The sequence below is a fragment of the Pygocentrus nattereri genome, chromosome 12 (genome assembly GCF_015220715.1).
Source record: "Pygocentrus nattereri isolate fPygNat1 chromosome 12, fPygNat1.pri, whole genome shotgun sequence".
Lineage (NCBI taxonomy): Eukaryota > Metazoa > Chordata > Actinopteri > Characiformes > Serrasalmidae > Pygocentrus > Pygocentrus nattereri.
In genome coordinates, this window is record NC_051222.1 from 40,832,680 (window position 1) to 40,904,768 (window position 72,089).

The 72,089-nt window shown below is 42.1% G+C and overlaps 1 protein-coding gene across 1 annotated transcript; it reads right to left on the reverse strand.

Annotated features, from left to right (window-relative positions):
* Positions 1–17,874: 17,874 nt before the first annotated feature.
* LOC108444080 (mucin-3A-like) lies at positions 17,875–58,899 on the reverse strand. The gene is made up of 33 exons (XM_037543393.1): positions 50,092–58,899; positions 49,912–49,996; positions 49,633–49,788; positions 49,343–49,551; positions 49,146–49,234; positions 48,800–48,918; positions 48,291–48,452; positions 45,229–45,437; positions 45,002–45,087; positions 44,782–44,909; positions 44,049–44,174; positions 43,708–43,901; positions 43,505–43,599; positions 43,284–43,414; positions 40,977–41,101; positions 40,011–40,128; positions 39,720–39,932; positions 38,250–38,420; positions 37,363–37,500; positions 37,190–37,239; positions 36,920–37,052; positions 36,312–36,394; positions 35,368–35,494; positions 30,478–30,668; positions 29,612–29,702; positions 29,324–29,471; positions 28,110–28,291; positions 27,804–27,959; positions 26,219–26,352; positions 25,470–25,603; positions 20,385–20,479; positions 19,302–19,545; positions 17,875–18,078 (listed from the first exon to the last, which is right to left on the reverse strand). The coding sequence occupies exons 1-33, from the start codon at positions 58,884–58,886 to the stop codon at positions 17,993–17,995; spliced, it is 13,203 nt and encodes a 4,400-aa protein (XP_037399290.1). The 5' UTR covers positions 58,887–58,899; the 3' UTR covers positions 17,875–17,992.
* Between the last annotated feature and the right edge of the window lie 13,190 nt (positions 58,900–72,089).

Here is a 72,089-nt window from a genome sequence, read left to right on the forward strand (position 1 = left end):
AAAAGAAAAAAAAAATATATATATACACTAAATAGAATAAATGTTGGCCAAAATTATGTTCAAAAAAGTTTGATTTTTTTCCATCGACCTTGACTATGAGGAAAGTAAATTCTTTTAATTACTCACTAAACACTGAACTATACTGAATACAGGTTTCAGGCTTCTTTAGTGCTGTATATGTAATAACTAAACAATGCCCCCTTGGCTGTTTCACTTTCTTTATTCATTCTCTCACTACCTCCGGCTAATTTGCAACTGACAGGCCAACAAAAAAAGCAGTAACACAAAATTGGTATAAGATTGAACCGTCTATAGATCAGTGGGTGGAAACTGTAAGACAAATTTATATACTAGACCAAATGACCTTCCAGCTTCAAGTGAGAGAAAAAGTATTGGTTAACAGGTGGTGAAAATGTACGACATATGACACCATCAAAATATGCAGGAATGCATGGATTTAAATGCAAGGATAGCACATCATTAAATACATTCATTTCATAAGAGTTGTAACCACAGATAACCACCCGTTTCCTTCTTCTCTTTGGTATTTTGATGTGTGATATTCCTTTATTGTGCACACCTGCAGGCCTAACTTCAACAAGAAGAACGAGATGTTTAATGAACCTAAATGGAATAATCTGCTTACTGAGACTGGACAACCTTCAGGGCATCATTTCTAAAACATATTCTTACACACGGTCTCTCCACAATTATCTTGTTTTTATTAAGTTTATTGCTCATTATTTCTTTTGCATGTTTAACCTTATTTACTGCTGATTTGTTGTTTGTTTTGTGTAAATAATAATAATAAGAAAAAGAATAATATTTATATTTCACACTTATCTTCTTTGGAATCATCCACATACTACTAGTTCACTCCTTTGTCAGCACCATAAGTTGATATTAGGTGACTGGTAAACACTATGGACCGGTTTCCCGGAGAGGGATTAAGACATTCAGAAGGAGGGAGATTCTCCTAAAAAGAAAAGGCAGTTCATGTCTCGGCCTGGTGGCAGGTGTTGGGGCCCTTGCTGATCCAGTTCTCCCTGGAGGGAAATGTCATGTGCCGTAATTTAACTGCAGATGAAACCGGCTGTGCCAGAAGAGTGCGGAATTTAACCTGACAGGCAGATACACAGTTTAAAAGACAGACTAAAAGACACAGCATGTCCCTCTCTGGACTGTCTCTGTTCTAGACTGTCACTTTTGAGCCCAAAGACAGAAGCTGGTTTCCCATCCATGTATTGTAAAGCCTATTTTGACATTTCCAATAAAAAGCCAAGGCTAGCCCAGAATGCAGACGCTGCTCAACATTAAAGAATCTCGGTGAACTCGCTCCATTTTTCTCAGAGGGGTTTTTACCAGCATGACAAACTGACAGGAACACAGCCACAACATCTCTAACTAGACATCTGCATGAAACCACAGCAAATCAGAGATGTTTCTTTAACAAATACAGCACGAATAAAAATATAATCAAATCATACATGATCAGGCTTCGAGAGTGACTTACAGTGGGGTCCAAATATCTGAGACCACAAATAATTTTGTATTCCTCTAATTTAGTACAACGTTTTGTATTTATTATTATTATTATAAATAATATGTGAAAATACAATCTTCCCATATCCGAGCATGATATTCTGAATGTTTACAGTAAGTTCACTGTAATGATGTTCTTACTGGAGGAGACAGTCCATCCTCTAGAACCCGTCCAGAACCCAGCAGCACATATCCTCAGAGGACCAACACAGAGAGCTCATATCACCCTGTTCACACTGCACTGACTGCCTGGATCTGTTAGAGAGAGTTTATAACTCTCTGTTGGATTTTAAAGCTCTCAATGTCTTTAACGCTCCTGAATGTGTGTCTCTATGATCTCATGATCTCAGGTTACTGTACTGCCTAATGCTGATTATACTTCTTATTTCTTTTCTGTGCAATGTGCACATTCTGTAGTATCCTTTGAAGAATACTACAACTCCCATGAGTCTCTGGGAGAACCTATGTGCCCAACCTCCTCTTCGTCAGCCAATTGATTGTCTTTCTTAGTTCTAATGTCTCACCCGTTTGTCACTACATGCAATCAGTTAGGTAGTATATAAGTCTGAGATTTAGTTTAGTCAATTGTAAATATTGCCAACATCTGCATTTGCATATTGAGTGTTATCTGCATTGCTGATTACCCGTTTATGACCTTGTTGTCTTTTTGTGGCCTATTTTTGATTTTTCCCTTCTGCTCTGTCATTGTCATTTTTGCATTTCTGCAAAATCACCTTCACTGAGATTGTGGTGGTTTGTATGGCAGGGATGCAAGGAGAAGCAACTGCTCTCCAAAAAGAACATTGCTGCTCATCTCCAGTTTACTAAAGATCACATGGATGAGCCAGAAGGCCATTGGAACAATTTTTTGTGAAATGAGACCAAAATAGATCATTTTGGTTTAAATGGGAAGCGTTGTGTTTGGAAGAATGAACACATTTCATTCCAGCATAAAAACTTCATTTCATCTGTGAAACATAGTGGTGGCACTATTATGGCTTGGGCATATATTGCTGTATCTGGGCAGGACAGCTTGCCATCATTGATGGAACAATGAACTTTGAATTAAACCAGCAAATTCTAAAGGAAAACATCAGGACATCTGTCCTGAAACTCAAAAGAATGTGGATCAGACAGCAAGACAATGATCTAAAGCACACAAGTCATTATACCAAAGAATGGGTAAAGAAAAATAAAGTTAGTATTTTGGAATAGCCATGTAACGGAGCTCTCGTCCGTTCCATGAAATTTTAGAAAACACAAGACAACCTCCAAGTTTTAAAGACTCTTTTATTGTTACCCACATGGCTGCAGTGGCAAATACCAGGCAGACCTTTTTGAGACTCTGCAAATCAAAACAATTGTGATTTATCTTGCACTGTTCAGGGTGGCCAACTGATGGTGCAGAGAATGACCAATTTATCTATTATTCTATTTATTTGAAATAACTTTGTTTTGTGAGGAGTTTGACTTACCTGTTTGTTCCAGCATGGCAGCAGCCTGTTGCAGGTCAAAGGATCCGAGCCTAGGGGGGTTGTGGGTTATGTAGTCTTGGGGTTGTCCTATAAGTGGAATGTTCCATCTCCCATGCTTGAGCAGGGGGAGGGGGACCAGTTTTCATGGTTCCAAATAGTAGTTGCAGTAGGAATGTTTTAATATTAAATGTTTTATATTTATGTTAAAATATTGATTAAATAATATAGATTAACTAAAGTAAAATTTATAAATATAAAGAATTGGTACATTTTAAAACTTACCTGCAAACTTAGCTGTGGTTGGTTGAACCCAATAGGTTAAGGGGTTTATAAAATGGAGAACTCGCATGTTTGGGGAGAGTGAGGGTGAAGGTAGCTTGGGGTGCAGTTCTGTTTGTAAGGCCATAGCTGAAGGCATATTTTTTGATAAGAGTTTGTATCAAGTTGATCAGTTTATGTTGTTTTGTTTTCCCTTTATTTTCATTTTACTTTTTGAATTAATTATTTTTGGGATTTTGGTACACTGTGCACTTTTTGCTGTGGACTTAATAAACCTTCCTGCATCGGAACTTCCCGTTTTCCAGTGTTTTTAAACCTCCACTCAGCTATCCTGTAACAAGCCAAGTCAAAGTTCTTATTCCCACAGAAATGCTGTGGAATGATCTGAAGCAAGCAATTCATGGGAGGAAACCTACTAACATAGCAGACTTAAAGTTGTTTTGTATGCAGGAATGGGCTACATTACAGTTGCCATTATTGCTGCACATGGGGATCACACCAGATATGGAAAGCAAAGGTTCAACAAAAATGATTCAACAGATTAAACAAAAATGAAAACGTTGGGAGAAATATGCAGCAGACATCTAAGAAAAAGTTTGCATGTTCTCCCCGTGTCTGCGTGGGTTTCCTCCGGGTTCTCCGGTTTCCTCCCACCATCCAAAGACATGCAGTCAGGCCAATTGGACATGCTAAATTGCCCCTGTGTGTGAGTGTCTGTGTCTGTCTGTCTGTCTGCCCTGCGATGGACTGGCGACCTGTCCAGGGTGTATCCTGCCTTCCGCCCGAAGACTGCTGGGATAGGCTCCAGCATCCCCCCGCGACCCTGACGGAGAAGCGGCTTAGAAAATGGATCTAAGAAAAAGGATTCTAATGAGAAGACTTTACATTGATCAAGAAGCCACATTCATGGCAAAAATAGGCAAACAAACCAACAAAAACAGACAGGTTCCACATCTGCAAATAAGTTTGACAGGGCTGCCCAGTGTCAACATTTTTGTTTATTCTGTATGATGAGGATGTTATTCGAGAAGCAGGACTAAATGAATATGATTGAGGAGTCAAGATCAGGAGTCAAGTAGAAGGATGAATAATGACACATCCTACAGTGTCCAAAAAGGTGTGGAGTCACTATAGGCTGATTATGACTAAAGCAATACCACCCAGTGTAGTGAAAAAGTGTGAGTAATGATGTGGTAATGCTTTGGAATTGATCACCTCTCAAGCCAGTGAACTTCAAGAATCAGTAAACTAACCTGGTCACCTGAACTAGACTAGTGCAGCTGAATATTAATATGTAAGGGTGGAAATTTGACCATGATTTCACTCTCACTTCTGACTTGTCTTTATTTGAAACTACTTAATGATCTCATATTGCCCACTGTGGGCCTTCAAGGCCAGGAAAAGGAGGGTAGCACAGACTGATGTAGATGATTGAATTCAAAGCCATAAATCTCACAAAGGAGGTAAAATATTGTTTTTGAGAGTGCTTAAGACATCTTTTTGGGGAGGAATTTAAGGGCAAATACCCATGATACAGCCAAACCTGTTGTTCTCCACTGCTATGTGTCATCTGTTCAAAACAATAACATTACTAAGGACCAGCATTATTGAAACAACTTTGGGTGGTGAACCAGGCCACTGTGAAAACATTTAACCAAGCCCTAGGGTGGATGAGTCATTTGGCTTTTAGTAACAGGGTAGGCATCTCATCAGTTGAAGAAACTCGCCCACATAGGCCGCTACCAGTTTAGAGTCTTTGCATTTGGGATCTCAGATGCATTTGGGATTTTCAGATTCCATTAATATTTCAAAGCCTGATAAACTCAGTGCTGGCTGGCCTGGTATATGATGTACCTAGATAACATTTTGGTGGCTTCACCATATTTTAAGGAACTCAATTTCCTCATAAGCCACATTTACAAGCAGCCTCATAATCATTGCATTACATTACATTACATTTAGCAGACGCTTTTATCCAAAGCGACTTACAAATAATGAAGTACATAGAACAAATATAGTCAGGCCTTAAAGGAGGCCAAAGGGTAATAGCGGGGTAGAGAAGGGAAGGAGGGCAAGAAGGAGATGAGGTTGGTAGTGGTTAGATTTCAAGAGGCGATTAGAGTAAGTGCTCCCTGAAGAGCTCTGTCTTCAGGAGTTTCTTAAAAATAGCGAGGGACGCCGCTGCTCTGACAGTGGAAGGTAGCTTGTTCCACCATTGGGGAATCAAGTATGAGAACAGTCTCGATTGCTTTGTGTGAATGTTTGGCAAAGCTAAACGACGTTCATTGGAGGATCGCAGCTGCCGGGCGAGAGTTGGTCATCTACCATAACCCCCAGGTTCCTAGCAACTTTCGTCGGGGAGAGTGAGAGTGAGTCGATGGTTATGGTGAAGTTGTGTTGAATGGATTGTTTAGCTGCTATAACCAGAAGTTCAGACTTGGACAGGTTTAGTTGAAGGTGGTGTTCCTTCATCCATGCGGATATGTCCGAGAGGCACTGCGATATCCGAACAGAGATCGACGGGTCATCAGTCGGGAATGACAGATAGAGCTGGGTGTCGTCAGCATAGCAATGGTACGAGAAGCCATGTGAGCGGATAACCCGGCCTAGAGAGGTGGTGTAAATAGAAAAGAGAAGGGGTCCCAGTACCGATCCCTGGGGAACCCCAGTGGATAGCGTGTGGGCTGAGGAGAGCTCTCCATGCCACGACACCTTGAATGAGCGCCCAGTGAGGTACGATCTGAACCATAGTAGCGCATTGTCTGAGATACCCATGTTTGATAGAGTAGATAGGAGAAATTCACGATTGACTGTGTCAAAAGCGGCTGAGAGGTCCAGCAGAATGAGTACTGAGGACTGTCCTGCAGCTCTGGCAGTTTTTAGTGCCTCAATCACAGATAAAAGAGCCGTTTCAGTGGAGTGCCCTTTTTTAAAACCTGATTGATTTGGGTCCAGGAGGTCATTCTGGGAGAGGAAACCAGAGACCTGACTGTAGACTGCTCTTTCTATAGTTTTGGAAAGAAAGGGTAGTAGTGAGACTAGCCTGTAGTTATCAACCTGGGCAGGGTTGCAGGAAGGCTTTTTAAGCAATGGTGTGACTTGGGCTTGTTTAAAGACAGTTGGAAACACACCAGTAGTTATGGAGGCATTGATGGTATGTGTGATAGCTGGGATGATAGCAGGTGCAATGGTTTGTAGTAGGTCGGTAGGAATCGGATCAAGTGGACATGTAGTAGGACGGCTACATGTTACAAGAGTCAGTGCCTCGCTCTCAGTGAGAGGAGTAAACGAGGAGAAGATGGCACCTTTGGTCGAGGGATACAGAGGAGCAGAGCATGTAGTAGGACCACTACACGTTGCATCAGTGAACTGGCTGCTTATGGCCGCCACTTTCCCAGTGAAAAAAGAGGCAAGGGCATTGGCTGTAAGGCAGGTCGCCGGAGGTGGAGGATTGAGCAACGTATTAAATGTTGCAAATAGTTTCCGGGAGTCAGTGAGAGAGTTGATCTTGCTGTGATAGAATTCAGCTTTTGCAGTAGTGAGGCAGGTTGAGAACGAAGCCAGGAGCAGTTGGTAGTTCTTTAGGTCTGCCTGTATACGTTTTTCCCGCCATTTTCTTTCAGCAGCCCGGAGCCTGGAGCGCAGTTCCCTGACTGTATCATTTTTAAGCCATGGCTGTGGTTTATTTGAGCGCATGACTCTAGTAGTTAGGGGACAGAGGTCGTCCAGACATGAGCTTAGCGTAGAGCAGAGTGCATCAGTGGCATCATTTACATTGAGTGATGAAAAAGAGCCTGGTGGAGGCATATTATCAGTGACCAGTGAGGAGTACTGGTCGGCCGAGAGGTCTCTAAGATTGCGGCGGAACGAGACCATAGTTGGAGCAGCTTTTGGTTTTTTCTCAATACAAACATTTAGTTGTATGAAATAGTGATCCGAGATGTGCAGAGGGGTGACAGTTAGCGAGTCAGTGTCACAGTTGCAAGTAAAAATTAAATCCAGATTTTTTCCAGCTTTATGAGTCGGAGGGCTTGGAACCTGCTCCAGATGGAAAGAGTGCATGAGGGATATGAAGTCTGTGGAGCACGGACTGTCAAGGTGGATGTTCATATCACCTAGAATAAGCATGGGACAGTCTTGATCTGGGATAGAAGAAAGCAGCATATCAAGTTCATTTGTAAACTCGCCCATTTGCCCAGGAGGACGATAGATGACAATAATGCCAAGTTTAGCTGGAGTATTAACCAGCGTGGCATGATACTCAAAAGAGGTGTACGTATTTGTTGGTAGCAGTGGCGTGTGTTTCAAGCCATTTGCAATCAATAGGCCAGTCCCGCCTCCTCTTCCTGAGGGACGAGAGGTATGAGAGAAGGAATAATTGTTTGATAGTGCCGCCATTAATATTCCAACTAATAGCTCAATCGGAATAGTCTAGTCCGATTGAGGCCATTTGGAACACAATTTGTATCTGATTAAACGAGGTGGGTAAACCTCTAAATAATCTGTTAAATAGAAGAATAATAGCCGTGTAAAAACCTGAATCCAGTTGCACTCCAGTCGGACCATGTAAGTGCGTTCTGCACATGCGTGTCGCGTCATAGCGAAAGGTTTATACCGTTCAACATGGTGGAGCAGAAACTGGTCTGCAGAAGAGACGAAGTTTATGCTCTCAGCTTTAGAAGACGGCAGTGGGATGGATGTCCAGCTTATGAGTCTCACAGCACGACGTCTTGCTCTCGCTGCTTCCTTTATAAGTACATGTTGAAGCCATTTAAAGCAGTTAAAAACACAAGCGCACCAACTGGAAACTCGTCTCACACTGACTGGACCTCATGTGATGTTTGCTGTCATGGTAACGTTTACTCTAAGCACTGCTCCACGCTTGTGCATCTTTTTGCATTGGATTACTTGTAGTCAGCACATAAACAAAGATTTTCATCAGACTGTTGAATAGAGTGAGCATAAACACCTCAGTCTGAATCTGAAATCCGATTGTATTCAATCAGATTGGCAAAAATCTTTGCATGTAAACACAGCCATAGAAGCTAGTTTAAAACTAAAACTGAGGAATTCAAGTTTTGTACCACTTTTCAATACCTGGAAAAAAAGGTAATTCAGAGGATTTTAACCCAGATGAAGAAAAAACAAAAGAACAGAAACTCAATTAAGAAATTCCCCAAAGCTTCCTTGTCAGACAGGTGAGGAAGTTTCTTTAAGTTGCGAGTGAGGCTCGTCACAGTTATGCCAAACTGGCAGAACCACTGATTGCCCTGAAGGTGTGCTTTAACTCAAACCTCTGTGCTTTCAAAGGCTAATGTACTGCCATGACTTCATGAGAAAATTCTGTTTCTGTTTTAGACAACTGTGTTATTGTTCATACCGTGAGCACAGCAGGGTTCAGACTCATGAAGGTGTTGATGTCCATGCTGACATTCTGAGTAGATAGAGCTCATATATCCTCTACAGGAGCTCCACCTAAACACACACACACACACACACACACACACACACACAGGGATTACACAATAGGGTCTCAAATTCCACTACCAAGAGCTGTTTTATTGCCTATAAAGCTAATACAAAATTTCTCAGTTGATACTTTATATTTACGTTTACAATTACGGCATTTGGCTGATGCTCTTATCCAGAGCGACATACAATTTGATTGTATTACACAGGTGCACCGTATTTACGAGTGCACTGTGTACTTTTAGAGTAAATGAACAAAGACTTTTTGTTCTTTCAACAAAAATCAAACCACTTTGGGAGGCATAACATTTTCTATCTGTTTTACCATCTTGTCTGTAAGTATCTCTCAGTGTGTGCTGATGTTTTAGTACAGGCTGAAAATATAAACCTATAATATAAAATATAAATATTTTGCTCTGCTTTAACCTTCATGTCAGGAAAATTCTCTGTGAATTTCTTGTAAAATGTCTCTCAATGTTTGACTTTTTACATGGCAATAGTCGCTTCTCATCCTCCAGCTTATTCAAAGTGCATTCAAAATGCCACCTAAAATGTGTGAGGCGCCAGATTGTCCTACTGTGCTATTTAAAGCGGAATGGGAGAATTCTAATGAGAAGCAGGAGAAAGAGAAGTACTAAGTTTCGCAAGTTGCTGCAGATTAAACGTATCAGCAAACCAGAGGGATTTACAAATGTAAATAAATCCATTCATCTCCAAATTATCGCTGTTCGTCTTTTCTCTCTTTGCCATTTCTTTTTCTGCCTTACTGTGTGTCCAGCAGTCTGCGCTGATCTTCAGGGTTAACACTAGAATGACTAAAGCTATGAAAATTTTTGTAAGGGAAACCAGCCTCCCTGTAGCCCACTCCCCTGCTGTGAAGTGATTAATGCCTATTGTCTTGGTAATGATAAGGAATGCGTTGGAAGCACCAAACCCCCCCATCCCCCCACCATGTGCACAAAAAGCTCCTACAGCTCCCAAACCACCTAACATAACACAACTTGAAGGTAAACTTGAAGTTACAACCCGAGTGTATATGTTACCGTTCCTACAGCGCAATGGAAAATTTGTAGAGTTGTGTTTCAAAAGTTACAATTCAAGGGCACGTAGTAGCGACAGATCCTCTAAGACTGCAGGGGAAGCACAGCATGTCAAACAATAAACGGTCATTCATTCACTACAAATGCGTCAGTATGCGTTAATCTCGAGACAAGTTCGTTCAGAATCAGCTACTTATCACGTAGCATCAATGCATTTGCCCGTAGAAGCTGAGCACCTATTCACTTCAACGGGACCGCATGGAGTGGGTTTTTTCATTGTTTTGAAACTCGCCGCTCATTAGATAAATGCCACAATTTTGTCCCGCCCCTGGACGCTGAGCGTCTCTGGGGTGAATGGAGCTGTGGGTGGGCGGGTCTGAACACGGAGCTTCTGCAAGATGATTGGAGGATCAGTCAAAAGGCTGAATCCTGTTTTGATTGACAGCTAATTTGACCTATTTATGTCGAAAGACAAACTGCAACCCATTTTTTGGTGTTTACTTGGTGAAATTACTCGCGCATTTCCATTGTTCATTGTGTAAATAAAACACACTCACAGTATTTCCCTGTTTCAGTTTAACATCATTTCAACATTTCATTGTTCGAGTTTAATTTTGTTTCATTAGTTCATTCAGTCAGTCGTTCACACTGTTGGCTAGCTTGGAGTGAACTACCCAGCTGACAAGGTTCACATGATGGCAGACAATATTGTCGACCTGATTTTGGCAAATTTAGTAGTACTGTATAACTGCACGGTGGCGTGGTGGGTAGCGCTGTCGCCTCACAGCAAGGAGGGCTTGGGTTCGATCCCCCGGCCGGGCGACCGGGGTCCTCTCTGTGTGGAGTTTGCATGTTCTCCCTGTGTCTGCGTGGGTTTCCTCTGGGTCCTCCGGTTTCCTCCCACAGTCCAAAAGACATGCAGTCAAGCCAATTGTGTATCTGGATAAGAGCGTAAGCGAAATCAAATCAGATTTATTGTCACATCACAAGAGTACAGGAGTACAGGTGAGTGAAAAACTTGGGTGCAAGTTCCCACTGAATGCAGCGACAGTAAATACAACATGGAGTACAACAACACACACACAAAAATAAATAAATAAATAAAAAAATTTTAAGATATATATATATATATATATATATATATAGAAATATAGAAATATACAATAAACCAACTTGAACAATATACACAGACATTATATACATAATTATATACATAATCTTATTGCACTGAATGTGAGGTAAAAAGTCATAAAATAAGATACTGCAATGCTGTGTACATGTGCAATAATCTATGTATGTGTGTAAGTACGGAGATAGTCCAGTATGTGACTTAGAGTGACTTAGAGTAAAGTGCATGGTAGAGACTGAGTCCGAATGTGCAGTGTAAAGTAAAGTAAGTGAAGTGCAGGGTAAAGTGCAGAGTGCATTGAGTTCGTATGGGGTGGCAGTGGGGTGGGTAGGGCAGAACACTGTTCTACTATCTGTTCCACAATCTGGTCGCCTGGGGGAAGAAGCTGTCTCGGAACCGGTTGGTTCTGGTCTTCAAGCTTCTAAGCCTCCTTCCACTCGGCAGTTGTGAAAACAGGCAGTGACTTGGGTGGTAGGGGTCCTTCATAATCCTTCTGGATTTCCTCAGGCAGCGGCTGGTGTATAAATCCAGAAGGTTTGGGAGCTGAACTCCGGTGATGTATTACCGTGCATTGCCAAATGTAATGTAACTGTATCCAGTATTTATAATGATTATATATATAAAGATAAAACAAATACATGTGTGGTGCAAAACATTTTTATTTTTAATTTACTGTAGAAAATCAAATATACTGATGATAATGATATGGAGATATTGCACTAACAACAACATCAATCCATCCATCATCTTCTGCTTCTCCGGGGTTTGGGTTGCAGGGGCAGCATCCTAAGCAATGAGGCCCAGACCTCCCTTTCACCAGCCACTTCCACTAGCTCCCCGGGGTCTCCTCCCGGGTGGACTTGCCTGTGACACCTCCCGAGGGAGGCATCCAGGAGGCATCGTAACCAGATGCCCAAACCACCTCAGCTGGCTCCTCTCAACGTGAAGAAGCAGCGGCTCTACTCCGAGTCCCTCCCGGATGACCGAACTTCTCACCCTATCTCTAAGGGAGAGTCCAGACACCCTGCGGAGGAAACTCATTTTGGCCGCTTGTATTCGCGATCTTATTCTTTCAGTCATTACCCAAAGCTCATGACCATAGGTGAGGGTGGGAATATAGATCGACCAGTAAATCGAGAGCCTTGCCTTATGGCTCAGCTCTTTCTTTACCACAACAGACCGGTAAAGAGCCAGCGTCACTGCTGACCCAGCACCAATCCGCCTGTCAATCTCCCACTCCCTTTTACCATCACTCGTGAGAAGACCCCAAGATACTTAAACTCCTCCACTTGAGGCAAGAGCTCATCCCCGACCCAGAGAGGGCTCTCCACCCTTTTCCACCTGAGAATCATGGCCTCGGATGTGGAGGTACTGATTCTCATCCTGGCCGCTTCACACTCGGCTGCAAACCGATCCAGCGAAAGCTGAAGTACATGGCCTGATGTCCCCAATTAGACCACATCATCTGCAAACAGCAGCGATGTGACCCTGAGGTCACCAAACCGGACACCCTCCATCCCCTGACTGCACTTAGAAATTCTATCCTAAAAATTCTGAATAGAATCGGTGACAAAGGGCAGCCCTGACGGAGTCCAACTCTCACTGGGAACAAGTCTGACTTACTGCCGGCCATGCGAACCAAGCTCCTGCTTTGTTTGTACAGGGCCTGAATGGCTCGTGGCAAAGAGCCATGTACCCCGTACTCCCGAAGCACCTCCTACAGAATATCCCGGGGAACACAGTCGAATGCCTTCTCCAGATCCACAAAGCACATGTGGACTGGTTGGGCAAACACCCATGATCCCTCCAGAATCCTGGAGAGTGTTCCACGACCAGGGCGGAACCCGCACTGCTCCTCCTGAATCTGAGGTTCGACTATAAACCGGACTCTCTTCTCCAGTACCCCTGCATAGACCTTACCAGGGAGGCTGAGGAGTGTGATTCCCCTGTAGTTGGAACACACCCTCCGGTCCCCTTTTTTAAAAAGAGGCACCACCACCCCAGTCTGCCAATCCAGTGGCACCGCCCCCGATGTCCACGCAATGTTGAAAAGGCGTGTCAGCCAAGACAGCCCCACAACATCCAGAGCTTTGAGGAACTCCAGACGGATCTCATCCACCCCTGGAGCCTTGCCACCAAGGAGCTTTTTAACTACCTTAGCAACTTCAGCCTCAGTAATGGACGAGCCTATTCCCATGTCTCCAGACTCTGTCTCCTCACTGGAGAACGTGTCGGTGGGATTGAGAAGGTCCTCAAAGTATTCTTTCCACCGCACAATGTCTGTGCTTATGCACCAAACAGCAGTTCAGAGTACCCAGCCTTCTTAGAGTCCTTGGGAAGGGTGCTTGAAAGTGCTCCTCCTGGAGACTCTATTGTCCTACTCTGGGACTTTAACGCTCACATGGGCAATGACAGTAAGACTTGGAGGGGTGTGATTGGGAGGAATGGCCTCTCTGATCTGAACCCGAGTGGTGTTCAGTTTTTGGACTTCTGTGCAAACCACAGTTTGTCCATCATGAACACCATGTTTGAACACAAGGATGTCCATAAGTGCACATGGCACCAGGACACCCTAGGCCGCAGTTCAATGATTGACTTTGTAGTCGTGTTATCGGACTTGCAGCCATGTGTTTTGGACACTCGGGTAAAGAGAGGAGCTGAGCTGTCAACTGATCACCACCTGGTGGTGAGTTGGATCAGGTGGTGGGGGAAGATGCCGGTCAGATCAGGCAAACCCAAACGTATAGTGAGGGTTTGCTGGGAACGTCTGGCAGAAGAACCTGTGAGATTCATAGTTCATTAGTAATGAATTAAAATGTGTTTCACTTCATAATACTGTTGCAGATCATCATTAACTCATATTTTATTAATAATGAGTTACGTGTTTCACTTTATACTTTTCCTGGTCATCATTAAATCCTAGTTCATTAGTCATGGCTTACCATGTGTTTCACTTTATAATTCTGTTTCTGAACATCAATAACTCCTAGTTCATTAATAATAAGTTATGATATATTTCACTTATATATATATATATATATATATATATATATATATATACTGATCAAGGTTATCATTAACTACTAGTTCACTCTTAGTTAGTTTCACTTTATACTTTTGCAGATCATCTTTAATTCCTACTACATTATTAAGCAGTTACCATATGTTTCACTTTATAAAAATGTTTCTGACATCATTACAACTCCTATATTATAACTTTATAATACTGTTCCAGATCATCATTAACTGCTAGTTTATTAATAGTGAGTTACCATGTGTTTTATTTATAATACTGTTCCTGATCATCATTAAGTCCTAGTTCATTAAAAGTAAGCTACCATGTGTTTCTCTTCATAATACTGTTAAAGATCATCATTAACTCCTAGTTCATTAATAGTGAGTTACCATGTTTTACACTTTAAAATACTGTTCCAGATCATCATTAACTCCTAGTTCATTATTACAGACTTACCATGTGTTTCTATCTATATTATGGTTCCTGATCATCATTAAATTCTAGTTCATCAATAATGAGTTACCATTCTTTCATTGTATATTATTATGTACTTTTTATATATTATGAAGATGTTCAGTATTTTTTTCTGATCTAAATACACTCATGAGGGATACCAATCATTACAGTGTGGTGTGATGCTCCAGCTTTCTCTGAGGATACCTGTTGCTGTGAATATAAATGGAGGACATACTCTATTATATTGTAGTGACTGCACACTGTATATTGCAAATCACTGCTGTTAGAACTGTTCTAATACAGTACATCAGTTAGTAGTTCACGAGGAACCTTGTCAGACTCAGCTATTGAGTAATTAATGTTGAATTAATTGGGAATTTCTGAGCATTTATTCTAATAATCCATAGTTACTAAGTAATTCTCTATGTTACTCAATAGTTATTTCTTTATTAACAATGAACTATCCTAATCAATAGTTCACTATTACCTACTGAGTAGTTAACAAATAGTCCTTGGTTATTAAGAGGAGTTACTTAAGCATTACTGCAGAACTGTTTTGACCAGTATGGAGCTTCATGCTGTACAATGCTGTGCAAACCTCACGTGCATGAACTGACCCTCCTGATGCTGCTGCATAAACTCAAGCTATTGTATTCTAATATTTCATAGTTATGCTATTTGCTATCTGGTGTCAACCAGAGGAGGATGGGTTCCCCTTCTGAGCCTTGGTTCCTCTCAAGGTTTATTCCTTGTGCTCTTAGGGAGTTTTCCCTGCCACTGTTGCTACTGGCTTGCTCATGGGGGCTTGGATCTGAATTTTTTTGTATAGCTGCTTTGTGACAATACCTGTTGTAAAAAGTGCTATATAAATAAAATTTGGATTGACATGACTTTAATTACTTTCTTAATAAGCTCACATTGATGATGGCTCAGTATGGACACTGTCACAAAGGTAACTCATCCACTGTAATATGGTGAGTCATGGAAGTGGTACGTCCTAGGTGTGTAGTGCAAACTGATGATCAACTTATCAAACACTGCCAAAGCCTCTGCTTGTTAAGGAGACCTGCATCAGCTCCATCCACCAGGTTTTTGATTTGATATTGCAACTCAGGATATTCAAGTGGGGTGCTGGCCCAGGGACACGTGTACTTGCTCTGTCATCTGGCTTCACATACTTGGCTGCGAAGAAAGGGAAAATGTCATGGTACAAGTGGAGCCCAGAAAGTCTACGGTGATACCAGTTTTGTTATTTGAAGTTTTTAGTGGAAAAGTACATTGAAGGTTCATCATGGGAGAATAATGAATGGTATAAAGCCTCATCCTCAGAACACAATAATCATTCCAACGAGCAGACCAAATAGCAAAAACCATGGAGGATTTAACCAATCAAAGAATGGAGTTAGCATAATATACTAAATTAAATCCAGTGGGAAACCATATTTGATGATAACTTAATGAAAATGGGTTACAGATAGTAAAAGGATGAAGCATAAAACAAAAGTTTCCTGGTACAGGAGATCAACTCGCTTTATGAGCTGTGATATACACCGAAATAATAAATTGACTTTCTTTCAATTAGCTCCCATCACTTCATCCAGGCAGGCTGATTATCCTATTTTTGTTTTAGATGTTGTTCTCAAGTAACATGTTTGCATGTTCGATACATGTCTTTAGTGTCTCTGCTAAGTTGTCAGTTTGGTGAAAAAGCAACTCAAAGGAGCACAATGTAAGATTTGGAGATTTGGACACTGGAAATGTGTAACTACAAGAAAGTTATGGAAGAACTCTTTGTAATGTCATTTGTGCTTCTAACCCCCTACAAGTCAATGAGTCTGACTTTTGTGAGAGAATTCAGTTTAAACTTGGCAAAGGACACATCGTCTGAGGACGTGAGTGAATGATCTACTTTTATCATCAAACCTTCATTTGTATAATGTTGCTTTTGAGGTCATCTGAGACCTAAACTTTGAGCGATAAAAGCCTTCTTTTTGACTCTGTGTGTGAAGTTAATACCAAAAGATGTACAACATGGTGTGAAAACGCCTGATCTGATGCCTCTGAATTTTTAAATTAATATTTTAGGGTTTAAAGGTCACAACAGTGCTCACTCACCATATTCTACTATTATTTTTTTTCTTCTCACTCAGTAATGACACTTCTTTTAGTTCTACCCCCAAAAAACTTACATAGTGCAGCTTTACATTTCTGCCAGCTCGATATTTTTTCTCAAAGTTGTTAAGTAGACACTTTTTTGAAAAAGACTTTATTTTGCATTTCAGTTTGTGATCATTACAATTGTCATCTTTGTGAAAGTGAAAAAAATCATTGATAATATATGATATATTGTGGTGGCAAGTGGCACATATATATATATATATATATATATATATATATATATATATATATATATATATATATATATATATATAAATATATTTGAGTTTATACTATAAACTCATAATTTCAGACAATGTATATTCTACAATTATACAGGACAAAAATGGCATTTCTGTTAATTTTTTTTCTTATTTTTTTTTATTTTTGTTATTTAAAGCCTTTTATAATATATTAATTAAAATGATTTAGATTTAACACCATGTCAAAATTGTGTTTTAACTTAAAAATTAGTTACCAACCTACCTTATTATATAGAAATGTAATAAACATTTAAAACCCAGTTTCGGCTTTATAGCGCTGATTTCACAAATGCATGTTTAACAATCTACAATGCTAATACTAGTAAAACAAATTAAATAAACATGTAAAAATGCTTGTTCAATGTTGAACTTTGGGAAGTAAAAAATGCTACTATTAATTACTACTTTTTTTTGTTCAAACTGGTAATAATTCATGACTTTCCCATTTTGCTGTAATAAAAAGAAAATTACTTAATTGTGTGAACTAAATTTCAGTTAATTATTTAATTTGTAGACATAAAATTACTATTATCAATTGTTAAAATGTGAATGAATTGATTTATTACTAATGAACTGAACTGATTTGTTACCTGCACAAATGTTATCATTGTATATAAGGTTTTATTTTTCACACAACATTTTCACATGAAAAAAATGGCAATGTCATCAAGCCAAGATGCTTTAATATGCTTTAATAAACACATATTTTTGTTTCATTATGTTGGAAAGCGATAATTATTGCTCACTTAAATCTAATTTCAAATTCTACATTTGAAAAAAAAAATAATAATAAACACATAAACCAGTAGTTGCATGCTTATTTTTTATTTTAAGTTTATTGAGCACAAATTAGGAAGTTAACACTGAGGTTTTTGTTAATTAAGATTAAAAACAATTCATAATAAACAATGATTAAATTATTTAAGAATTTAAAAATGGATCTTAGTCCCATTCAAATCAAAATAAAAGTAATCTAATAAGCTCAAGCATTAAGAAACATCTACAGAAATTACATAAATATTACTGGATTGATTTTTTCTGTATAATTATAAACAAGTGAAACAGATATTAAGAAGTATTTTAAAGTGAAACTGTATATTAAGTTAAATTAGAGTGCAGTGCATTAGAAGTGGGCTATGTGTGAGGGTGATTTGGGCAGATGGTTATCATAGTGTGTGCAGTGTGATGGTCAGAAGTCCTACACACAGAGAGATGAGCCACAGTCCTGAACCACGATGTACAACAGCTGAACCTGAAACATGTACATACACACTAATGTCAGTTACAGGACTCCAAGCATTCAATAAGCATTTCACTTCTGCTCAGTGTAAAAAAAAAATTTGTAATTTTAACTTTAAATTCAGTGCCTTAAAATTTTGAGTTAACAGAATTTGAATAGTAAGTTTTTGTGAACAAGAATCTGGGTTTTAAAGCCTGTCAATATATTTGATAATATATATTAAATACTTATATATAGGATATGAGTATATAAGAATTTTAGACCGTATATAAAATACAAGCAATAAAATGTAGGACAGCATGGGCAGTTACTTTTTAAAGTTAAAACCCAATTTATTTTAGTGTATAGTAATAAAATGTGATAGTGTTACAGTTTAATGTGATAATGTTATGCTACATTACAAAAAAACAGCTTCACATAACTGTTTTCTCATGATCAGAATCACATTTTAGCTAAAGCCATACATTTAAATTATTTCATTTTATTGTAGTATAAATAGTGAAGGTGAATCTTAAAATACACTCTTTAAAAAGAATGACCTTTTAAAGGTTCTTTAGTTAAGACAGCAGTTCTATGTTGAACCACATGCTCTCAAAGAACCTGCATGATTAAATTGTTCACAGCATGATGAAATGGTTCTTCAGACTGACAAAGAATGTGATATCTACAGTTTTGTATGTGGTCTCTTTGGTAAAGGTTTTATTGGGAAAGCACCAAAAAGGATTGTTCTATTGTTATGATGTGAAGCATGTAACAGTAGCAGAATCCTTTGTGGTGCAACATAGAACCATAAACAACTTATTCTCCATCAATCTGATGAATGATTACACCATGTAGAGAACCATTTATTTATGCAAATGGTTCTACATCAATTTCAGAATGAAAGCCATTAAAGAAAAATGATGAGCCAAACTGAAATGCAATGCTGCAAGAAGTTGAAAACTTCTTACTGTAGATGCCAAGAAACAGGTTTTCAGCAAAGCAGTAATGCTACGAAATTATGGTGTCTGGTTTGTGCTATTAATCTTTTTGATATTAAATATATTTATGTTTATGTTTATGGTTACATTTTTGTCTCTCTTTAAAAGTACAAAGCCAAAGACATTGTGTGTGTAAATGTAAAGTGGACATATACACAGGAGGCATCAAAACTGTCTAAATTCCTGTTTTCTCCTCACTGTAGCTCAGTGCTGGGTTCTTCTATAAATGACTGGTTTTGATAAACAGTGTCTTACCCGTTGTGTTGACGGTCTGGTTGGTCTGTGTGATGGTGATGCTAGTTAATACTGTTGTGAACGTAGTGGCTGGTGCAGCCGTAGAGCTGACGGGGTCCGCTTTGCCTCCTGAAAGTCCGAGTACAGCCAACTCAGAATTGTACTGCTGAGCCGCCCACATCCTGACCGTTGTGGTGTTCTCAAACAGTTTCAGGTCAGCCTTGTTCTGTCCCATCAGGCTGATCACTGTGTTTACATTCAGGGCCTGAAACACAAACATGAAAAAAATCACAGAGTTAGAGCTTTTCTGAAAATTTGATCATTCAATGTATAAAAAGAGTATAAATTTTTAATAGGTTTATAGTTTTTTTTTTCTTAGTAAATAAAGAGCGACTATATTACAGAAACTTTTTCTTTTTGATCTTAACTTATCTGACAGATAAAAATAAGATTCTCACAAATTTGTATTACATAATCAAATCTGATCTTAATTTAGGAATTTTATCTGATCTTACAGCATCTTGTCTCCAGTTAGGAAACCTCCTTGATCAAAATCAATCATCATTATCAATATTGACAAATATTGGCCAAAACCAAACTAAAAGTGTGGCAATTTAAGTTCTGTATATTGTGAGAGTGCCCCCTGCTTTTTATGGAAGCATCACTGCTCCCTAGTTTCAGTCTCCATTTCCTAAATGGAGAAAAGCCGCATGGTGAGGAAAGCAGCTATTATGGAAAGCTTTCCAGAAGAGTGGAAGCTGTTATAACTGCATAGGTATGCAGCTCCATATTAATGCCCACGGATTTGGAATGGGATGTCCAACAAACGCATTTAGGTGCACACATTAATTTATTTTCTCAGAGAACATTTTAATGATTTTACCATAAAATTTTGCTGCACACTTGGCCATTTAGTGCAGCTCCAGCAAACAGAGCAGATGAAGTCCAACACATCTTATTCAGAAAAAGTACATTATATGTCTAAGTGAGTTTAGCAGATTCAAGAACAGCTCTACACTGCATTGTGGAACAGCATCAGTGGACTAAAGAAGCCAGGCCTGGTAGAGCCATTCTGTTCTAGTCAACTAGATGACTGTTTCATACCTTGATCACATCTGGGTTCAGATTCAAGAAGGTGGTGATGTCCATGCTGACGTTCAGAGCAGAAAGAGCAATTATGTCCTCCACAGGAGCTCCACCTAAACATACAGACAAAATAAATTAAACAGACATCAACATCATTCCTGGGAAAACATGGCAGTGATTTTACCACAGAAACTCAAGCCAAAATTAACTGGCAGTTACTTGCCATCTTTGCAATTGACTTTTTTTTTAAACTATTCAATTATTATGCAGTTACAAGCATAAACAGCCTGAAGCCATCTTGCTTCCTAGTTGTTGATACTTATTACTTCCCAGCTGAAGGCAGACAGCGCAAGCTCAATAAAACTTCTGAATTGGTATTTCCTATGACGTGTCTCAATATATACATTTTCTGGTGTCACTTCTTTACATGTTTTTGCTTCAACCCAATTAATAAAAAGACACCCAGTTAAATTCTCAGCTCCAATAACTGAAATTAACAATTGTGATAGGCCTAGTCCTACAGATGTGCTCTGGACTCCAGTGAGCAGTGTCAAGTGTGCTGCAATGCAGTGTGCAGTAGCCTTTAGAAAGCTGCAGTAGTCTGTAGACAGAGCACAGTGGCCTTTAGACAGTTACATTAGTCTATAGACAGTGTGAAGCGGCCTTTAGACAGCTACATTAATCTGTAGTCAGAGCGTAGTGGCCTTTAGACAGTTACATTAGTCTATAGACAGTGTGTAGATGCCTTTAGACAGCTACATTAGTTTATAGACAGTGTGTAGTGGTCATTAGACAGTTACATTAGTCTATAGACAGTGTGTAGATGCCTTTAGACAGCTACATTAGTCTATAGACAGTGTAAAGTGGCCTTTAGACAGTTACATTAGTCTATAGACAGTGTAAAGTGGCCTTTAGACAGTTACATTAGTTTATAGACAGTGTGTAGTAGCCTTTAGACAGCTACATTATTATGTAGATAGTGTGTAGTGGCCTATAGGCAGCTACATTAGTCTATAGACAGTGTGTAGTAGCCTTTAGAAGGCTGCAGTAGTCTTGAGACGATGTGCAGGACCTTTAGACAGTAAAATATGTAAATGTCAAAACTCCTGACATAAAACACTATGGTATATTTTCTTTAACTCTGAAAGCTAATGAAGTGTATAAGCCTTGATAAAATGCTAAATATGAAGGTGATATGATATTGGGCTCCAATATGCATCCAGTTGTGTGCTATCTGAAAACACTATGTGTGATTTTTGACTTCATATGGAATGTGTGAAGGGGGCCCAGGTTTAAAGCTCCAGGTGCCAAGAGAGAGATGGGCCACCCGTTTTCTCCCTTTTAGCTTCAGAATAAGCTATTTTAATAGGAACCAGATGTGGACTATACCTTATGTCAAAAACAACTGGGGTATAAAAGCATGCACTCAAAGCTTTGTGGGCAGAGAAAATATTGGCTGGTTACTAGATGCAAATAAACATCTTTTTCATGCAAGAGACGGGTGTCACCGAAGAGTTTCTTCCTTCACCTTCACAGCACAATCTTCTTCTTCTTCTTCTTCTTCTTTCAGGTGCTCCCTTTAGGGGTCGCCACAGCGGATCATCTGCCTCCATCTTGCCCTATCCATTGCCTCCTCTACTTTCACACCAACCTTCTCCATGTCCACCTTCACTACATCCATAAACCTTCTCTGAGGTCTACCTCTTCTCCTTCTACCCGGCAGCTCCATCTCCAACATTCTTTGCCCAATATATCCACTATTCCTCCTCAACACATGTCCAAACCATCTCAACCTGGCCTCTCTGGCTTTATCTCCAAACTGCTCCACCTTCACTGTCCCTCTGATCTGCTCATTTCTAATCTTGTCCATCCTTGTCACTCCCAACGAAAATCTCAGCATCTTCATCTCCGCCACCTCCAGCTCAGCCTGTCTTTTTTAGACAGAGCCACAGTCTCCAAACCATACATCATAGCAGGATGCACTACTATCTTGTAAACCTTCCCTTTCACTCTTGCTGCTATCCTTCTGTCACACATCAGCCCTGACATCCGTCTCCACCCATTCCATTGCTCTGAATGGTTGACCCAAGATATTTGAAGTCATCCACCTTTACGACCTCGACTCCTTGCATCTTCACCTTTCCACCTGCCTCCCTCTCATTCACACACATGTATTCCGTCTTGTCTCTACTGACCTTCATTCCTCTCCTCTCCAGTGCAAACCTCCACCTCTCCAGATTCTCTTCCACCTGCACTCTACTCTCACCACAGATTACAATGTCATCTGCAAACATCATGGTCCATGGAGCCTCCTGCCTGACCTCATCTGTCAACCTGTCCATCACCATTGCAAGCAAGAAGGGGCTCAAAGCTGATCCCTGATGTAACCCTACCTTCACCTTGAAACCATTTGTCACTCCAACTGCACACCTCACCACTGTCTCACTATCCTCATACATGTCCTGCACCACCCTAACATACTTTTCAGCTACACCTGACTTCCTCATACAGTACCACAGTTCCTGTCTTGGCACCCTATCATATGCCTTCTCTAGATCCACAAAGACACAATGTAGCTCCTTCTGACCTTCTCTATACTTCTCTACCAAAACTCTCAATGCAAAAATTGCATCTGTGGTGCTCTTTTTTGGCATGAAACCAAACTGCTGCTCACTGATCTGAACCTCTCGCCTTAGCCTTGCTTCATCAACTCTTTCCCATACCTTCATTGTGTGGCTCATCAACTTTATACCTCTGTAGTTACTGCAGCTCTGCACATCACCCTTGTTCTTAAAAATGGGGACCAGTACACTGCTTCTCCACTCATCAGGCATCCTCTCACTCTCCAGGATTTTGTCAAACAACCTGGTTAAAAAGTCCACTGCCTTCTCTCCTAAACATCTCCATACCTCCACAGGTATGTCATCTGGACCAACTGCCTTTCCATTCTTCATCCTTTTTAAAGATGCCCTCACTTCCACCTTACTAATTCTCTGCACTTCCTGATCCACTATCTCTCCCCCGTTGTCCTCCTCTCTCTCTCATTTTCCTCATTCATTAGTTCTTCAAAGTACTCATTCCATCTACTCAACACTCTCTGTTCACTCACTAGTACATTTCCCTCTCTATCCTTTATCAGCCTAACCTGCTGTACATCCTTTCCAGCTCTATCTCTGTGTTTAGCCAAACGGTACAAGTCCTTTACTCCTTCTTTACTGTCCAGCGTGTCATACAGCTCATCATAGGCCTGAGCCTTTGCATTTGCCACCATTCTTTTCGCTATGCGACTAGCCTCACAGTACACCTGCCTACTTCCTTCGTCTCTCTGGTTATCCCACTTTTACTTAGCTGCCTTCTTCTTCTGAATACTCTCCTGGACTTCCTCATTCTGCCACCAACTTTTCTTGTCTTCTTTCCTCTGACCAGACGAAACACCCACACATTCTTGCCAGTTTCTCTCACCACCTTAGCTGTAGTTTCCCAGTCCTCAGGTAGCTCCTCACTGCCCCCAAGGGCCTGTTGCAATTTTTCCCTGAACTGCCTGCAACCATCCTCCTCCTTCAGCTTCCACCATCTAATCTTTGGCTCTGTCTTCACTCTCTTCCTCTTCTTTGTTTCTAATCTCATTCTACAGACAACCACCCTATGCTGCCTTGCTACACTTTCCCCTGGTACCACTTTACAATCTCCAATCTCCTTTAGGTGGCATCTCCTGCTAGGGATATAATCCACCTGTGTGCACCTCCCTCCACTCTTGTATGTCACCCTGTGTTCTTCCCTCTTCTGAATGTATGTGTTCACCACAGCCGTTTCCATTCTCTTTGCAAAATCTACAACCATCTGACCTTCCGCATTTCTGTCTTTCACACCATACATACCCAGCACCTCTTCATCCCCTCTGTTCCCTTCACCAACATGTCCATTGAAGTCTGTACCAATCACCAATCTCTCCTCTCTAGGGACACCATCTACCACTTCATCCATCTTACTCCAAAATTCCTCTTTCTCCTCTAACTGACAACCAACCTGTGGTGCATATGAACTGACCACATTCAAAATCACACCATCAACCTTCAACTTCAGGCTCATGATCCTGTCTGACACTCTCTTTACATCCAGAACACTTTTCACAAGCTGTTCCTTTAGGATTATCCCAACTCCATTTCTCTTCCTCTACACACCATGATAGAATAGTTTGAATCCACCTCCAATGTTCCTGGCCTTGCTTTCTTTCCATCTGGTCTCCTGGACACACAGAATATCTACCTCCCTTTCTCCATCATGTCTGCAAGCTCTCTGCCTTTACCAGTCATTGTCCCTATGTTCAGAGTCCCTACTCTAACCTCCACACTCCTGCCTTTCCTTCTCTCTCGCTGCCTTCTAACCCGCCTTCCTCCTCTCCTCTTTGATGGTCTTCGACCTACAGTAGTCCAATTTCCACCGGCACTCTGCTGGTCAACAGCACCGGAGGCGGTCGATGTTAACCCAGGCCTTGACCGATCCGGTATGGCAATCATATTCGTGATCCGCATGATAGTTTTGGCACAAGTTTTACGCCAAATGCCCTTCCTGACGCAACCCTCACCATTTATCCGGGCTTGGGACCAGCACCAGAAGTACACAACGTACACCACTAATGGCTGGTTTGCATCGCTATTGAAATAAACCACACTAATCAGAGCTGGACAGATGACTTTAGACAGCTACATTATTATGTGGATAGTGTGTAGTGGCCTATAGGCAGCTACATTAGTCTATAGACAGTGTGTAGTAGCCTTTAGAAGGCTGCAGTAGTCTTCAGACGATGTGCAGGACCTTTAGACAGTAAAATATGTAAATGTCAAAACTCCTGATGTAATAACACTATGGTATGATATTTCCTTTATCTCTGAAAGCTGCACAGGCCTACTTACTATTGCTGAGCAGAAATTATATATTCTGCATTTATGGAAGAGGTTTAGTGAGGTGGGCTTTATTCATGAAAATGCATAATTTTCTGTCTTTGCATTATGGAAAATCTGTTTTTTACTTTACAACATTTTGCAGAGATTAAAGACTAAGATGAAATGAGAACTTGTTCATAGCATTTTTTGTGGAAGTTACCCAGGTAAGAGCTGATGAGTTGGTAGTATGCTGTTGGGTCGCTGCGTTGAGTGCTGAACGAGGACTTGGCAATGCTGTACAGAGCTGATTTCTGATCAATGGAACATGAGGATACATTCATAGCGTTCGCTGACCTGCAGAAAGGAAGAAAGAAAACAACTCAGGAGTTTTTATGAGAGTTTTAAACATAAAACACTAGTTAATCTACACCTTTTGTTGTTATCTGTAAGACACAAACAGCTACAGATGAGAAAGCACTAAAATATGTAGCTCATCCATCCATCCATCCATTTTCTAAGCCGCTTCTCCGTCAGGGTCACGGGGGAATATGTAGTTCATCCATCCATCCATCCATTTTCTAAGCCGCTTTTCCGTCAGGGTCGCGGGGGAATATGTAGTTCAATGAAACCAAAATACAAATCCATGAAATTCTTCCATTCACTTCTCCCAGAACAGGTGGGTCAATGGGTACGAATGTTATTCCTTCAAATTTACTACTTCCAGTAGATTTAAGTGGACTGTCAGTTCCTGCAGAAGCTCTACACCAGGCATGTGAAGATAGTGAGACACTGTACTGTAGTTAAAGGGTGGGTACTGCTTGAATATCTTACTCAGTTAAAAGTGTGGAGCCAAAAATATCCTTGAGTAAAAGTCAGATAGCATCTACATTTTAAACATATACAAGTACATAAAATTAAAAATAACAAAAGTAAATGTAATGCATACTGTCTACTGAAAAGTGTACTTACTTCAGGCTTTGAGCAGTGATGGATTTGAGGACACTGGAATCCAAAGAACAGAGGTTGGAGCCGATTGCGTTTATCTCAGCAGTTCCCAGAGTGTTAACAGCCACGCTCAGATACTTCATGATGATCACTTTACTCTACAACACACAAACATAAGATTCAAGCTTCACACAAACTCATATTACAAAACCGAGTGACAGAGAAACAGACTTCTCAAAAGCGCCCCCTAGAAGCCCTTACTGCAGCCTTTGACTCTGTGCAGGCCAGTCAAGTTCTTCCACACCAAACTGGCTCATCCTCGTCTTTATGGACCTGCTTTGTGCACTGGTGCGCAGTCATGTTGGAACAGGAAGGGGCCGTCCCCAAACTGTTCCCACAAAGTTGGGAGCGTGAAATTGTCCAAAATCTCTTGGTGCTGAAGATTTAAGAGCTCCTTTACTGGAATTAAGGGGCCGAGCGCAACTCCTGAAAAACACCCCCACACCATGATCCCCCCTCCACCAAACTTTGCACTCAGCACAATGCAGTCAGACAGGTACTGTCTCATGGCAACCACCAAACACAGACTCATCCATCGGATTTCCAGACGGAGAAGTGTGATTGGTCACTCCAGAGAACACGTCTCCACTGCTCTAGAGTGCAGTGGCGGCGCTTTACACCACTGCATTCCACGCTTTGCATTGGGCTTGGTGATGTAAGGCTTGGATGCAGCTGCTCGGCCATGGAAACCCATTCCATGAAGCTATCTACGCTGTTCTTGAGCTGATCTGAAGGCCACATGAAGTTTGGAGGTCTGTAGTGATTGACTCTGCAGAAAGTCAGTGACCTCTGTCCACTATGCCCCTCCGTCATTTTACGTGGCCGACCACTTCATGGCTGAGTTGCTGTCGTTCCCAATCACTTCCACTTTGTTATAATCCCACTGACAGTTGACTGTGGAATATTTAGTAGTGAGAAAATTTCACAACTGGACTTGCTGCACAGGTGGCATCCGATCACGGTACCACGCTGGAATTCACTGAGCTCCTGAGAGCGACCCATTCTTTCACTAATGTCTGTAGAAGCAGTCTGCAGGCCTAGGGGCTCGGCTTTATACACCTGTGGCCATGGAAGTGACTGGAACACCTGGATTCAGTGAGCTGGATGGGGGAGTGAATACTTTTGGCAACATAGTGTATGTGACCAATCAGAGCAGAGTGGATTTGTTTACCGATTTCAGATATTCAGATGTATTACGATTTTAATCTATATCGATCTGCTGTAGATAAATTAACCCCTTTTAAAAAACGAATGTGACCGCTATGATAATTTTGACAGAATTCTACCCTCAAAATCTCTTGCCATTTGGGCATATTGCATATTGTAGGTATCATGTCCATGGATCGGTCATGGGATCAGGTCGACTTGGGATGCCATTTGGGACAGGGCTATAGACTTGCTGAGCTGGTTTGTCCATGTTACAAGCTCCACCTAGTGGATGCCTGTGAATTCATAACCAGTAGTGACCATCTGCTGGTTCCTGTAGTAAAGTTCTAGCCACAACTAAAATCCATTACATCCCACAAACAGGCACACATAGACATGCTACCTGGTCTGAGGTCCAGTCTCCATTAATCAAATTCATCAGAGAGGACAGTGTGTCAATTGTGGTGATGTTCCACTTGCTGATGTCACTAACAGTGGCCACACGAGACACAGCATTCAGAATCTGCACCACACTGTCAGAAAGGCCTGATGGGAACAACTGCAACAACACACAAACACAGACCATCAAAAAATTCTCATAACCACATGATCCAAAATGCTGTAAGAGGAACACATGCATGCTGCATCACAGTAGGTCATAAACAGAAATTCTCATCATCCATTGCAGATGGTCTGAAGAAATGCTGACCTGGTTTAATTTGCTCAGAATGCTTGTCAGGAAGCTGGAGTCTATGACTTTCTCAGTGATGGCTGCTATGTTGTTCTTCAGTAATGTGTTGTCCAAGCATGCATCAAACTGGGTGGAGTCGTAGCCAAGAGGGAATGAGGGATCTGCAGCTGTTGCCTCTGTGATGTTGCCTGTTGTGCATGCTGTCAGACACAGAGAGAAAAAGAAATTTGATCAAGTATCCAGGAGTTTGTCACATAAAAGCCACTTAAAGTGGGCAATGTGGCGTCCCACAAAGCTCCATTTTAATGAGCTTGTAGTTCCTCCTTTCAAACACCATAAACACTGTTTCTAAGAGTTGCTGACGCAGATACACATGAAAGGAGATCATGTTAAAGACATAAAAGCCTGGATGACCAGGAACTTCTTTCTGATAAATAGTAATGAAACACTAATACTGCAAATTTGTCATGCCTGCTACCAATCCACATATGCTTCAGGACTACAATTCCCAAGATCCATTGCAGGATCATGTGACCCAATACACAACACCATTGACCTATCAGAGATTTAGATCACCTGTATACTGATTCCTCACAGCTGTGTAGTATGGTCATGTGATAGTTTTGGATAGATGTAAGCCCGGGTTTTAGTTCAGATCTTTACGAAGTATTGTTTTCTTTTGAGCATTCTTTCCTGTATTTATTATCTGCATGTATGACTTCCTACAAACATCTTATATTGGCTCTAACTAGTTTGGAATGCAGCAGCCAGAGTGCTAACCAGGAAAAGAGCATATTGCTCTGCTTTCACTCATCTCACACTGGCTTCCTGTTAAGCTCCACGTTGACTACAAGGTCTTGCTTATGAAACTTTATGCAATCTGAATGGCTGATCAGTTAAAATGTCACCACATTTTTGTGATGGAATTAAAAAGTCTTCTGCAAATTAAATATTATTATTAATTATTATTTCTTTTTAATTATTATTACTACTGACACAACTGACACAGTCACAGCACATATATACTTCTGTTAAATTACTTCTGAAAACCTTAAAATCTCCCAGGTGCTCCTCGAGGAAAAGGTTTTGGATTTTGGTTCTAGTGAGCACCAGAAAAGGGGACCCAGTAGATCTTTTATTTATAATTGCTACACTTGTGAAGATACATAAGCAACAGAGGACACAATCAAATCCTATAGTCCCTCTGTGATAAATATGTAATGTGGTTGTACCTGCTCTTGTGAGCGCTCTGGCTTTGGTGTTAATGCTTTTTGCTGTAAAACTGTTGGCTGCTGTAAACAATGTCCTGAGTTTCCAATTCTGGACTTTCTGTTTCCTCAGGGTTGGAATGAATGACCTCAGGAAGGTTGTTGTTGTCGTCTTCAAGAGACACACAGGAAAAAACGTTTACATGGCACACCCAACCATCAGATCAACACAGATAAAAAAGCAGATTACACAGGAGAATAAGTGAATGAAGTGAAAAAGACAAACATCACCAATGAAACTGCTTTACATACAGAGCTAAATTTGTCCCAGAAGCTTTGGTTGAGGTAGAGGGGCAAGATGCCCAGCTGGTCCAGAGTCTGCTGTGTCCATGTTGAGGGATTACTGAAGACAAACAATGTGTATGAAACATTATATTCACATACACATGAGTACAAGTACACAATGATGAAAACCTAAATGATTATCCAGTGACTATTAGTACTGGACATTCTCTGGACATTTAACAAACCTCTACACTGACCAAACAAGTCCAACTGTAATAAAGGCCAGTCTCTTTGAATTCTGATCTCCTCTGAATCCAAAAATCACCCCAATAAAACACATAATAGCCCAGCACTTTGTTTAGGTAAATGCTTTTGATATTATCGATGTTGAAAAAGAACATACATGCACCCATGTTTGCGTTTTAGGGTGCTTCTATGTTTCATAAAGATAGAAAATGGAATTCTGTCTATAATTGTGTCTAAACTATAAAATGGACTTCTAGAGCAACTATCTAGATTCTGTAAATTCTTTGGGAGTCTTTGTGTCCTAATGATGGGCTAATGTTAACAGTTTATCTGTGCCATTGTCTGCCACTTTGTTTTACGTGGGTCTGTTTTTGTTGCAGAGGTCAACTACCCTTACATATCGTGGTCTGTGGTCATAATGGTCTGTGGTCAGCCAGTCTGCACATCAATCACATTGTCTCTCCTTGTTCAAATAAGTAATACTTAGGAACCAATTATATCTTTGCTGCTTATTTATTTATTAGTTTTAATGCTGATTAGAAAATTAGCACAACATTTTGGTCACCTTCATAAAAGTGAACACAAAACATTTTGAAGCTTCTCCTACAGCTGTTCACCATAAGCACATAAGCTAATGTATTTCTTACCCATAAGAAGTGTTGCCAGAGAAGAGCAGCGTCTGTATTGCGGTGACTTGAGAGTCAGAAAGATCTCCACAGTTCTTCAGTTTCTCCAGGATGAGTGGGTCAGAGTTCTGGATGTAGGTGGGGTCCAGTGTGCAGGCCATATTACCCAGAACCTCCACCTGAGTGCTGTTCAGACTCACACCAGATATACCCTACAAGAGCACAGATGATGTGTGAGTGTGACAACGTCCATGTAGAAGTGGATCACCTGCCAGTCATATGTACTTTTGAAAAGGACAGTCACATTATGGGTGCACTAGAGTGGAATTATGTGCATTGTGCTGAACATTTAATTGGCACTGTGTTGCAGCATGGGGGGAGGTGTGGTGGAACCAAATGCAGCCAGAATTTTTATCTACGACTATGTCGTAGTTTGTGTTTTTATGTATCCCATGGATATGGATCGCCAGAATCTGCATAAGGGCTGCAGAAACTTTGTTTACTCAAGGGAAGAACTTCTCGCGCTGAGAACAAAGAGCCGCACCGGCGTGATGCACCCCATTCCAACGGAGCTGAGGCGCAGCTTCAGGGGCTGCAGAGCCGGGGCTAAGCTAAAGGCTAAACAACGGGAGAATCGCTGGAGATACAAGCCTTGTATTCGTGCAGTGGTGATGGGTAACGTGAACTCGCTGGTCAACAAGACGGACGAGCTTGCAGCATTAGTGAGGAACCAGAGGATCTACCGGGAATGCAGTCTCTTCTGCTTTACAGAGACTTGGCTAACCGCTAACATCCCCGACGCTAATGTAAACATCCCCAGATTCGTCACGGTTAGGGCGGACAGAGACTGCGCGCGCAGTGGCAAAGCTAAGGGCGGTGGGCTCGCTATCTTCATTAACAACAGATGGTGTAATCCTGGACATGTGACTGTTAAAGAGACTGTCTGCTGTCGGGATGATGAACTGCTTGCGGTGAGTTTAAGACCATATCTCATTTTCACACGCCAATGTTATTTGTGTGTACTTGCCCCCCCGAGTGGACGCGGAGGTGGCGTGTGACGTCATACACGCGACCATCGCTAGGCTTCAGACACAACACCCGAATGCCTTTGTCTCGCTGTCTGGTGACTTCAACCACGTCACGCTGGACTCCACACTGACCTCATTCACCCAGTATGTGGACTGTCCCACCAGGAAAAACAGGACAATTGACCTCCTGTATGCTAACATCAATGATGCATACACGGCCATCCCTCTGCCCCCACTTGGAAAATCTGACCACAATCTGGTTTTCCTGCAGCCTCGGTACAAATCCTGTGTGATGAGGCAACCGTCAACAACACGCTCCTTCAGGAAGTGGTCTAAGGAGGCAGAGGAGAGGAGAGTCATGTGCTGCATGACTCTCACAGCAAGGACATTGAGGGTGTAACAGACTGCACAACTGACTATCTGAACTTTTGCATGGACACTGTGGTTCCTGTAAGAACTGTTCGCTGCTTTCCTAATAACAAGCCCTGGATTACAAGTGACGTAAAGGACCTCTTAAACAAAAAGAAGAGGGCCTTTAAAGACAAGGACCAGGAGGAGCTGAGGAACGTTCAGCGGGAACTCAAGTCCTGCTTAAAGGAGGCTAAGGAGATCTACAGAAAGAAGGTTGAGCAGAAGTTACACGATAACAACAGGAAGGAGGTCTGGGACAGTATGAGGACAATCACAGGATGCAAGCCAAGGAGTGACAGTGTAACAGCTGGAGGTGTGAAGAGAGCGAACGAACTCAATCTCTTCTATAACCGGTTTGATTGTCCGGTTTCATCCTCATCTGCTTCTGTCTGCCCTGCCATCACAGCAACCTCAGCCTCTGCCCCTCCGGACACCTCAGTCCCTCTTCTCAGTGCTGCACAGATCTCCCTCCCACAGACTGTCAGCACACCCAGTCCACCCCCCCTCACCTCCCCCCCACTTCTCTGCAGACCAGGTCACAGGGGTGCTGAGGAGACTCCGCTCAAGGAAGACAGCTGGACCTGACAAGGTGAGCCCGAGACTTCTTAAGGCTTGCGCCTCTGAACTTGGGTTACCCTTGTCGAACATCTTCAACATGAGCCTGCAGCTGGGGAGGGTTCCCACACTGTGGAAAACCTCATGCCTGGTCCCTGTTCCCAAGAAACCTCACCCCAGTGAGATCAACGACTACAGGCCAGTTGCGTTGACGTCCCACATTATGAAGACCATGGAGCGACTGCTTCTCCCTCTTCTCAGACCCCAGGTACAGCATGCACTGGACCCTCTCCAGTTTGCCTATCGGGAGAGGATTGGTGTCGAGGATGCCATCACCTACCTCCTCCACCGAACCTACTCTCATCTGGACAAGGGGAATAGCGCTGTGAGAATCATGTTTTTTGATTTCTCCAGTGCTTTTAATACCATCCAGCCCCCACTTCTCAGAGACAAGCTGGTGAAGATGCAGGTGGCTCCTCACCTGGTGCATTGGATCACGGACTATCTCACCTGCAGACCACAGTACGTGAGGCTGACTGACGGTACATCTGAGACTGTTGTCAGCATCACTGGAGCACCACAGGGGACTGTGCTCTCCCCCTTCCTCTTCACTCTCTACACATCAGACTTCCAGTACAACTCTGAGATGTGCCATCTGCAGAAATTCTCGGATGACACTGCCATCGTTGGATGTGTCAAGGGTGGTCAGGAGGAGGAGTACAGGAGACAGGTGGAGGAATTTGTTGCTTGGTGTCGACTGAACCAACTGCAGTTGAACATATCCAAGACCAAGGAGTTGGTGGTGGACTTCCGTAGGTCTGGACTACCCCTGCAGCCAGTCTCCATTGAGGGGGTTGATGTGGAGACGGTCAAGACCTACAAGTACCTTGGTCTGCATCTGGACAACAAACTGGACTGGTCAACAAACACGGATACCCTGTACAGGAAAGGACAGAGTCGGCTCTATTTCCTGAGGAGACTGCGGTCCTTTAACATCTGTAAGAAGCTTCTGCAGATGTTCTACCACTCAATCGTGGCCAGCATTCTCTTCTATGCTGTGGTTTGCTGGGGAGGCAACATGAAGAGAAGAGATGCATCAAAGCTGGACAAGCTGGTCAGGAGGGCCGGGGCAGTGGTGGGAGTGGAGCTGGACTCTCTGGTAACAATAGCAGATAGGAGGACTTTGGATAAACTGCTTTCTATCATGAACAATGATAGTCACCCACTTCACACCATCATCATGAAGCAGAGGAGTGTGTTCAGTGGCAGACTGCTGTCACAGAGCTGCACAACGGACAGACTCAGAAGATCATTCATTCCGAGAGCCATCAGACTCTTCAATTCCTCCCATCGGGGACGGGATGCTGCTGCTGACTGAGTTTAACCCAGTCGCACTACATGGACATTATTCAACTACTCAACCGCTTAATTATTTATTCACAATTACACTTCCCCAACCTCTCTTACACTGAAGTACATTTACTCAGGGTGTGGTATTCATATATTCACATATTCACTTTACAGAACTATATTTTTTACATGTACATATTAATAATTCGATGGCACATCAGTCACTTTTATAACCAATGTCGTTTGCACCTTGCACTTTGCTCTGTGAAATTATTTATTGGCTGTTAGCAAAATCTACTGCACTGCTCCATCTACAGAAAGTTCTTTACCTTGTACAGAAAGTTTTTATACCATTATATATTTTCGATTCTTCTGTGTTTAATAGATGTTGAATATGTTTCTTACTGTATTGTGTTGTTGCTGCTGGATGCCTAAATTTCCTTTGGGATCAATAAAGTATCTATCCATCTCTTTACAGTCATTTTGTGACTCTGGGGCATCAGCCCATACCAGATCCGAAGAGTCAGCCTACATATTGGCAGACCAACAGTTTACCACGTCTTCGCTGGCTTATGACTTTTTTGTTGTTTCTGATAAAAACAGAGCCCTGTGAATTAACCACAGATCTAAGCTGAGCTCCTGATGGATGGTCCGTCTCAGCTTTCTTCTCAGATCTGTTTGGCTCCTGACTGAATTTCTTGTTTCTTCTTCCTTTTTTTTTCTTGCCTTTTTCTCAAATACAAAATTTTTCTACTGTAATGTTCGGCCCTTTAGGAAGGCATGACAGAGAACTTTTGCTGCTGTGGGCATTTAAGCTGAGCCCAGCAGGTGTGACTGCTCAGTGATATTTAGTCCTGGGCATTCTGGGACTTGAAGTTCCTTGACCCAGATCCACCAGCTCTTCTACTGCACTGCCTTGGCCTCCTACTGGCGACCACCAGCACAGGCTAACCCCTGACATGGTGCTCTTCTACCATTCCTTATTCTCAAACACATGGGTGGTCTATTTTTGCTTCAAGGCCCTGTAGAGACCCTTCTGAAATGTAATAGAAAGCAAAGCCTAGAAACGAGACTCTTACTGACATTTTCGGTTGGATGCCTTTCTAGGAGTGTCCAAAGACCAAAGTCAGACAGTCACTTCTCCCCGCAGTTAAGACGCTTGTGATCTGGTTAAAGCTGATTTAGGACTAAAGCAAAATAAGCTTTGTGGAAAGCAGACACATCTGTGTTTTTATGCCAGAGGACACTTATTGCTGTCAGACTCTATTCAGTTGTACTGGTTCAGCTGTGATGTCATAAACCACAAAGCTCAGCCGGCCTGTGTGTGTAACAGAAATGGACGAAGTACAATGAGTTGTTATCCTTTTAACTGTCACCCCATGAAACAGCATCCCTGAAGTTAAAGGGGGTGCTGTTCCCATACACTTTGCTCTACAGTCATGATCTGACAATAAGCATAACCGGCCCCTCTTTAGTCTTTTACTACCAGTAACCATGCAACAGACACTTTCTTGCTTTTGTGTCCATTTCTGCATAGGTACTGTGTGGCCACAGGTGAGCGGTTTACCAGGCAGTCCTTTGCTTTCATGAACAAGGCAGACTGTCTGTTGAGGACGCTGGAGAGAACCGAGAAATCCGCTCCACCCAGAGCTTTGAAATACGACCCGCAGTTCACCTTCGTCAGTGTCTGAAGGCTACAACACACACAAAGACATGAATCAGCTAATTAAGCAAATTACAATGAAATTATTTTTTCAGATTTTTAGATAAATTTCATCTGTAACATCTCGTAAACTGCAATCTCAAGAATATAGAAACTGGACAGATGTTTGTTTATTTCTGCGTGTTTAGTCAGTTCTCTTCCACTCGTGGATAACTGCACTGTCTAAAAGTTTATAAAAACGTGGTAACTTTACTTAGGCTTAGCTCCGCCCCCTCTCTGGACAATTTAGTCATGCCATATATTAATTTCTAAACTTGTTCTGAGGGACGTTACAGACGATACACTGCTCATGTGAATTTATGCTGGTCTATAAACTACAGAATTACCTGAAATTGTTTATAATAATAGTAAACAGTGTTTTCTTGATTTAACAATAAAACACTAATAATCAGTTCTATTTTTAATTTATTTAATTTCTCTGGAATGAAACGTTTTTTTTATCAAATGCTAGATTTTTGGTTTTTGAAAGTAAATAGAGAACATCTCAAATCTCAATAAACAATGGGGCATCGATAGTCATATCTGTTGTTTTAAAGTAAACTATCCTCTGTAGTCTCAGGCCTCAAATAGATATCAACTGCCCCCAAAGAGACGTACTATTTTACTTTGAAGAATAATTTAGAATCATAATAACAGCCCGTCCAAATAAAGAGTGCACTAATAGTTAATAATGTGTTGACTACAATCTTCACCACAGCTTCAACTTTTGAATACTTTTGGTTTGTATTTAAATTTACAATTTCTTATTAGGAAGCAGGTGAAATGTTACTTGTGAATCTGTTACCCACTTGTAGTACAGAAGCATGTCAGCAGGAAAGTCAGTGAAGGTCAGATTTGAACCATCTTTCACGTAGTTGTACATGCAGGTCAGCTGCAAAACAGAATGCTCTGCGTTAGATGACGTCACCACTGACCACTGAACACTGCGTACCACTGGTGCATAACATTTATCTTGAAAATAATAACATATCTCCATGTTGCATCTAAACAGCTCTAAATCCAAACAGACTTAATGTAATTTCGTTATAATGAAACTTGGTCCAAACTTTAATTATACACTTCTATAATCTGACAACAGTGTAGCCACTTTGCAAGTCCCTGTAGTTACTGAATAATAAGCCTTTTGTAATAAGCCTGGGATTTTAAGGGGTTCAGCACAGATAATCTACTTGATATATTCTCAGATAAATATATTTTTATGTCATTTATTACAGTAACAATAAATGTCATCACACTGCCTTCCTACAGCCGAGTATGGCGCAGGCTTTGGTATGTGAGTGGCTGAAAACCTTGATGATATAGAATTAGATCTTCAGGATAAGCACTGTGTTTTACTTGCTGTGGTAATTCCTGAATGACCCGCTAATATGACCTGATTGAGTAATGCTGTATGTACCTGAGGCTCTTTCAGGACGACCTTGTTCCTGCCAGCACGTGCTCTGCAGGCTCTCACCAGCTGTGTGACTTTTGAGCGTGGTAGATTCTGAACTGCACTGCAGGTGAATCCCTGCAGTATTGATTCAGACAGCCTGCAGGGGGAGACACATGCACATTTTAACACCTACCAACCTGTATGTCTTAGTACTGAAAATGGCATGTAAACATCCAGTGTGGTTGGATAATGGAAGGATTAAATGTATTTTCTGCTTGGCTTGCGTTAACTCACTCTTCTGTGTTGTCACTGGCGCTGGCCACTGAGCTGAACAACACCACCGCCTAGTATAAAGAAAACAGAGAGAAAAACATTTAAATGTTTAAAAGATTAAAAGACTTTTTTAATTGTATGTGAACCTACTTACATCAACACTACTAAGATGCATCAGCAATATGTTCTGTTACCTGTTCTGGTCTCCAGCTCTTCTTGTTAATGAGTGTAACATTAACAGAGGTGGGAGACGACAGCAGCACTGGTGGGATATACCCTGCCAAAGCATCTGGGACATTCTCCACCACTTTAGTCTGATCTATAGAGACAATCTGGAAGACAAGGCGGGAAAAGAACTGAATAAATTTTGCTTGGGCTTGAATTTTTAATAACAACATTTGTAATCTATAAGGAAAGTGGTCAGAGTGCCCTCTAGGCTTGAGCCTTGATGATCACCACTTCTCATCTATCACAATTATCAATCACGTTGCACAATGTAAGTGTCTGAAAACAAGTCATTTGTGGGTTTAATTTTCATGAGTAAGAGCTACCAAACCATACTCAGAACAAATAAACCATATCAAGAACAAATTAACTGTACACAGAGCTACTAAATCATATCGCAAACTACCAAACTAAGAACAAACAAAAAACAAAAATTACATTATAACATTATATCAGTGTTACAAATGATTAACTGTCAAAGACTGAAATAAAGTTATTATAAGACAATTTGATGACGCTGATGACATCACTATCACCCATCCAAAGGGTCACTGACAGTGAGCCATGGGTTTTGTAGTTTAATTGAAATTTAATCTTTATTGTTATGTTTCTCATAAAATATTCTGCTAGTACAGTGTATTTGTGCTGGTCTGATTGCATAATGATTGTTTTAAAATGGATTTAGCTGTAAGTAATTTTTCAGGCACTTTCCCTACCAATGTTTCTCTCAATCACTGGGGCTAAAAATGCATGATGCAGCTGTGTCATTTTTGGCTGTGGTAGATTCTGAACTGAGCTGCAGGTCAATCCCTGCAGTATTGATTCCGACAGTGTGTGTATGTGTGTATATGAGTACCTTCAGTACGTATGTTTCTTGAAGGATCACTGGGGCTGTCTGAATGCTGGTGATGAATGTTGGATTCTGGGAAACGGTGAGAAGTTCAGTGGATGGAATTTCAAAGATGGCTGCTGAGGGAACACCTCCAATGAGCGTACCCAGAGTCACCAGGGCGGAGCCACTGTTGATCTGTCAACAGTTAAACAAGAAGAAATCCTCAAAACCCAAAATCAAAACCAAAGTCATGACGCATTATGGTATGTAAGCTTAAACAGAATATACACAGATTCTTTGGTCAGCACACTGAACTTGAAATTTGTAATGACTTGGCAACCTGCTAGGCCACCTCTGGTTGCTAAGAGGGGCCAGAGAGCCAGGACTGAGTAATTAGGGCTGAGCGGTAGCAGCTGTGGGCATGCTACTTAAGGGGTGCTTACACGTTGCTCGGCGCTCAGTCTTGAGTTCACACTGCCATGCACCTTTTGCTTTGACTCAGCCAGGAACCTTTGTAGCCATTTCAAATTTCAAGACTTTGCTTTTCTCAAGCTGTCGAGCATGAAAATATGTTTTTAAAAAAGGTCGAGGTGAGGGTGAGATTATAGGAGGGAGTTTTTCTAATTCAATATTATGGAGCCCTCAGTTTGAGTCATTCTCTTAAGTCACTGCCATTGACTGTCATCCCTTGGGGTCAGTCTTCATATATGACAGTACTGTGAACTGAGTTTCTTTCTGCTTATTCAGGCACTTGCGTTCCAGCAAGTCTTAGAGTTCCCCTGGGTGCAACTACATAATCCACGCCTCTATTGGCTGACTCAATTTGTGGCAGGCTGGGGCCTTCAATATAAGGGCTCTTGCCTCAAGATTCCCACAGCGGACCCACCACCATCTCAGGCTTTCTCTACCGACACTGACATGACCAAAGCCCCACTGGGTGACAAGACTTGTCAGAGGTATTTAGTAAAGGCAACAAGGATCAGAACCCTCTAAATACCTCAGGAATTGAGGCACTGCAGCAGGCATCCATCTCCACTAAGTTGGACCTCCATGGTGCCTTTAACGTATTTTGAGTTTGCCAGGGAGACAAGCGGAAAACAGCTTTTATCACGCCCTCTGTCAATTATGAGTTCAATCCTTACTCAGGGCAGACCCCCTCACACTTTATAAAATTGAACACAGATGTTGCAGTTCAATTACTAGAATGTCACTCAATATCTGCTGTCTGGCTTCCCTTCTGCTTTCCAGTAATTAGCTAATGAGTTCTCCCCCTTGTAGTACATACATCATGTCAATGCTACAGAATCTCCTGAAGAACTGCATGTTATAGTATTGGTTCCACCAAACAGTGTCTTTTCTCAGGTACGTAACTGAGAAGGGGCATATTTAGAACCCAGTCTCTTTTACTACAGAGTGATGATGCTGCAATATGTGTAAAATGTGGTTTGGCATTACTCTGATTAAATGAGCAAGGACTGTGTAATGTACACTCACACTGAAGCCAGCGTTAGTGATGCTCTGGATGATGTTGTTGACCTGACCCTGGTTCCAGCCTGTGATGATGCTCAGTGATGGCAGATTATTGTTAATGATATCGGGTTTAGCATCACTGATCTGGCCTTCAGTCAAACCAATGCTCTGGTTGCCAAGTGACTTGATGGTATCCGAGGACAAAGTGGGGAAGTTTGCCACAAGAGCTGCAGTAGCCTGAGTGAAGAGCAGGATTATGGGTAACTAATACTATTACAGAATGACTGATAAGAATTAGCTTAACTGATGATTTACCGCTTGACTAATTTGTTGACAGGATTTCTTGAGGCTCTGCAGGATGGTCAGGCTGTCTGCAGTTGTCAGAGACACAAATACAGAGCCAGGAGCTCCACACAGGAGGATACCTGGCAAACTACACACAAACATAAACCAGTAAACAATTGAACAAGTAGATAAAAAGATAATGTGTGGCAATAAACATGAGAATCGAAGGACAGGTTCTGTGTTTAGAAGTGGTCTGAAAAAGTTTGTTGCATATTATGAATCCTGAGAGGGTTCACATTATGATTCTGGATGTATAGCTGTAGTATTTAGAGTGTAGTGTGGTACCAGTGGGGACTGTAGTTAGGATTCCGAATGTATAACTGTAATATTTAGTGTGTAGTGTGGTACCTGAACGGACTGAATTTAGGGTTCTGGATGTATAGCTGTAGTATTTAGTGTGTAGTGCGGTACCTGGGGAGACTTATGTTTGGATTCTGGATGTATAACTGTAGTATTTAGTATGTAGTGTGGTACCTGAGGGGACTGAAGTTAGGATTCTGGATGTATAACTGTAGTATTTAGACAGTAATGCGGTACGTCAGGGGGTTGTAGTTTTGATTCTGGATGTATACCTGTAATATTTAGTGTGTAGTATGGTACCTGAGAGGACTGAATTTAGGATTCTGGATGTATAACTGTAGTATTTAGTGTGTAGTGTGGTACCTGAGAGGACTGAAGTTAGGATTCTGGATGTATAACTGTAGTATTTAGTGTGTAGTGTGGTACCTGAGGGGACTGAAGTTTGGATTCTGGATATATAACTGTACTATTTGGATTCTGGATGTATAACTGTAGTATTTAGTGTGTAGTGTGGTACCTGAGGGGACTGAAGTTAGGATTCTGGATGTATAACTGTAGTATTTAGTGTGTAGTGTGGTACCTGAGGGGACTGAGGTTAGGATTCTGGATGTATAACTGTAGTGTTTAGTGTGGTACCTGAGGGGGTTGTATTTTGGATTCTTCATATATAGCTGCGTGCCGTAGTATGTGGTGACATTGGATGAAATCCCTGAGTTGTTAAACAGCTGAATATTCAGTGAGTTTTCCAGGAACACACCAATCTACAGAAGACAATCAGCCTCAGTAAGTTATAAGTAGTATTACACCAGTAAAATGATCATATTGGCATCAGTTCTGAGACTGGCATTTAAACGTGGTCTTTCTATTAGCAATACAGAGTATAGATATAATGAAGCATTTTCCGACACACGTGTTTAACTGGGTGAATGTAGATGGCCCTTAATTGAAGCAGTGGTGTGCTGGTGGTGTGGGATGGCAAGCAGTAGTAAAAATGTTCATAATAAATATTGCCAGTATTTTGAGTGAGACACTAGTAGTTACATCTTTTCTCAATGAATAAGTTTTACCAGTTTCCCAAAAATGAGACAGATGAATGAGCCGCTGGTGTTCTCATCTCTGGAGTATTTTTTTACATAATGACTATTGGTGCTTGAGATGTTTAAAGGCAGTGGTTTATTTTTAAGCATATGTGAGGCTTTGAGCCATAATCAGGCTTAGTGTGCTGATTGACCTCTAGTTAGGGCTGAACAAATTGGGGAACATATCTAATTGCGATTCTTCTGACCATTATTACAACTTCGAATTACATTGTGATTATTTTCAATTTAATAAAAATCAGACCTGTTCTTTTTTTACAAGATGAGAATACTGACTTTTTCTGGCGTGAGGTTTTACCCATGAATACAGTATGTCAGACAGCCAGTAATGACTGTAGTGTTGACTGAACTATAGCAGTCTAAACAGTTGTACATAACACAAAAATATTTTTTAAAAATTCCTCTTTGGCTCTCAACGAAGGCGGTCGCACTTTCTCCCTCTCCTCTCCCTTATCTCTCCTGCTTTGCTTCTGTGTCTAGTCTACTGTATGAGCTCTTTACTGAGAGACTCTCTCCGCGCTGCTCAACAAACTATAAGAAATAGATTTGATCAAATGGTCTCTCAATGATACTAACACCATCTTCTCAATAAGAAGTCTGGTTTCAGGGGAACCAGCTGGCTACACGATGGACACATGGGAGAGGTGGCGTGTCGTGTACCTGGCGGCTCTCTCCGTGGAGGATATTGAGGATGTCTACCTATTCGGAACCATGATCGCAGGTGTTTTGCTGATTGGATTAGGCATTGCCCTGGTGTATCGAAAAATTCGCAGGATGGGGGCAGCTGTCCATGGCCCCTTGAAGCTGCCTGACATGATTGACGTGGTGGGCAGAGCTGTCAACACTCAGACTATGACTGTAAGTCGTACCCTGGATAACATCGTGGAGAAGTTGGCGGCTTTGCAAAGGAAAATGGATCATTGGAGTGACCATAATGGACTTGGTAAGCTACCGTAAAAAATTACAGCTACTCGCTCAAAGCCTGCAACCCCTTTCTTATCTGCTTTCGGCTCCCCGTATCAGCGTGGGCCTTGGCCTTGGCTGGTACATCACATCTCCCCCAGGGGAACACTGCTGCAAGACGCTCTTCATCCTCCTCCACTTCCCTGGATCTGCTGATTGTTGACTCTGCCTGGGCCCGATCAAGGTTGTCTCCATGGCAATTTTGCTGTGCTATCGCCATACCACCCTGTGAACTGGGATGCCGAGGAGGGCGCCTTCTTCAGGCCCTTATCCCCCCCTCCCCTTCCCCCTCCACTCCCTCCTATCCTCCCTCCTACCCCTCCCCCTTCCCAACGCCTTCGCCGCTTTTAACAAGCCGGTATGGTATGACAGGTCTGTTGATCAGCGCCGGATTAATGGCTGCAGATCCGGATGGCCACTTTGCTGTGCTGGGTTTGTCCGCACCCCCCCGCCCCCATCCCCATTGCAAGTCATTGTCTCCTCCCTCACCCAATGTATCCCGTTTCTCTGTAGTTTTTCCATTATTCCTGTCTTCCTGTCCTGTCTCCCACCTTGTCATATTGTATGTGCTCGGATGTGTTGATAAAAATTTCGCTGGTTACTTTGGTGACTATGTGACAATAAAGGCTTCATTCAAAACTTACCCTTACCACTACCATTACTGAGTCAGAGATGCTGCTGTATTCATTGCTTAATTTAGTTTTTATATTTTACATGCCATTCTTTCAAGCTTAGTATTTGCCATAAAAAAATAAGTGGTGGAATGGTGTAAATATCAGGATGTAGAATTAGGCTAATCAGGTTTGACAGAGTTTGTATCAGTGTTGGTAGATACTTGATGATCAGGTCTCGGCATATTCATGCAATTATGTCTGTGTGTTACCTGGCTGCCTGATACAAAGGACTGGAGATCAGTGAGGGAGATGAAGGTGATGAAGAATCCAATGTTATTGGCAAACCAGGCAGTAGAGTTCAGGAGAGGATTGGAGGAGTTATAGCAGCGTGGAGAGCCATCTAGAAGATACCACGAAAATACACATATAGACACATATATGAATGTAAATATACACAAATTAAAACACAGAGCAATGTAGCTGTGCTTACCACTGCTGTTCAGATAAGCCTTCATAGAGCTGTACACAACAGCTGGAGTGAAATCCGTGGCTGAGTAATTATAGCTGTTCCCCAGGACTGAAACCCTGCTCAGAGAAATACAATCATCAGTCATTTCTGAACTATTTTAGATAATAAAGTTATTTTATTTGTGCTCCGAGAACAGTTTAGCGCTACACCAAACAAAGACTCACAGTTTCCTGTATGACAGGCAGGAGGCGCCACTGAGCTGGGTGGGGCTGATGAGCTGAGAGCTGAGGAGGGGTAGGTACTGAGCCAGCCTGACATTAAACCACTGATCCACCTCATCCTGAGACGACGCGCTGAGAGCACGAGACCAAACGCACCCCAACGTCTGTCTGCCCACAGCTGCAGATACAACTGGCTGCTGCACAGAGAAACAGAGGGAGGAAAAAGAGAGAAAGAGGCAGAAAAGAGAGATTTACATATGGACCACTGCAGTAAACGAGTCTCAGAGAGTGAAACTGGGAGAGAACCTGCAGAAATGAATGAATGAAAGAGGACACAGCTGTACCGTCTGCAGGTACTGGTTGGTACTGTTGTAGTTGTTGAGGAGCGTGCAGAGGTCTGACCCGTTCCTGACTGTGTTCAGCCCATTCAGAAACACGCTCAGTTCTGCTGGAGAGATGGAGCCCAACAGCTACAGAGCACAGAGGAGAGCAACTCAGTCAACTCAGTCTCACCACTGCTGACAGGCCTTATGGGCACATTAGTGACAGTATCATCAGTGAGTCCTACACTGTATTACTGACTAGCAGCATCACTCAGTGGCCCATTATTTGTTTTATTGATTACCAATATAACAGAACTACTGGCAGACTGTATTACTGGATGACTTTATTATGTCAGTAATTAGCAGTTTAACTGATTCTTTGGCTATATTAGTGATGGACTCACAGTCTAAAGTACATTAAAGTAAAGCTTAATGTGGCCAGATTTGCTGTCTTGCTAGCTGTCAATATTTAGTACCTCCTAACTAACGACAGAAGAACATTACTCATCGCTGCCCTCTAAAGGTGGTTCTGCATCTGTCAGAAGTTAGAACTTATCCTTTCTTATTTACATGCATTTCCACCAACCTAACAACAACAGCTCAGTCCACTGCCACTCTGTTTGTCCTGAAATGTAAACATTTTGAAAGCTAAGAGCTGTCAGGCAAAAGAAAATGACAGCAATCAGGCGATTACGAAATAACTGACAGGCCTGCTCATCTGCTGTACTTCCGGCTGATACCTAGACGTAAGTACCTCTTGCTGTCGGCTGGCTGGGATGAGGGACAAAAAGGTACTCAGGTCAGGAAACCCAAAACTGAGGAAGGAGTTCTTGAGGAAGGCATAGAAGCTCCCGCCACTGTAGCAGTCCAAACCATTCAGCCCTGTGGAGCAGAAAACAGCCACAAAACAGTCAAAACATTGTTTGTAAACATTTACTGTGCACTCTATGAGCATGAGAGTGAGCATGTTATACCAGTGAGGAGCTGCTGGATGTTGCTGTAGATTTGGGTCTGTGTGTCGCTGTTGAAAGACGATCTCACAGAGTCCAAACTGCTCACTCTGTTACAGCACAGATAAACATTAATCACAGTCATGCTACACAACGCTGAACACCTGAGCCCGCTCTAAACAATCAGCAGAAATGAAGCACTGCGATAAAATCTGCTCATGTCCAAATATGCTCTTTGAAGAATTTCTCACGCTGTCTGTCTGGTGTTGCAGCTCCTGCCTCTGATGATGCTGAAGTATGGTGTTACATCTGCAGAGGAGAGGCTGGAGAGGAGCGGCCTGAGCCGAACGGTCACCCACTGCTGCACTTCTGAATCAGGCACTGCTGCAGAGGACAGTCTCAGCAGAGCCGCCTGGAGGAAAGCTTCCTTCACCGCAGGGGAGTACAGTGACCCATTCCGCTGAGATTTTACCAAACATACCAGGAGACGAGGTTAGAGATACAAGCACCACACAGCATTAGCTAAAGCACAGTCTGCACCACCTGTCTGGGAACATCCAGGCTTCACATTATATGTGCTTGCTGAACATCTCATTCCAAAACCATGTGCATTTGTACGAAGTTTGGCCCTCTTTGCTGCAGTAACAGCCTCTGGATTCATTTCCATTCAGCTACAAGAGCACTAGTGCGATAGAGCTTGTTTCTAATAAGGCCTGACTTACAGTCAGCATTCCAGTTTATCCCAAAGGTACTGGATGAAGTTGAGGTCAAAGCTCTGTCAGGTTGTTCTACACCAAACTCACTTTGTGAAAGGGGGGCACTGTCCTGCTGGAAACAGGCTTATCCAGACTGGTACCACAATGCCCGGAGACACACAGGTCTCTGAAATATGATTGTACGCTGTAGCATAAAGATGTTCTTTCTGTTAAAACCTAATCCATGAAGATCAGTACTTGTGCTAAAGTAGTGAGTGTTCTGACCAAGGATAGAATCTCTGCTTTAGAATCTCTTGGGCATGGATTTTATACGGTGCTGGATGGAATTATTATGTTGTGCAGTTGCTGCAAATAAGATACTGTTTTCCTGTAAACACCTCTTTCTACCTCATCCCAAAAATGCCTGGGGACTGTGCAGGCTACCAAAGCAAGGAAAACTTGATGCTATGTTCCTGGAACCATTAGGTGAGGATACAGGCCTTGTAATATGGCATATTATCATGCTGGAAGTGTTGTGGCATGCTGTTAGACTGGATAAACTGTAGTTGATAAAGCAAGTATGTTCTTCATTCTTCATCAGGTCCCTTTATGTGTACCAGGAAAACATTCCCCCATCATACCCTACCACTGGCCTCAAGCAATTGACTGCATAGACTCTTATTGCTCCTGATTATTGCTCTTATTGCTCCACACACACACACACACACACACACACACACACACATATATATATATATATATATACATATACAGTGCCCTCCATAATTATTGGCACCCCTGGTTAAGATGTGTTCTTTAGCTTCTAATAAATTGAGGGTTTTTTTAAATAATATAGGACCACGATGGAAAAAAGAGCAAAATCCAACCTTTATCTCAAGTGCATTTATTCAGTAGGAAAAAAATCCCACATTAAGAAATAATTGTTTAACATCAAATAATGTGTGCCACAATTATTAGCACCCCTGATGTTAATACTTTGTACAACCCCCCTTTGCCAACAAAACAGCACCTAATCTTCTCCTATAATGTTTCACAAGATGGGAGAACACAGAAAGAGGTATCTTCGACCATTCCTCTTTGCACAATCTCTCTAAATCATCCAGCGACCTGGGTCCTCTCCTCTGCACTCTCCTCTTCAGCTCACCCCACAGGTTTTCAATGGGGTTAAGGTCTGGGGACTGAGATGGCCATGGGAGGAGCTTGATTCTGTGTGGTCAACCATTTCTGCATAGATCTTGCCATATGTTTAGGGTCATTATCTTGCTGAAAGACCCAGTGACGACCCATCTTCAGCTTTCGGGCAGAAGCCACCAGATTTTGTTTTAAAATGTCCTGGTATTTCAAAGCATTCATGATGCCATGCACCCTAACAAGGTTCCCTGGGCCTTTGGAAGAAAAGCAGGCCCACAGCATCACTGATCCTCCCCCGTATTTCACAGTGGGCATGAGGTGCTTTTCTGCATACTCAGCTCTTGTGTTACGCCAGACCCACTTACAGCATTTGTTGCCAAAAGCTCTATCTTTGTTTCATCTGACCAAAGCACACGGTCCCAGTTGAAGTCCCAGTACTGCTTAGCAAACTCCAAACGTTTACGTTTATGATTGTGAGTGAGAAAAGGTTTTTTCCGTGCATGCCTCCCAAACAGCTTGTTGGCGTGTAGATAGCGTCTGATGGTTGTTTTGGAGACTTCGTGACCCCAAGATGCTACCATTTGTTGCAGTTCCGTAACAGTGAGCTTTGGAGAACTTTTTATTTCTCTTATCATCCTCCTCACTGTGGTGGCAAAATAAACTTGTGTCCTCGTCCAGACTTGCTTACCACTGTTCCAGTTGTTTTAAACTTCTTAATAATTCCTCTGACAGTAGATACGGACAGGTGTAGGTGAGTGGCTATTTTCTTGTAGCCATTGCCTGACCTGTGAAGGTCAACACACATCTGCCTTACTTGAATGCTATGTTCCTTTGTCTTTCCCATGTTGAAGAGAAATGGCCTCTGTGTCACGTCATAATTATACCCCAGGGAAACAGGAAGTTGTGAATTGCTAATTAAATGTTCCTACATACTTTGATTAACTTCGTAAACTACTGTAGAAGTGACAGAAATTCTTTAATTACATTTATTTCCTAAGAATTGTTAGGGGTGCCAATAATTGTGGAACAGGTGATTTTATGAAGAAAAATTATTTCTTAGTCAGGGATTTTATTTTCCCCATAAAACTCTACTTGAGTTAAAGGTTACATTTTTCTACAATTTTCAGTGTGACAGTATGTTTCCACAATAAAAACTGAATTTATTTTAAGGCTTTTGACACATCTTAACCAGGGGTGCCAATAATTATGGAGGGCACTGTATGTATGAACATGAATCATGATGGTATTTGCTTGGTTGTGACTAATCATCACTATGATTCTTGGGAAAAATACATGGAAAGGCACAGAAAAGTGCATGGAAAGCTCTGGACAAAGCTAGAACCTCTACACCAAGTTTGAATTAACCACATTAAATGAACCACAAGCTCTTGATGCATCAATAAGTGAGTGTCTGCCTATCGAGAGAACTATGAATGCGTGATCTAACACAGAGAAGTTTTAAGTACCTGGATGCTGGAAGTGAGGTTGTCAAAGAAGGAGGTGAATTGGTTCTGAATTGGGCTGACAGCTGCCATCACAGTGTTTACATCCTGGGGACCAGTAAGTCGAGTGGGGTCGGAGCAAAGTTCTGCCAACTGGGATGAAGTTAGAACCTCTGCTGCATTTACCTGAGAGAAAGAGAAAGTGTGAGAGGAGGGAGAACCAGTTACAGAGTTTATGAGAAAGAGATAAAAGTAAGGGAAGAGTGGGAAGGAGTGAACAACTGGTCACCAGCTAAATCAGCTTGTGTTTTGCTGTGGACGCTGGTAGGCTGGTGAAACTGCATGACCACGCTGGGTTAACCAGCAAAAGAAGAACCAGACCAGCACTAGACCAGCATAAACCAGTTGTTCTGTGCTGGGCTTTTCAGCAGGGTTAAGATTACTATGGTGGTTCCCGCTGAGTCCCAAGAAGGTGGCCTTATGACTGCACGACTTTATAGTAAATGCACACTTCAGAATGCTTTGTAACTCACTCCATTGAAGTCACTCTTCAGGCTGATGAAGTCAGAAAATGAAGCAGAACTCCTGAATTGGCCAAAATTCTTCACCAGCCAGTCTGAGTCGTTGCTCCCGGGCAGCACACAGGACTGACCTGAAACACCACATTGTGTTACACAGACTGAATATCATCACATATAAACATTAGATTCAGTCATTTACTGCTGCCAGGAGTCTTGGAAACACAGCCATGGTCACAGTGCAGAAGGGGACCTAATCAAAATAGAACCTGTTTTCTATTATTCCACTGAACAACTAACTATTGTTTCACAATCTAAGACAGAAAGAAAGAAATGTTAATATGCCATTCATTTTAATTACCTTTGAGGAAGGGCTTGATGAAATTACTGATGACGGACAATTTTTGCTTATCTTGCATGGCCGGTTCTTGTGAGCTAAATGCTTGTACCCTAGGTTGGATAAGAAGAGATCAGATGTTGTGAAGGATTGTTTGCTTTTTCTTTAAAATGCTTTAAATACCATCTGTAATGTTCAACATTTCCACTGCCCATACTTACACAACTTGGTAGGTCTCACAGCTGAAGTTCCTGGAACTGAAAATGGAAAGGAAGTTTGCAGGCACTGATGATAAAAATGGTTTGAGCCGAATCTGGAACCACTGGGTGATGAAAACGGCATCCCTAAGCTGTGCAGCACTGAAGCTGTTGACTATCACGTCTCCGATGGCATTAAGAAAAGATGGGTCAGGCAGAGTGATGCTGGGGGTCTGTAAGAGTCAGTGGATATTTCAATGTACAATTCAAACTAAATGTTTAGTTTTACTGCAACACAAGTGAACATCCCATACCACGCTGGAGTACTTATCCAGAGCTGCCGGGAGAGGTGCTGCAAACTTTTGGAGGAAAAGCACCCAAATGTCTTTAGAGTAGACCACGTTGCTTGGCAGTTTGCAAGTCAGTAGTTTGAAGAGATCATCAGAGGACAGAGCAGCAACCTTAGAGGACTAGAACATACAAGTAAAGACAAAAAAGAAGAAGGAATATAGACAGGTATATGACAGAAAACCTGATACCTAAAAAGATCAAACCTATGAATTGATTTATTTTTGCTCTATTGGAAAACTCACGGATGAACAGGCATATTCAGAGATGTTGAAGTTGCAGAGCACAGCAGAAACATCTCCAGACAACAGCTGATTCTCTAGTGTATAACTGTGAAGAAAAAAATTTTGTCTAATATTAATATATTAATACATAATATCTTTGGGAATATCCTCTTACTTTTAATTTCAACAAACATAGTTTACCTATTTACACCTTGGCAAATGATCTGTGGTGCCATAGTAGTGGAAGTAGGTATAGTGACAATGGTGATGGTGGCTGAGGAGGTGATTTCACCAGTGGTGATAATGGTACTTGCACTGGAGCTGACACTAGGGCTCATAGTGACCTTGGATGGTGTTGCATTGTTAGAACTAATGGTAATTCCAGTTGTGGTAATGGCACTGGTAGGTTCATCAGTGGGAATAGGAGTATTTTTACTAGGAAGTGTGCTGTTGAGACTGATCTTGTCACTAGTGCTGGTGGTTACAGTAGTGCTGGCAGCAAAGGCTATTGTAGCCTTATGGCTGTCTGTGAAAACAGGAGGGGTGGCGGTGGTATTAACAGTGGTTTTGAAAATGGTAGTCATAGAAGCAGAAGTGTTGTTGCTGACTTGTGTGTTATTATCATATGTAGTGATGCCACTGGCAATGGTGCTGGTGCTGCTGGAACTCAGAATAGGACTGACTGTAGTGTTGTAGCTTGCAGCAGTGGCAGTGACACTGGTATTGTTGGCATTGCCAGCTATGGTGTTGACAGTGGCAGTGCTAAGACTAGCAATGGTGATAGTGGTGGTGTTGAAACTGACTGTGGGACTCACACTGGAGTTGAGGCTTGCATTGGTGGCACTGATGGTGGTGTTAACATTGTGAGTTGCGGAGTTAAAAGTGGCACTGCTGACACCAGCAAGGGTGATGGTGTTGTTTACAATGGCAGGGGTACTAATGCTGGTGTTCTGACTTGCAGTAGTTGCACTGGCATTGGTGTTGTTAACATTATTAGTTGTGGTATTAACACTCACAGTGCTGACACTAGCAAGGGTCATTGTGGTGTTTACCATAGCACTGGGACTAACAGTGATGCTCTGGCTTGCAGTGCTGGCACTGATGGTGGTGGTGTTGAAATTGCCAGTTGTGGTGTTAACGTAGGACGTGCTGCCACTAGCAAAGACAACAGTGCTGTTGATCATAGCAGAGGGAGTGATGGTGGTGCTGAGGCTTGCAGTGGTGACACTGGTGTTGGTGTTGTCCACATGGCCACTTGTGATATTAACAGTGGCAGTCCTCCCAGAAGCAATGGTGATGGTGGTATTTGCACTTGCAGAAATAGTGACATTGGTGTTGAGGCTTGCAGTGGTGGCACTGATGGTGGTGTTACTGACATTACCAGTTGTGTAAATAACATTGGCATTGCTGCCACTACCAAGGGAGACAGTGGTGTTGAGATTTGCAGTGGTGGCAATGATGGTGGTGTTGTTCACATTGCCAGTTGTGGTGTTCATGGTGCCAGTGCTCACAAGTGCAACAGTGATGGAGGTGTTGACAATTGCAGTGGGACTGACAGTGGTGTTCTGGCTTGTAGTTGGTGAAATAATGGTGGTGTTGTCGACATTGCCAGTTGCTGTCATAAGAGTGGGAGTGCTGGCACTAGCAATATTGAATGTGGTGTTGAAACTGACAGTGGGACTGACACTGGAGTTGAGGTTTGCATTGGTTGCACTGATGATGGTGTTACCACTGCCAGTGGTGGAGTTAACAGTGGCACTGCTGACACCAGCAAGGGTGATGGATGTGTTTACAATGGCAGGGGTACTAATGTTGGTGTTCTGACTTGCAGTAGTTGCACTGGCATTGGTGTTGTTAACGTTATTAGTTGTGGTATTAACACTCACAGTGCTGACATTAGCAAGGGTCATTGTGGTGTTTAACATAGCACTGGGACTAACAGTGATGTTCTGGCTTGCAGTGCTGGCACTGATGGTGGTGTTGTTGAAATTGCCAGTTGTGGTGTTAACGTAGGACGTGCTGCCACTAGCAAAGACAACAGTGCTGTTGAACATAGCAGTGGGAGTGAAGGTGGTGCTGAGGATTGCATTGGTGACACTGGTGTTGGTGTTTTCCACATGGCCAGTTGTGATATTAACAGTGGCAGTCCTCCCAGAAGCAATGGTGATGGTGGTATTTACACTTGCAGTAGTAGTGACATTGGTGTTGAGGTATGCAGTGGTGGCACTAAAGGTGGTGTTCTCAACATTGCCAATTCTGGAGTTCATAGTGGCAGTGCTGCCACTACCAAGGGAGACAGTGGTGTTTACAATTGCAGTGGGACTGACAGTGGTGATCTGACTTGCAGTGGTGGAAATAGTGGTGGTGTTGTCAACATTGCCAGATGTGGTAATAAGAGTGGGAGTGATGGCACCAGCAGTAGAGACAGTGGTGTTGAAATTGATGGTGGAAGTGACATTGGTGTTGAGGCTTGCAGTCGTAGCACTAATTGTTGTGGTACTGACATTACCAGCTGTGTAGAGTTCATTGGCATTGCTGCCACTACCAAGGGAGACAGTGGTGTTGACCCTGGTGGTGGGAGTGACGGTGGTGTTGAGATTTGCAGTGGTGGCAATGATGGTGGTGTTGTTCACATTGCCAGTTGTGGTGTTCTTGGTGCCAGTGCTCACAAGTGCAACAGTGATGGAGGTGTTGACAATTGCAGTGGGACTGACAGTGGTGTTCTGGCTTGTAGTTGGTGAAATAACGGTGGTGTTGTCGACATTGCCAGTTGCAGTCATAAGAGTGGGAGTGCTGGCACTAGCAATATTGAATGTGGTGTTGAAACTGACAGTGGGACTGACACTGGAGTTGAGGCTTGCATTGGTTGCACTGATGATGGTGTTACCACTGCCAGTGGTGGAGTTAACAGTGGCACTGCTGACACCAGCAAGGGTGATGGTTGTGTTTACAATGGCAGGGGTACTAATGTTGGTGTTCTGACTTGCAGTAGTTGCACTGGCATTGGTGTTGTTAACATTATTAGTTGTCGTATTAACACTCACAGTGCTGACACTAGCAAGGGTCATTGTGGTGTTTACCATAGCACTGGGATTAACAGTGATGTTCTGGCTTACAGTGCTGGCACTGATGGTGGTGGTGTTGAAATTGCCAGTTGTGGTGTTAACGTAGGACGTGCTGCCACTACCAAAGACAACAGTGCTGTTGAACACAGCAGTGGGAGTGATGGTGGTGCTGAGGCTTGCAGTGGTCACATTGGTGTTGGTGTTGTCCACATTGCCAGTTGTGATATTAACAGTGGCAGTCCTCCAAGAAGCAATGGTGATGGTGGTATTTACACTTGCAGTAGTAGTGACATTGGTGTTGAGGTATGCAGTGGTGGCACTAAAGGTGGTGTTCTCAACATTGCCAGTTGTGGTTCTAAGAGTGGGAGTGATGGCACCAGCAGTAGAGACAGTGGTGTTGAAATTGATGGTGGAAGTGACATTGGTGTTGAGGCTTGCAGTCGTAGCACTAATTGTTGTGGTACTGACATTACCAGCTGTGTAGGGTTCATTGGCATTGCTGCCACTACCAAGGGAGACAGTGGTGTTGACCCTGGTGGTGGGAGTGACAGTGGTGTTGAGATTTGCAGTGGTGGCAATGATGGTGGTGTTGTTCACATTGCCAGTTGTGGTGTTCTTGGTGCCAGTGCTCACAAGTGCAACAGTGATGGAGGTGTTGACAATTGCAGTGGGACTGACAGTGGTGTTCTGGCTTGTAGTTGGTGAAATAATGGTGGTGTTGTCGACATTGCCAGTTGCAGTCATAAGAGTGGGAGTGCTGGCACTAGCAATATTGAATGTGGTGTTGAAACTGACAGTGGGACTGACACTGGAGTTGAGGCTTGCATTGGTTGCACTGATGATGGTGTTACCACTGCCAGTGGTGGAGTTAAAAGTGGCACTGCTGACACCAGCAAGGGTGATGGTTGTGTTTACAATGGCAGGGGTACTAATGTTGGTGTTCTGACTTGCAGTAGTTGCACTGACATTGATGTTGTTAACATTATTAGTTGTGGTATTAACACTCACAGTGCTGACATTAGCAAGGGTCATTGTGGTGTTTACCATAGCACTGGGACTAACAGTGATGTTCTGGTTTGCAGTGCTGGCACTGATGGTGGTGGTGTTGAAATTGCCAGTTGTGGTGTTAACGTAGGACGTGCTGCCACTAGCAAAGACAACAGTGCTGTTGAACATAGCAGTGGGAGTGATGGTGATGCTGAGGCTTGCATTGGTGACACTGGTGTTGGTGTTTTCCACATGGCCAGTTGTGATATTAACAGTGGCAGTCCTCCCAGAAGCAATGGTGATGGTGGTATTTACACTTGCAGTAGTAGTGACATTGGTGTTGAGGTATGCAGTGGTGGCATTAAAGGTGGTGTTCTCAACATTGCCAATTCTGGAGTTCATAGTGGCAGTGCTGCCACTACCAAGGGAGACAGTGGTGTTTACAATTGCAGTGGGACTGACAGTGGTGATCTGACTTGCAGTGGTGGAAATAGTGGTGGTGTTGTCAACATTGCCAGTTGTGGTAATAAGAGTGGGAGTGATGGCACCAGCAGAAGAGACAGTGGTGTTGAAATTGATGGTGGAAGTGACATTGGTGTTGAGACTTGCAGTCGTAGCACTAATTGTTGTGGTACTGACATTACCAGCTGTGTAGAGTTCATTGGCATTGCTGCCACTACCAAGGGAGACAGTGGTGTTGACCCTGGTGGTGGGAGTGACAGTGGTGTTGAGATTTGCAGTGGTGGCAATGATGGTGGTGTTGTTCACATTGCCAGTTGTGGTGTTCTTGGTGCCAGTGCTCACAAGTGCAACAGTGATGGAGGTGTTGACAATTGCAGTGGGACTGACAGTGGTGTTCTGGCTTGTAGTTGGTGAAATAATGGTGGTGTTGTCGACATTGCCAGTTGTGGTAATAAGAGTGGGAGTGATGGCACCAGCAGTAGAGACAGTGGTGTTGAAATTGATGGTGGAAGTGACATTGGTGTTGAGGCTTGTAGTCGTAGCACTAATTGTTGTGGTACTGACATTACCAGCTGTGTAGAGTTCATTGGCATTGCTGCCACTACCAAGGGAGACAGTGGTGTTGACCCTGGTGGTGGGAGTGACAGTGGTGTTGAGATTTGCAGTGGTGGCAATGATGGTGGTGTTGTTCACATTGCCAGTTGTGGTGTTCTTGGTGCCAGTGCTCACAAGTGCAACAGTGATGGAGGTGTTGACAATTGCAGTGGGACTGACAGTGGTGTTCTGGCTTGTAGTTGGTGAAATAATGGTGGTGTTGTCGACATTGCCAGTTGCAGTCATAAGAGTGGGAGTGCTGGCACTAGCAATATTGAATGTGGTGTTGAAACTGACAGTGGGACTGACACTGGAGTTGAGGCTTGCATTGGTTGCACTGATGATGGTGTTACCACTGCCAGTGGTGGAGTTAACAGTGGCAGTGCTGACACCAGCAAGAGTGATGGTTGTGTTTACAATGGCAGGGGTACTAATGTTGGTGTTCTGACTTGGAGTAGTTGCACTGGCATTGATGTTGTTAACATTATTAGTTGTGGTATTAACACTCACAGTGCTGACATTAGCAAAGGTCATTGTGGTGTTTACCATAGCACTGGGACTAACAGTGAAGTTCTGGCTTGCAGTGCTGGCACTGATGGTGGTGGTGTTGAAATTGCCAGTTGTGGTGTTAACGTAGGACGTGCTGCCACTAGCAAAGACAACAGTGCTGTTGAACATAGCAGTGGGAGTGATGGTGGTGCTCAGGCTTGCATTGGTGGCACTGATAGTGGTGTTACCATTGCCAGTGGCTGAGTTAACAATGGCACTGCTGACACTAGCAAGGGTCATTGTGGTGTTTACCATAGCACTGGGACTAACAGTGATGTTCTGGCTTGCAGTGCTGGCACTGATGGAGGTGGTGTTGAAATTGCCAGTTGTGATGTTAACGGAGGACGTGCTGCCACTAGCAAAGACAACAGTGCTGTTGAACATAGCAGTGGGAGTGATGGTGGTGCTGAGGCTTGCATTGGTGGCACTGATAGTGGTGTGACCATTGCCAGTGGCTGAGTTAACAATGGCACTGCTGACACCAACAAGGGTGATGGTGTTGTTTACAAAAGCAGGGGTACTAATGTTGGTGTTCTGACTTGCAGTAGTTGGACTGGCATTGGTGTTGTTAACATTATTAGTTGTGGTATTATCACTCACAGTGCTGGCATTAGCAAGGGTCATTGTGGTGTTTACCCTGGCACTGGGACTAACAGTGATGTTCTGGCTTGCAGTGCTGGCACTGATGGTGGTGGTGTTGAAATTGCCAGTTGTGGTGTTAACGTAGGACGTGCTGCCACTAGCAAAGACAACAGTGCTGTTGAACATAGCAGTGGGAGTGAAGGTGGTGCTGAGGCTTGCATTGGTGACACTGGTGTTGGTGTTGTCCACATGGCCACTTGTGATATTAACAGTGGCAGTCCTCCCAGAAGCAATGGTGATGGTGGTATTTACACTTGCAGTAGTAGTGACATTGGTGTTGAGGTATGCAGTGGTGGCACTAAAGGTGGTGTTCTCAACATTGCCAATTCTGGAGTTCATAGTGGCAGTGCTGCCACTACCAAGGGAGACAGTGGTGTTTACAATTGCAGTGGGACTGACAGTGGTGATCTGACTTGCAGTGGTGGAAATAGTGGTGGTGTTGTCAACATTGCCAGTTGTGGTAATAAGAGTGGGAGTGATGGCACCAGCAGCAGAGACAGTGGTGTTGAAATTGATGGTGGAAGTGACATTGGTGTTGAGACTTGCAGTCGTAGCACTAATTGTTGTGGTACTGACATTACCAGCTGTGTAGAGTTCATTGGCATTGCTGCCACTACCAAGGGAGACAGTGGTGTTGACCCTGGTGGTGGGAGTGACAGTGGTGTTGAGATTTGCAGTGGTGGCAATGATGGTGGTGTTGTTCACATTGCCAGTTGTGGTGTTCTTGGTGCCAGTGCTCACAAGTGCAACAGTGATGGAGGTGTTGACAATTGCAGTGGGACTGACAGTGGTGTTCTGGCTTGTAGTTGGTGAAATAACGGTGGTGTTGTCGACATTGCCAGTTGCAGTCATAAGAGTGGGAGTGCTGGCACTAGCAATATTGAATGTGGTGTTGAAACTGACAGTGGGACTGACACTGGAGTTGAGGCTTGCATTGGTTGCACTGATGATGGTGTTACCACTGCCAGTGGTGGAGTTAACAGTGGCACTGCTGACACTAGCAAGGGTCATTGTGATGTTTACCATAGCACTGGGACTAACAGTGATGTTCTGGTTTGCAGTGCTGGCACGGATGGTGGTGGTGTTGAAATTGCCAGTTGTGGTGTTAACGGAGGACGTGCTGCCACTAGCAAAGACAACAGTGCTGTTGAACATAGCAGTGGGAGTGATGGTGGTGCTGAGGCTTGCATTGGTGGCACTGATAGTGGTGTGACCATTGCCAGTGGCTGAGTTAACAATGGCACTGCTGACACCAACAAGGGTGATGGTGTTGTTTACAAAGGCAGGGGTACTAGTGTTGGTGTTCTGACTTGCAGTAGTTGGACTGGCATTGGTGTTGTTAACATTATTAGTTGTGGTATTATCACTCACGGTGCTGGCATTAGCAAGGGTCATTGTGGTGTTTACCCTGGCACTGGGACTAACAGTGATGTTCTGGCTTGCAGTGCTGGCACTGATGGTGGTGGTGTTGAAATTGCCAGTTGTGGTGTTAACATAGGACGTGCTGCCACTAGCAAAGACAACAGTGCTGTTGAACATAGCAGTGGGAGTGAAGGTGGTGCTGAGGCTTGCATTGGTGACACTGGTGTTGGTGTTGTCCACATGGCCACTTGTGATATTAACAGTCTCAGTCCTCCCAGAAGCAATGGTGATGGTGGTATTTACACTTACAGTGGGAGTGACAGTGGTGTTGAGATTTGCAGTGGTGGCACTAAAGGTGGTGTTCTCAACATTGCCAATTCTGGAGTTCATAGTGGCAGTGCTGCCACTACTAAGGGAGACAGTGGTGTTTACAATTGCAGTGGGACTGACAGTGGTGATCTGACTTGCAGTGGTGGAAATAGTGGTGGTGTTGTTAACATTGCCAGTTGTGGTAATAAGAGTGGGAGTGATGGCACCAGCAGTAGAGACAGTGGTGTTGAAATTGATGCTGAAAGTGACATTGGTGTTGAGGCTTGCAGTCGTAGCACTAATTGTTGTGGTACTGACATTACCAGCTGTGTAGAGTTCATTGGCATTGCTGCCACTACCAAGGGAGACAGTGGCGTTGACCCTGGTGGTGGGAGTGACAGTGGTGTTGAGATTTGCAGTGGTGGCAACGATGGTGGTGTTGTTCACATTGCCAATTGTGGTGTTCTTGGTGCCAGTGCTCACAAGTGCAACAGTGATGGAGGTGTTGATAATTGCAGTGGGACTGACAGTGGTGTTCTGGCTTGTAGTTGGTGAAATAACGGTGGTGTTGTCGACATTGCCAGTTGCAGTCATAAGAGTGGGAGTGCTGGCACTAGCAATATTGAATGTGGTGTTGAAACTGACAGTGGGACTGACACTGGAGTTGAGGCTTGCATTGGTTGCACTGATGATGGTGTTACCACTGCCAGTGGTGGAGTTAACAGTGGCACTGCTGACACCAGCAAGGGTGATGGTTGTGTTTACAATGGCAGGGGTACTAATGTTGGTGTTCTGACTTGCAGTAGTTGCACTGGCATTGATGTTGTTAACATTATTAGTTGTGGTATTAACACTCACAGTGCTGACACTAGCAAGGGTCATTGTGTTGTTTACCATAGCACTGCGACTAGCAGCGATGTTCTGGCTTGCAGTGCTGGCACTGATGGTGGTGGTGTTGAAATTGCCAGTTGTGGTGTTAACGTAGGACGTGCTGCCACTAGCAAAGACAACAGTGCTGTTGAACATAGCAGTGGGAGTGATGGTGTTGCTCAGGTTTGCATTGGTGGCACTGATAGTGGTGTTACCATTGCCAGTGGCGGAGTTAACAGTGGCACTGCTGACACCAGCAAGGGTGATGGTGGTATTGACATTGGCAGGTGGAGTGACCGTGGTGTTGAGGCTTCCAGTGGCAGCACTGATAGTGGTTTTGTCGACATTGCTGGTTGTGTTGTTAAGAGTGGCAGCTAGGGTACTGTCATAGAAATTGTGGTCAAAAAAGTGAAAATCAATATAAAATCCCATTCAATATTATTCAGTTTCATTTTATATTTTGAGAAATTTAAAACAACAAAGATCACACACCTGGAGTCTGGACTGCATGTCGCTGTTCCTGAGGTGGTTATAAATATTTTTTAAGTATTACAAATGCATTTTATTGTTTGTGATGTAAGCTGTTTCGCAGTAATATAGAAAATACCACTGTTGGTCAAACTTCATAAAAAATGAGCAGGATATGCTAACATTTGCTCTACAAAAATAGCTAAAATATATGTTTAAACAGTTGTTATAAATGGTATGCCTATTAATTTCTTGTCGTCTGTATCCAAACTTATTTTATGAGGCCTCTTTCATTTTAGCTGTGATCTGTAGGAATTGGCCTGTCTTCGTGATTCTATTCCTATGGTGAGAAATCACAGCCTTGGACCACAACCAGGATCAAAGCTTGTCTGACATAGCAACAGTAATCAAGAGGAAAGGGACTCAACAAAGGATGAATTCTCACATCAGAAGCATGATCTCTACAGAGGACAGTAGGTGGAAAAGCCCCCTAAGAGCAATGACCTCTTTACTGTAAAACTAAACCGTATCTGTGCAGGATGATGGGGAATAAGCCGGCAAACAACTAAACCACAAGATCAGTTTATTCTGTTTTTATACCACAGATACACAGAAACATGCCCTTCTACCTGGGATAAAAAGTCCCTCTGGTGCCTCTTTAATCATTGTTTTCTGCTTTGTAGAACGTAGCTGACAATATAATGGAATTTATATTTCGAACATTTTTGCGAAATATATATTTTAAAAGTCCACACCCGTTATAAAATCCTCATTAACCCAACATGAAGGGATCATAACAGCAGTATTAGCAGCTTTATTAAATGTTTAACTACTCTTACCATTAGATTGAGTTGAACTGCACTGAAAGAAAGAACAACAAAAAACATAAGTCCTGTACAGTTTGCCTTTGTTTATTTAGATATTTAGTTATACTTATTAAGTAGATGAACATATAATAAAAGCATTTTTACGTAAAGATAGACAGACATTTAAACAGATGGTTTTACCTGTGCACTGACCAGAACTGACCAGCATCCTAGGCATAAAAAAGTGCATTAGTATTCGTGATAATTCAGTGTGTCTGTACATTCTTATTTTTACATGTTGACTCAGACCACCCAGGACAGCTTTGCTGCATTTGTCCTTGTTTGATGAAGTGGAAATGTTGGCTGATGTATCTCACCTATCCAGAGAGCTAAAAGGATGAGTGCTCTGCTGCTGAAGCTGTTTGCTCTCATTTTGGTTTAAATACTGTCAACAGCTCATTGTTCACTAATCCTAAAGGAAACAGGAGAGAAGATGTAAATATAAGGAAGCCTGCTATGTTTCCCCCCATTCCCAGAACCCCACTCCCGATCACTTGACTCTGCAACGTTCTGCCTCACCTGACTATTGATCGCTCGCACCTCTTCTTTGTTGTGTGTGTGTTAATTAGTAGATAAACTTTAGCTTTAGCTTAGATCAGTGCCAAGTATTACCTTTGTTATCAGAGCCTTCCAGTTCATCTGTTTGCCATTTTGAGCATGAACCTTGCTTTCTTTCTTCGACCTTGTCTTTTTGTCTTGCCCTCTCAGTGGTGTTGTGAGTTCTGGTTTGACCCTGTTTCTGTTTGTGGACATTGCCTTTTGGACTCCACTTGCATTTCCTGTTTTGATGCATTGGTTTTTGACTTTTGACTGGCTGACCTTGATTATGGACTCTCCCTTTGTTAATAAACCCTTTTTAGCTAAGCGTGATCTGCAAGCATCTGAATTCTGTCTGAGCCTGAAAAAGCCCTTTCAGTTCTGTCTTATTTAGCACAAAAAACAAAACCCTATGTGACACCCTTAATGTGTCATCACATTTAAGTAATTATTTATTTCACATATATTTTATACATATGTTCTTTTGGGTTTTTTTGTATGGGTTGTTGTACTATAATGTGATGCCTCCAGTCCTGTAGAGGGAGCTGTGCCGGGGGGCGGGCGCTAGACTGTGGCTTAGGTGGGCAACAGGAGAATGTTCTCAGATGAATCTGAGAGCTCAAGCAGGACGCTATTGGGTGCTATTAGCCTTCCGTTAGCATTAGCTACCGCGGCCCGCTAACCTCGCGCCTGGCCGACGCTATTGGGTGCTATTAGCCTTCCGTTAGCATTAGCTAGCGCGGCCCACTAACCTCGCGTCTGGCCGACGCTATTGGGTGCTATTAGCCTTCCGTTAGCATTAGCTACCGCGGCCCACTAACCTCGCGTCTGGCCGACGCTATTGGGTGCTATTAGCCTTCCGTTAGCATTAGCTACCGCGGCCCGCTAACCTCGCGTCTGGCCGACGCTATTGGGTACTATTAGCCTTCCACTAGTGTAGCGGATGCGAATAAATAAAAAGATATTGTTTGTTTTTATTCTTATTTCACATAAAATCCCTCCCTAATTGTATTTGTTATTTGAGTAAATGGTTCTTCATGTAATTATGTTGTATATGCACTCTATGTGGTGGGTGTACTGTAGGCTGAGAAGCAGACTTTTATTCCGAAATTACGGGTTCTCGCTATCGGCGCCATTCACCTCTCTCCTCAGTTCGCGGTTAATCTCACTGAGGAGAGGTGGGTGTTTTACTATGCTCCTCGTAAAAGAAAAACTGTTCCAAAGTTGTTTAAGCACTTTTAATGCACTGGAATTGGTTAGTTTAAATGTATTTCAGTACCGAGAAGATATTAATGGTGTGCAGTGTTTTGTATAGAGAGTGATTATTTTAACCCGAACAGCATACTTCATGAGGTAATGAGTAGCTAGCGACCAGTTAAGCTAAAAACGGTGTGCTTTTCCCCTCTCAGCTGCTTGTGTGTGTGAGAGACGACTCATTCCATGCTGTACACCTTTTTGTGCTACTCTCATTTCATGTACAGGTACTGAAACAGTTCACTATTCAATTGCAGCTATTGTATTGTTTATCTTTTATTAGTTTAGTCTTGTTTTATGAAATTTCATGTTCAGCCAGGAAATATGCCATATTTGGAAGTCTCTCTTAAGTGAACAGAGCAATGAGTAGAATTTTATTTTATAGCTTCAAGCATTTTGTTGTGAAAGAAATATCAATATTTGTCATTCTATATTTTATAGTCTCTATTTTATGTCTTGTAAATTTGATGTACAGAGAAAAAAAACGAATATCACTGGGATTCCTCAGTTCGCGGTTAATCTCACTGAGGAGAGAGAGAGAGAATAAATTTCAACTGTATGGCAGTGTGTCCAGTTTCATCCTGCTTCACAACGCAGAAGGTCCCAAGGGGGCGTGGCCAAGTCAACTTAGAAAGAGAAGCACACACACACAAGCCCGGCTACACTAGCATTAGCTACCGCGGCCCGCTAACCTCGCGCCTGGCCGACGCTATTGGGTGCTATTAGCCATCCGCTAGCATTAGCTACCGCGGCCCAGTTCCCGCGCGCTTGGCCGCCGCTGTTTTCCTCCCTCTAGTTTCGCTAACTCACTGCAGTAACTACATACTTGGCTGACGCCATTACTCACATGTAATAAGCAGCATTAATCATTTTGGTCTTATAAACACCTTTAATCTATTGGTTGTAAATAAGTAGGTAAGATGAGTAAATATATGAGAATATAAAACCATATTAGGTCGCTGTGAGGGAAGTTGGGGGGTTCTAAAAATTCGATTTATTTGTATTTCCTATTAAAGAGCCTGTTTGGCCTCATTTAAGTGAAGCTAGAGCCTCTGCCAACCACTGGAATGTGTTTACAAGCTATATAAGCTACAGTTGGTAACAGCTCTGGGGTTTTTCTACTTATTGTTCGTGTTCACATTCAGTTTTATTCAGGTTTCATACTTTGGTCAATTGTAAATACACTCTATGCAGATAAAGTATATGAAGCTCAACTTAACAATTTAAGCACTAAGAGAAAGTCAGTGTACTCAGTAGGAGTTAAAGCTATTTTTGGTGAAGCTGCAACAGTGTAATGAAGTAAATTTACTAGAGAAAGTAGTAACAGCTCAGCTTCATTCTCATCTATCAAACAATAATTTCTATGAAAAATTTCAATCTGGTTTCCGTTCTTCTCATAGTACAGAAACAGCACTTGTTAGAGTCACTAACGATCTCCTCTCTGCAGCCGATTCTGGACTTCTCTCTATTCTAATCCTTCTGGATCTAAGCGCTGCCTTTGACACTGTCTGCCATTCCACTCTTCTTCATAGATTGTCTTCCATTGGGATAACTCATACACCACTAAATTGTTTTAATTCATATCTTGCAAACCATACTCAGTTTATCCAGCTCAAAACTTTCACTTCTCAACCTTCTCCTGTTATTACTGGTGTTCCTCAGGGCTCTGTCTGTGGACCCCTTCTTTTCATAGTCTATCTTCTCCCCCTAGGTAAAATCTTTCACAAATATAATAGCCCAGCTCTACCTTTCCAGCATGCCCACTTCCACTTTCCCCCTGCCCTCCCTTAATGACTGTCTATCTGAAATTGAAACCTGGCTTTCTCACAACTTCCTCAAATTAAATGGTGATAAAACAGAGCTGCTATTGTGGGCACCAAATTAAACCTCTCCAAAACAAATAACTTTTCTCTTACTATTGATAATTGTTCTGTCTCTCCCTCAGTTCAGGTAAAGAGTTTGGGTGTCATCCTTGACAGTACCCTGTCATTTCAATCCCACATTAATAACATCACTCGATCTGCTTACTTTCACCTCAGAAATATTAATCGCTTGCGACCCTCTCTTTCCTCTGACACTGCACTGGCTCCCGGTTACTCAACGCATACAATACAAAATATTACTCCTTACTTTCAAAGCAATTCATAACCTCGCCCCTCCGTATATTTCTGACCTTATTAATCTCACCTCACATTCACGATCACTGAGATCATCTGCCTCTATCCACCTGTCTGTACCCACTATACGCCTTAGCACCATGGGAGGTAGGGCTTTAAGTACCTCTGCCCCCAGGCTATGGAATGCTCTACCTCCTGACTTAAGGAACTCTGACTCTATTTTACATTTCAAGTCGGGTCTCAAAACATATCTCTTGAGATCTGCATATAACTCCTAACTCCAATCACTCTGTTTTATTAATTTTATCCATTTTTATTTTATTTTCATTTATTTTATTTTATACTTTGAGTGGTATCTCTTGGTTTTTACTGTGTTTTTTTACTGTGTTTTATTGTTTTACTGTTTATTTACTTTTATTATTGTCTCATTTTATGTAAGGTGTAACATGTGTATGAGTATTGGAGTATATATATGTGCATGTATAGATGTATAAATATAGAGTAATATTTTTATATACATATATACATTTTTATATATATTTTTGGATACAGTGTTAGAGCCCAAGTATATTGATGAGTTGTAGACCCAAGTGTTTACTGCGATGTGCAGTTTTGTTATTTGAGAAGTTGAAATTATCTTCTTTGTGAATGTATATGAAGTGCAAGTAATATGCAATGTTGCTGTGAAACTGCGATAAGAAGAGAAGTACAAGACCAAAGATTGTTGAAAAGTTTTGTATGTTGGTGAATAAAAAGAAATAGATGAATCTGAGAGCTCAAGCGGAACACACTGTCTCATCATGTCTTCTGTGTCCTGTTATCCAGATTTTATCTAGGCCCTGCTAACCCCAGGGTCGCATAACTTATGTCCCATCCCGCACACCACGGGGGTGTAACACCTACATAAAAAGGTACAAAAAACAGCCCTTCTGGCAAATCTCACATTAATGTGTTTGTCAGATGTAATACACGTCCTCGCCATCAGCATCACCCATACTGACATTCTCCCTCGTTGTACCCTGACCCCTCACCTGCAGCTCATTTCACCTGCCTATTTAAGGACCTGCAGTACACTGACTCAGCGTGAGGTATTGACAGTTTACCTGTGTGCCGAGCCTCGTCTCCGCATTGTTGTTTTTTTTTTTTGTTTTTTTTTTGGATTGCCTTGACCCTTTCCTGTACTTTTGACTCTGCTTCTGGATCTCCCTTCGGTGCTTTTGCTGGTTTTGGATTTTTCTAGTGTTTTAATCTTTGGATTGTTCTTGCCTCTGACTCTGCTTTTTGTGTTTTGGATTAAACAGGATTATGGATTCTAATCAGTCTGGAGAGTCTTCCTCACAGAGTCATCTAACCTGTACAGAATGAAGAAATAAATTAAAATGAAATTGAAGACTTGGTCAATTTATATTTAATAGATTCTATTTCATTTGAATAATTTTAGCAACATGCTGGGTTAGTTTCCCCAGAAGGGATCAAGCCTAGTCCTGGGCCACACAGCATTCAGAGATTCTATATTGAAAAGAAATATTACTGAGGACTAGATTTAGTCCCTGTCAGGGAAAGACCATAAACCTAGAAACGTAAATCTAAAGAATCAAACCTGGACTCTAAAAATTCACCAATGACAATTGAATGTAGTTCAGGCATATTAAAGTGGGTTCCTTCTGGGCCAAAACTCTGGATTCCACTCAAGACTACATTAATTCACTGATGTATTCAATCGGGCTAATCCAGTTAATGTCTAGAATCTGTTTGGCATTTCAGTGTAATTTAGTTAGACTGTCTTGGATTTTGCCATCATGTTACCCAAAATGAATATCTAGTACTTTGGAGCTTGTTTGTTACAATTGCCTGGTTAATATCTAGAACTTAAGGTGGTATAGCTGATCCCAACCTTTTGTTCACTGATTGATAAAAGTGCCGCGCTCCGACTGATGGTTCAAAAGTTTTATTACGGGAATTTTCTGTCTCACAACTTCCAAGACCACCGTGAACACTGAAATAAAATACAATACACATCAACGAAACCATCATGTTCCGGTCTATGAATTGTTTAACTGCTCAAATTGTTACATAAAATGTTAATGCTCTTCAACATAATTTACCCACTCATACAGACATAAGAATATTTCACTCAAATGATCATACCGTGTGCACCTCCAACCAGAAGGTTAGCCATTGCTAGACGTCCATTTCTTCATATTTCACAGTTCTTGTCTTTTATACACTGCTTGCACACACCGACTAACTATTAAATGAAACTCACACTTTTTCCCAAAGTGCATCACGTGACCAACTGATGACCTAACTACTGACGTGGTCAGGTGGTTATTAATTAAACAATTCTCCAAAGTATACACATAATAATCAAGAAATATGCAAATATAAATGGATATTAAAAGTAAAAAGAATAAATTCACACAAAACAAAATGCTTATATTACTGCATTCGCTACATCCATCCATCCATCCATCCATTTTCTAAGCCGCTTCTCCGTCAGGGTCGCGGGGCATTCGCTACACTGCCACCAAAATTGCAAAGGTTGCTTTCACGATATTCAAAGAAATAAACCTTGTAATTTTTAATAACTTCAAACTCAAACCATAATTTCCATCAAATCAAATATTAGGTGATTGGCTCCTTTCATTTATGTTCAACCAACACAACTAATTTCTGGACTGGACGCTCAAGAAATGAAGGCTGTGTTAAGCGCTCACCCTTTGGTCCTAACTTATTTTGGCCTACTTGTATTTTCACCTTTCGTACGAGACCATCATCATCTTCCTGTGCCTCAACAACCTTAGATAGTGGCCACTCATTTCTAGGAGTGTTTTCGTCCTTAACAATGACTATATCTCCAACCTGCACGTTTCATCTGGTTGTATGCCACTGCTGACGAAGGCTGATGTTGGTTAAGTATTATCGGCGCCACCTGCTCCAGAACTGTTCTAAGAGATACTGCACTTTGCGCCATCTTTTCTGTGCATACACATCCTCTTGAACGAACCTTCCAGGAGATGGAAGTTGTGAGACAGAAAATTCCCGTAATAAAACTTTTGAACCATCAGTTGGAGCGCGGCACTTTTATCAATCAGTGAACAAAAGGTTGGGATCAGCTATATAAGGGATTGTAAAGAAAAGCGCAACACAGTAACACATATCTGCAGTAGCTTACTAGTATTAACTATAGCATTTTTTTATTTTTTGTAATAACATATTGCCTTCATTACTGGACAGACTGTTGTCAGTTCATTTACTCTTGTTCTTTTAACATAATTTGGAGCCATGCATTCCCTGCAGCATGGTTCAATGACCATTAATTCCTGCTAAACAATGGTCAGAGTTACTGAGAAAATAGTGAGAAAATCAGAAAATAAACAATGGAATCAATGGGATGTTTTCTACATTTACAGATATATTTGATGAATACGTTCATTTTTTATGGTATATTTCTATGAGCAGCATTTCCCATATACTTAAAAATGTATTTTATATTTGGTTTATTTTGCAATATGTTCTAAATTAGTTTGAATGGTATTTTAGTATGGATTTCAATGTATTTTTCATGTATTTCAAATATACAAAAATATATGTCGACATATTTTTTCCACATGGGATTCTTGTTAACATGAACAGATAGGAAGCTCTGTGTTCTGATGAAGGTGCCAGAAGATGTTTATGAAGTGTTCTGAATTCACTGTGTACTGAAGTGATGTTTGTGAGTTTGCACCCATCTGAAGGCTGAACGTTTAACTTCCTGAGATCAAGGATTAAGTAACTGTATTAATATATACACAGACAGTACAAATAGTCACATGGTTCCTCTTTGCTTTCAGGAAATGAAACTTTCAACTTCAGATCAGTGCAAAATCAAACATCACTCCAATGCCTGGTGTATTCAAACACACATTTATTAAATACAGAAGTTGGTCTTTGTAATTTTGTATACTTTGAGGCATTGCTGGTCACATTTTAGATCTCAGGTGCCAAACCCAGGGGAATGTTTCCACAGAGGGGTTGGTTATGGAATTGTTCATTACCTGTGACCCTGTGCTGCCTCAATTACGTTTGTTTTTTCAGCCTTAATTGACCCTGGAGCCTAAGGCAATTTCATCTAACAGTGTCTATCGCTACAACTCTGGCTTTCAGTGTTTTCCCTTCAAGCCTCTCTTCGCCTGTCAGCCATGGATGGAGACTCATTTGGAGAAGGAACTATTGACGCACTCACTAAACCTGTAACCATGTGTACTAGTGTTCTCCATAATGAGGAATTTAGCTTTGTGTTAAAATCCTCAGCCTCCTCTGTTATTCTAAGTCTTCCCTGGATAACAAACATAACCCCAATATTTCCTGGTCAGATCATGGAAGAGTCAATTGGTCCACTTTTTGATAGGAACCAATGTCTTGAGTACCTTCTACATCCGTTGATGGTCCTTATTCAGACAGCCCTGTGTCCATTCCCTCTGAATATGAAGATCTCAGAGAGGTTTTTAGTGCGAATAAAGCCACTGAACAGCTTCCTCCTTGATAGTATGATTGTGCTATTGAGCTTATTGAGGGTGCTATTTTCCCTAGATCTAGAATATATCCTCTTAAACAAGCATAAAAGGCCATGGAGAAATCTGTTGAGGAGGCTCTAGCACAGGGATTTATTCATCCTTTCACATCACAACAGATTCTGGCTTCTTTTTTGTGAAGAAGAAGGATGGTGGACTCTTAATCTTAATCAGTCTTAATCAGGTCGCTAGAAGTTACCCTTAACTTGTGCCTTTAGTTGTGGTAACTTTGTAACAGCTTAGATGTACTACCATCCTAGACTTAGGAAGGGTGAGGAATGGATGTCTGCTTTCATTACCATTAGAGGGCACTACAAATAATTGATATTGCCATTCAGTCTGTCTTTCAAGCTGTCATCAATGTTGTCATAATAGACATGTTAGGTAGACTTGTTACAGCCTACATTGGGCTATGACAGAGGTGCGAAATGTGAATTTCATTTTCTATTCACATTTTTTCTGGTCCCGTGACCCTGAGGGAGAAGCGGCTTGGACAATTGATGGGTGGATGGATGGATGGATTGTTTGTGGTTTATATTAAGTTCGGATGAAGTCACAATGGAAAGCTCTAAGGTTGAGGCAGTTTTGAACTGACCTGGACCGACCACTTTCAGAGGTATGCAGTGTTTTCTTGGCTTCATGAAATTTTATTGCAGATTTATTTGTGGTTATAGCCGTATCGCTTCCCCAAAAAACACCCTTCTTCAGGATAATGCTAAACAACTTGCTTTAAACCCCCAAGGTGAGAAAGCATTCAACACCTTAAAGTCACCTCAGCTCCCATTCTCCAACACCCAAACCCATTTAAGCATTTGTTGTAGAGGGTGATGCTTTGGGATGGAAGCTGTTCTATCCCAACATGTAGGGTCCCCACTTAAGATACATCCTATTGTGTTCTACTCACAGAAACTCACACCAGCAGAACATAATTATGGCATTGGGGATAGGAATCATCACCAGTTGGGGAGTTAAACACTCATTTCTACTTCTTACCAGTTACAAGAATCTGGAATATCTTCATTCAGCTAAATAGCTTTATTCCTGTCAGACTCGTTGGTGCTTGTGGTTTTTAGTTACTTTCAGTTTTCCATTACTTATGGACCCAGTACATGTGATACTAAAGCAGATGTCTTGTCAAAAATGTATTAGTGAGGAGAATCCTATTGTGGTGAATTTGATCTTAATAATTCTATAGTCGTAACATTAATTTCTATCATATTGGTTATTAGACTGTGTAGATTCTGGTTGAGTTTATCCTGTGGGCCTCTGACTGAAATAGTGGTGGAGCTGATGCAGGAGGCATCTGAACAGGAAAGGGGCCCCCCCTGAATGTAAACAATGCTATATATGGGGGTTAGGTGACTAGGGCTACTCTGGACAAGAACGTATGTTTATACCAAATTTGGCTGAAGAAGATCCATACATCGAAATTGAGGCTATTTTGACATAAACCAGATGTCCACACCAGGTATAAAATCTGGAGTTGTAAACGTATGTGTCAGTGAATTTTGGCTCTTCTCTCCAAGCTGTTTCGCGAAGGCTTGTCTGTGACCTCTCAATGCTAATAGACATCTTTATAGGCACCGTTAAAGAGCTTTGTGTGGGTGTGCCATGCTGTCTTGGTTGTGGGTTTGCCTCTTCGTTCTACATTTTGTTTTGTTGCATTGTAATACGCCGCAACAGGGGGGAGTATGGTAGAATAAAGGGGAAAAAAGAGTAAATAGAGTTAAGAAGAAGTTAATACCCTAGGAGTAACACTAGAAGTGGGATTGAATATGCGTGTTTGGTTAAGTTCTCTGAGTGAGTCAGTTTCTAAGATGCAGATCTGTGTGGATGAAGAGTGAATGTATGAAAGCTGTGTATTAATGAAGAAAAGAAATTCTGCTTGTATTGTTGAAACTTCATGAGCCTCCAAGGGGACAGTTTAGAATTTGTTAATGTGTACTTTATGAATATGAATAAATCTATGAGCCTTTGTAGGGGACTTGATAGAAATAAATTTATGAGGCTCTTATAAGGAGGACATAGTGAGATTAAAGTTTATAAGCCCCACAAAGGATGTATTAGGAGTTTTCATAAGCCCTAAGGAGGACTTTTTATTGTTTAAGGTAAATGAGGAGAGCATTTGTTAATAAATTAGGAATAAAAATCATGAGCTTTCAAGGGGGATTTGATAGAAAATGAGCCTTTTTGAAAGGACATGTAAGTTAAGTGATCCCTATAAGCCCCTGAGAAAGACTATTTAAAATAAGGTATATATGTTTGTTTGCTGGTTAGTAGGAGAGTATTTGCTAATATAGGTGAAAACAGTATTGGACTGGTGCTGGGTCGGTCTGATGTCTGTGTTCGTGCCTGGTCATCTCTTCATGGGCTTTTTCTATTCTGGGGTGCTGTGCTGTGTGGCTTTTGTGTCTCTCTCGACCTGATTAGGGTGACTCTGAAACTGCAGAAATCCTAAGACAGTCTCAAGACTGAGTAAGCCCGACTCCGGTCAGAGCGCGGCCAGACCGGTTCTCAATATACCCAGGGCTTGAGTACGGTCTCCATGGCAATGTTCCCAGGGGGTTCCAATGCTGGGGTTACTGTACTTGGGCTGGTCATTTTTGAGTATGCTATGAGGGTGAGCACTGAAAAGTGGCCCCTGAGAGTTCAAAATTGATTTTGCTTGGGTCTCTAATTGCTGGCTTGGTGCTATTCTGCAGTCACTCTGTCATGCTGTCAGGGGGGCGAGCGGGCTTCACGGTGGGGTGCCCTGAGTGGAGGGTTCTGGAGAGTATGTTCGGGTGTGGATGCGAGAGTGGACAGACCTTTGTACAAGTTCCAAAAGTTTAAAATATACCTTAGGGTTAAAAGAGGAGATTTGAGAGTCATGATGAGGGTTCAAAACAGTCAGAAGGGAATGCAGAACGATGTGAAGAAGTCGAAATGCATAAAGATTTCAAGAGTCAAGTTTCAGAAGGTGAGACTGTCCATGGGGTGGAAGATGTTGATGATGTTGTGTACATTTCTGATGATGCCAGAAGTGACTCTGCAGATAATGGACAGGAAAGAAGGTTTGGTGACATTGACTTCCAATATGTCCCAGAACCAGCAGAACCTATTTCAGTGGAGTGTGAACCATCAAAGTCCACAAAGGGCAGTAACTCAGCTGCAGGAGCATCAGGGGGTTCAGTTAGAAGGAGTCCAAGGCCAGTTCGGAAAAGAGTTAGACCCAAACAGTACGAGAATTGAAGGAGAAAGGATATTAGATAATATAACTCTGCTAAATGAGTCATATTCAACTACAGCAGCTTCTCAGATGATTTTGACAACACCAGATCCTTTAAACACGGTAGTTAGAGCTAAAATAGGAAGAGGGGTTTATCTTCCCTGTCGATGTGAGAGATTTAATGTTGGAGGTAATAACCCTCCTCAGTGGAGAAATAGTCGTGGTGAAGATGTGCTGTTAGAGGGACCTGAAGTTCATGCAGTTCCTCATGATAAGAGGAAGTATCTTTTATATAATGCCATGAGGTGGTTCAAAGTTAAGAATGATTGCTCGCTTTTTGTGCGTAATGTCAC

Bases quoted from the DNA above. Each gene is read 5' to 3' on its own strand.
- LOC108444080 (XM_037543393.1), bottom strand. From the start codon at position 58,886: ATGTTCAACAGCACTGTTGTCTTTGCTAGTGGCAGCACGTCCTACGTT. The intron at 40,129-40,976 runs GTACCACACTAA...GTTTGTGTGTAG, and splicing joins CCAAAATACAACCCCCTCAG to TTTGCCAGGTATCCTCCTGT. The intron at 18,079-19,301 runs GTAAGACACTGT...TACATGTTTCAG, and splicing joins CCAGACCGTCAACACAACGG to GTTCAGCTGTTGTACATCGT.